At 46.4% G+C, this 70,851-nt stretch overlaps 8 pseudogenes across 8 annotated transcripts; all 8 read right to left on the bottom strand.

Moving 5' to 3' along the window:
• Nucleotides 1-44: 44 nt before the first annotated feature.
• Nucleotides 45-241, bottom strand: LOC308511126 (protein CEBPZOS-like; annotated as a pseudogene). The gene has a single exon. The product of its transcript is annotated as a protein CEBPZOS-like (transcript).
• A 7,321-nt stretch (nt 242-7,562) lies between these two features.
• On the bottom strand, nt 7,563-8,344 carry LOC308511128 (stAR-related lipid transfer protein 7, mitochondrial-like; annotated as a pseudogene). Its single transcript has one exon. The product of its transcript is annotated as an stAR-related lipid transfer protein 7, mitochondrial-like (transcript).
• A 93-nt stretch (nt 8,345-8,437) lies between these two features.
• LOC308511118 (lupus La protein homolog) lies at nt 8,438-9,458 on the bottom strand (annotated as a pseudogene). Its single transcript has one exon. The product of its transcript is annotated as a lupus La protein homolog (transcript).
• Nucleotides 9,459-22,842: 13,384 nt separating this feature from the next.
• Nucleotides 22,843-33,578, bottom strand: LOC308511117 (OTU domain-containing protein 6A-like; annotated as a pseudogene). The gene is made up of 3 exons: nt 33,447-33,578; nt 25,228-26,221; nt 22,843-22,864 (listed from the first exon to the last, which is right to left on the bottom strand). The product of its transcript is annotated as an OTU domain-containing protein 6A-like (transcript).
• Nucleotides 33,579-36,658: 3,080 nt separating this feature from the next.
• LOC308511125 (protein CEBPZOS-like) lies at nt 36,659-36,855 on the bottom strand (annotated as a pseudogene). Its single transcript has one exon. The product of its transcript is annotated as a protein CEBPZOS-like (transcript).
• A 7,203-nt stretch (nt 36,856-44,058) lies between these two features.
• Nucleotides 44,059-44,840, bottom strand: LOC308511129 (stAR-related lipid transfer protein 7, mitochondrial-like; annotated as a pseudogene). Its single transcript has one exon. The product of its transcript is annotated as an stAR-related lipid transfer protein 7, mitochondrial-like (transcript).
• Nucleotides 44,841-44,933: 93 nt separating this feature from the next.
• On the bottom strand, nt 44,934-45,951 carry LOC308511115 (lupus La protein homolog; annotated as a pseudogene). Its single transcript has one exon. The product of its transcript is annotated as a lupus La protein homolog (transcript).
• A 13,266-nt stretch (nt 45,952-59,217) lies between these two features.
• LOC308511114 (OTU domain-containing protein 6A-like) lies at nt 59,218-63,122 on the bottom strand (annotated as a pseudogene). The gene is made up of 3 exons: nt 63,102-63,122; nt 61,580-62,501; nt 59,218-59,250 (listed from the first exon to the last, which is right to left on the bottom strand). The product of its transcript is annotated as an OTU domain-containing protein 6A-like (transcript).
• Nucleotides 63,123-70,851: the final 7,729 nt, after the last annotated feature.

Here is a 70,851-nt window from a genome sequence, read left to right as displayed (position 1 = left end):
CTGATACTGTGCAATAGGGTACACCTGTACCAGTGACCAAATTCCTAACTTTTGTTGTTCAGCCATTTTTCTTGATCTTGCTGTCTGACTCCATACATTCTAGAATATTTGATGGATTTGTAATAAACCTGACTTGCGTTCTTCTTATTAAACAAAATGTATGCTAAAAAAATGCCCACAATTCAGCTACTAAAACTCCTTTAAAGATCTTCTTTGCCAGTGGTTCCAAAGTTTGGGCCATCCGTACTCCCCACTCTGGGTAGCCCAAATCAACCTTGCCTTGGATACTTTCCTTTTTTTATATAAAAATATTCATTGTTCAGATTATTACAGATGTTCCTCTTTTATCCACCATAGCTCCCCTCCACCTGGTTCCCATCCCACCCCATGCCCTTACCCCCTGCCACTGTCCTCATCCATAGGTGTAAGATTTTTGTCCAATTTCTTCCCGCACCCTTCATACCCCCTTCCCCCTGAGAATTGTCAGTCCACTCCCTTTCTGTGCCCCTGCTTCTATTATATTCACCAGTTTATTCTGTTCATCAGATTTTTTTATTGACTTAATTTTTAGATTCACTTGTTGATAGATATGTATTTGTTGTCCCTTTGTTTTTCATAATTTTTATCTTTACCTTTTTCTTCTTCCTCTTCTTAAAGAATACCCTTTAGCATTTCACATAATCCTGGTTTGGTGGTGATGAACTCCTTTATCTTTTTCTTGTCTGTGAAGCTCTTTATCTGATCTTCAACTCTACATGACAGCTTTGCTTGGTAGAGTAATCTTGGTTGTAGATTCTTGCTATTCATCACTTTGAATATTTCTTGCCACTCCCTTCTGGCCTGCATGGTTTCTGTTGAGAAATCAGCTGACAGTGGTATGGGTGCTCCCTTGTAAGGCAACTAACTGTTTTTCTCTTGCTGCTTTTAAGATTCTCTCTATGTCTTTTTCCCTTGGCATTTTAATTATGATGTGTCTTGGTGTGGTCCTCTTTGGATTCCTCTTTTTGGGAGTTCTTTTCACTTCCTGGACTTGTAAGTCTATTTCTTTCATGAGGTATGGGAATTTTTCTGTCATCATTTCTTCTGATACGATTTAAATATCTTGCTCTCTCTCTTCTGGCACCTCCATAATTCAGATGTTGGTTCGTTTGAAATTGTACCAGAGGCTCCTTACACTGTCTTCATATTTTTGGATTGTTTTTTCGTTTTGCTTTTCCGGATGGGTGGTTTTTGCTTCCTTGTATTTCAAATCTTTGACTTGATTCTTGGGATCCTCTAGTCTTCTGTTGGATCTCTGTATATTATTCTTTATTTCAGTCAGTGTATGCTTAATTTTTGACTGGTTCTTTTCAATTTTTTTTTTTTTTTTGGCATTCTCATTAAGATCCTTGAAGGTCTCACTAAGTTCCTCGGAGGTTTGTATAAGATTCTTGTGTAACCTTATAACTGTGGTTTTGTACTCTAAGTCCAGTAATTTGCTTTCCTCCATTTCTTTCATTTGTGACATGTTTCTTTGTCTCTGCATTTTGGCTGCTTCCCTGTGTTGATAGAGTGGCTTTGTGTGGTATGTGTCCTATTGGGCCCAGTGGCTCAGCCTCCCCAATCACCTGAGGTAGACACTCTTGGTGCACCCCTTTGTGGGCTGGGTGTACAGTTTTGTTGTAGTTAAGCCTTGATTGCTGTTGGTATCCCTGGGAGGAAATGATCTCCAGGCCAATTGACTGCAAGCACACTCTGTGTCTGTAGTGGAAGAACTGCTGTGCTGGAGACACCCTTATTGGGCAGGACTTGCTTCAGTGAGGCTTTGGTGCTCACTGAGTCTGCCTCTTGAGTGTGTCACCTATGGATGTGAGGAGTTGAAATGTGGTATCTGACCACTGGGTATACTGGCTCCTGGATCTCCAAGGAGGTACAAATTCAGCCACCGTGTGAGTCCACCCAGCAGGAGCTACCGCGAGATCTGCAGATTTTTCCTCTTTGTTTGGGGTTTGGAGATTTTGCAGTTCTCTGACCCAGCTGCAGTTTGTCAGGTTAGGCTGCAAAAGGACAGGTGATTCATTTGCGCCGCTATGCACAGCTTAGGTGGGGTCGTAAATTGGCTGGGGTGGGGTCTAAGAGAATCACCAGGGTGCAGCAAAGAGCAATGGCTGTCCATCAGCTGTCTCTGCATCTTGGTGTCTCTGTGTCTTGGCGTCTCCATGTCCCTGCATCCTGTGCCCCCACAGTAACAATGATCCCTGCGAGCAGTTCTGCAAGAAAGCCACCCTCACTTTCCGGCCCGATGCTAGACAGTCCAGATTCTCCCTGGGGGAGTCTGGGTCCCTAGAGACTCGCTGGAAATGAGGTCAGTGTAGTCGGGAGCTTGTATCTCCCGATTGACAAAAACCGCGCTCCCAGGTGCAGCCCGGTTCGCGGGCCTCCGCACCTCCTACCCAGCCTCAGTGCGCTTTTTTCTTTCCTTCTAGTTGTAGAACTTCCACTCAGCCAGCTTCCCCGTGGTTCTGGATGATAGCCGTTTTGTCTTTTAGTTGTAGTTTTAACGTGGTTGTGAGGGGCGGGAGGTACAGGTATATACCTTATGCCGCCATCTTGGTTGTCCGGATGCTTTCCTTTTAAGACAGTCTTTGTCCATTGACTTTCTCAGATTCCATATGTCAGTCATGGAAAACACAGTCTTTCTTTCAGCAGGTGTTAGAAGTACTGTTTGCTCCAAACCAGTCCTCTCTTCTACAGTCAGATCCAGTCAGTTCCTGCCCCAGGCTCAGCTTCATTGAATCACATACTGGTTCCACTGTCTCTAACTCCAGGGGACATATGTCAAGCTTTCTGAAGGTGTTTGTCATTTGCTTGAGGCATGGGGAGAAGTAATCCTTGTCTCTCCTTTGTGAGGGTGGAGAAAATACCCACTATTGTCCCCTTTTCAGGGTCTACATGCAACCTTTGGAAAACACATGCCTTTTCTTGTGCTGCTGGAGGAATTGCAATTCTCTCTCATGTCAGCCCCTTCCATTTTCACTGGCAGGAGCAGTTCCAGCATCAGCTATTATTTCTATACTAGTTGCCCGGTGCACAAAAATTTGTGCACTGGGGTGGGGGGTGAGGGGGGTTTCTTTCAGTTACTAAACATTCATCGGCACAACACTGAGCACATTGGTGGTGGTGGTGGTCTTGTCAGAATGTGTTATATATTATGCAGATGAAAATCTATTTAAACAGATTTGATGCAGATATTTTCAAAGATAGAAGAGTTGTCCCTGTCAACTATTTTGGTTGATTCATATCTTCAGTAATTGTCATCATTGCAAAGTTTTCAGTCCCCATATGGATTGCTGGATATAATAGGTCATGCGCTGTCCCAGTCCTTTGTAGCCTTTGTTACCGTAAGGACTCTAGTTTTCCATTTATATGTTTAAGTACCAACCTTACAGGCTTAAAAATGTAAGCTTTTAACACTGCTCTCTCTGTTCCGTATCCTTCCGATGAAACGTGGAGTTGGTTTGCAGCACAGGAAAGAAATTCAGAAGGGGAATATTGAAGTAATGACTGCAGTAGGAGAAGAGGGAACCTATTTCCCTGGCCACAGGTGCTGGCGCCCTGGACCATAGGACTGGCAGCTTCTCCGGGTGGCTGCAGCCTTGGACCTCGGGTTGGTGGCTTGTCCGTCTCCTGGGCTGCAGCCAGCCGCAGGCGCTGGCGCCTGGACCAAGGGTGGGCCGCTTCTTCTTCTGGTGGCTTCTTCTTCTTCTGTGCTTCCAGGGAGGGCAGTCAGTTATGTGTATATGTGTGTGCATGCAAACGTAGGCGTGTACACGTGTGTATGTGGAAATCTGCTGGGCAAGTTAAAACCATAGAAGAGTTGCCCCCTATCTCTTGAATCTTCCAGAGATATCCCCCACTTTTTTATTCTATCACTATTGGACACTCAGTATTTGCAGCCAGCCAGCCAGCCAGTACCTCACTCAGTGTCTATTTCTGACTTCTCCTTTCCCTGTCTGTCTTCCAACCCTTAATCATTATTTCCACCTGGATGCATCATATTTACTCCCAATATGCTGTATAGAGAAGGAGTCAGGATGCTGTCTTCCCAAGAATAGTACTCAGTAACAAACCAATTGCATTTTAGTTGGGCAGTGGCCCTACCCACCCTTCAAATCCCTTCCACCATGCATTTCTGTTTCCCTTTTTGTTTGTTGGATTGTTTTGCTGCTCCTTCTCCTCACCCCACCAACCTTGGATCGCAATGTAAAATTCTTTTACCATGTCAAGAAATTATTAAAAATACAGGTTCTTCTCCGATCTCGGGGGTCGGGGGAGTTGGGCGGGGAGCAGGGAGCAGGGATGAGGCGGCTGCTGGCCGCCGAGATCTACGTGGCAGCACATAGAGGCCAGGACCAAGTCTCACATGTTTTACCCACGCAGCTTGAAAGGTGCTCGCGATCTACGTGGCAGTCAGGACCCGGTCTCATGGGGTTTGCAGTTTGAAAGGTGCTCCCGATCTATGTGGCAGCCAGGACCCGGTCTCAGGGGGTTTTACTCATGCAGTTTGAAAGGTGCTCTCAATCTACGTAGGGGTCAGGACCGGGTCTCATTGGGTTTGCAGTTTGGAAAGTGCTGCGATCTACGTGGCGACCAGGACCAGGTCTCAGGGTTTTTACCCTCAAAGTTTGAAAGGTGCTCGTGATCTACGTGGTGACCAGGACCTGGTCTCAGGGGGTTTTACCCACGCAGTTTGAACGGTGCTCGCGATCTACTTAGGGCTTAGTGCCGCTTCCTTCGTGCCCCTCACGGCTTCTCCGATCACGGCTGGGGGTCGGGGAAAGGCTGCTTGGTTCTCAGATCATGGCTGGGGGGCTGCACCCTTTCTGCAAGGGGGTGAGGGTGCTTGGTGAAGACTTGTCCCCGAAGGAGGGTGTAGGGACCAAGCCCTAGGGCAGCAGTTCTCAACCTGTGGGTCGCGACCCCTTTGGGGGTCCAACGACCCTTTCACAGGGGTCGCCTAAGGCCATTGGAAAACACACATATAATTACATATTGTTTTTGTGATTAATCACTATGCTTTAATTATGTTCAATTTGTAACAATGAAAATTACATCCTGCATATCAGATATTTACATTACGATTCATAAAAGTAGCAAAATTACAGTTATGAAGTAGCAACAAAAATAATTTTGTGGTTGGGGGTCACTACAACATGAGGAACTGTACTAAAGGTTCGTGACATTAGGAAGGTTGAACCGCTGCCCCAGGAGGATTAGGAGGGTGTCTTTAGCACACCTCAGAAGAAGCTCAGGGGTGAGAACTGGGGGAAAGCCCGAAGGTAATTTGGCCACGTTTGGGAGTTTGTAATAGAATAGAAGCGTGTGTCTAGAGTCTCAGAGACCCTGACATGCGTTGAAGAAAAAAAAATATCAGAAGTAACATCATTATGACGACATAAGTAACTGTACAGACCTACCCCACAGCAGTCAAATCCCCGCAAATCAGAACATGAGCAACACCCACCTCCTTAACACTTCTGCACTCACACACGCACTATTGTCCACACCTATCCATGCCCAGCAATCACAGGCCCTAAGTGAAGACATAACCCAGGCCTCTCCTTGGCTTTCAGGTCCTAGAGATGAGAAAAGAGAACTGATCAATGAGAGAAGCTGGGGCTGCTCACTGTATCTCTGCTCTGCCAGACTCAGAGAAGGAAGCCAGAAAGGACTAGGCAGTTATTTCTTTGGCACAAAACTTCACAGGCAGCAAAGAGTTTCATGGGCTTGAGTTAGTCTCAGGTTTAGATCCAAGTAGGAAAAAAGGGGAAAATGTGATCATTTAAATTATTTTTAAAAAGGGTGGGTGGGTGGAGGGAGGAGGACTTAAAACTTGATCCCTGTTCTCCCACCAGATGGCAGCATGACCATAAGCAGAATCAGTGAGGCCAAGCTGATACCATTTGACTGTGACTTCATTCAAACAGCATAGTTTGCTTTTATTTGAGCTCTGAAGAGAGGAGGCAAAACTTTCAGAGGAACAAGAGAGCCACATAAGCTCATTGCGTTAGTGTTTGGGGCAAGATTTTATCTGTTGGTTCACACAGCTTGTCTACAGCTCTGAAAGCTCCAGGGAGTGGCCCTACCCTACTCTTCCACCTTTATTTAGCCTTCTGAGATGGACAGGTCCTCGGCATTCAGTCAAATGTGAAGTATGAAAAATAATGTCAAAATAAAATGTTGTTTTCTGGACAGTGGGACTACTGAAATTCTGTTCTACTCCCAAATCCCTACTTTTTGACAGAAAGATTTAAAAATATATTTCAAATTCAGTAAGTGAAACACTGAACTAAATAAACTTTTAACATAAAAAAATATAAGCCTGGCCAGTGTGGCTCGGTGGTTGGGTGTCGACCTATGAGCCAGGAGGTCACGGCACATGTTAGGGTGGCGGGCTCAGTCCCTAGTTGAGAGAGTGCAGGAGGCAGCTCATCAGCGATTCTTTCTCATCACGTTTCTGTCTTTCTCCCTTTCTCTTTTTCTCCGAAATAAATTTTACATACACGCATACACACACACACACACACACACATATAGATAAATTATTTAATGTGGGATGTTTTGAGCATTTCTCCACTGATCCTATCAAGACAGTAATAGTACATAAAGCTATTGTCTGAGAGGATTGGTTTCCCCGTGTTCTTGGTAAATGGTACAAGGAACGAGGCGTTAAGCCAGGTTAACATAGTGCATGAATGTAGAAGAACTGGCCAGTCTAAAGAAAACGGCTTTGGGTAGTCAATGGGTGGTATTTGGGAGGGGAAGAGAGAAATTTCCTGGTACAGACTTTATGTCCCTCTAGGCCAGCGGTTCTCAACCTGTGGGTCGCGACCCCTTTGGTGGTGGGACGATCCTTTCACAGGGGTCGCCTAAGACCATCCTGCATATCAGATATTTACATGACGATTCCTAACAGTAGCAACATGACAGTTATGAAGTAGCAACGAAAATAACTTTATGGTTGGGTCACAACATGAGGAACTGTATTTAAAGGGCCAGCAGTTTGAGAACCACTGCTCTAGGCATTTACACTGTCAAGCAACAGTTTACATCCATTCAACATAGGACAATCACAATTCCAAGAGCACTCCCAAATGACTCCTCATTGAACCATCAACTGGCCACCTTCACTTTCCAGTTGGACCTTCAGACTAAAGGAAGTCCAAATGCTGCAGAACTGATGGTGGAAACTAGAATGTTGGTAGAGGAAACTCTTCAGAGGTAACAAAAACAAGTAGTTCCCTTCTAGCCTGAGCTGCGCTTTGTTCCGGATTAAATCATTGGGATACTGAATTGAAAAATGCTTGGCCTGAGAGTATGACAGTGCCCCTAGGGATGCCTCCTTAATCTCTGTTTTGATAAAGAACAAAGAAGGCTGTGAATGAAGTCAGACACCAGTTATTGAATTACCTTGCACTGGTAGTTACAGAGATGTTTTGTAGTACCTGTCCCTGTCCTGTAGCAGAGTGATAGGGACCGAGACAGGGCTAGAAGCAGCCTGTCCTTTCCTATCCCAAAGTCCTTCAAGCATACTTGATCCGGGCAGGGCCACAACTACCCTCATTCTTCCACTCGGAAGATGGCGTGGTGGCCTTGGCTTCACCCATTTCCACATGTGATGTAGTCCTTTACTTTGATCTGCATGTTCTTGACTTTCAGAGTGGCCATGTGCCGCTTCTCCAGGAACTCTGGCATGCCACTGGGAACCATCCAACTAACAGTAGTGAGGAAACACAGTCTGGGGATTGTCACAAGGAGTCAAATGAGTTGTGGGGATGGATAGCCATTTGGGATTCACATGATCTAACTCTTAAAAATTCCAGAGACTCCAGCACACTAGGGTGCTCCACAGCACGTGACACCAACACCAGCACAATGTTTTCCTGATCCACGCTGTACCACTAAACATAAACATAATCCCATGAGTACAGTGAGTAAGGAAAATGTGAAGAACCCTAAAAACCACCAAAGACGTCCCTCTCAATCACTTCCAACCTGATTACCAGGGCATCCCACTTTTTTTCTGTACTCTGACCAGCTGAACATTGAAGAACTGCTGGGGTGTCACATCTGTGTAGGTTCTAAAAACTCTGTACTGAGAAAGATGGGTGCCTGTAATAGGGCACCGCCACAGCTTCAAGTGTTTCTTATACATCCCCATTTCCCATGGTTCCTCTTTGCCCCCTGAATCTTCATTCCCTTCTGTTTGGGATTTTGGTTCTCCAGGGTGGCGCTCAACCTCAGGGCTCTGAAACATTTCCTCCAACAGTTTCATCTCATCAGTGGATCTCTGCAGCTCCTCCTCCTGGATCTGCTCTTTGTCTCACATGAAGATGCCTGCAATCTCCACAATCATTGCCCAGGCATGTACAGGCGGCCAAGGAGGATGCCGCAGGCACTATCTGAGTAGAGGCGACCATAGAGTTGCACCTTCTATGACTTCCTTCAATGTTTCTTTTTCCACATATTTGTCTAGTACTTCCCTGTCACTTTGTTCCTTAATTGTAGGTTACCATTATTTGGATCTTTGGCTTTATCTAGTGCTTCCTTGGCTTTTTCTCTAAATGGGATTATTCCCTTTTGCTCCTCTGACAATCTTCCCCTTTTTTTTCTTAGTCTTTCCATTTTAATTCACCATGATTTGAGAAAAGGATGTGCAAATCTCCTCTGCAGGTGTGATCATCTAGGTTCCCTGAAAATTTCAGCACGCAAAAAGTCTTTTCTTCCAGATATTTCATTTCAGCATTTTTCTATTAACTTCTGTTTTTCTTCTTGCTCTTGTTTAGCTCATGATTTAGCTTCCATTTTATTTTGTTTGCTTTATTATTTCTTGCAAAGTAATCTTTCTTGAAAAGTATTAGCAGATCTATGTCTTTGTACTTTTGTTTAGGTGTCTCCATGAGTTGTTTTTTTTTTAGCAGATTCAGTGCTGTCAAGCACAGCAGATATTGATCCCTTAAATGCTTTGTGCCATGTTCTTCTCATCTGAATATTTAGTGCTTGACCTTTAACTTGTAAATATTCTTTTATGTCATTAAGTGTTGTATCAGTAGGGAAGCCTTTAAACAGATCTGTTTTTCTTTTTTCTTAAATAGATCTGTTTTACATCACGTTTATACTCATCAGTAACTTCAGGAAGGGGCTTGTCTGGAAATCTTTGGAGTTTAGTTTTATCTTCACTTATTTCCATGAGTTCTGCCTTTGATTTGTTCAATGTTTCTACTATTACAGTGAAGTCTGTTAGATGGTTTAACTGATTGAATTTGATCATTATTTCCAAAGGTCACCAGGCTTCATCCAGTTTGATTTATTCCTTTAAAAATTTGTCCTGTGGCAAATTGAAGTCACAAAATAATACTCAATTTTATGACAGATTTTGGCCTCCAGAGCAGCCATTTCTCATCACCATTTTCGGCCATTGTGGCTAAACAGGTGGCTCTAAACCTCTGCCTTCGGCTACATTGGAAGGCAGTGAAGGTAGGAAACTTTAAAAATGCGCACAGTGAGGATGTGGGCAGTTTCTGTCCAAAGACCCAACCAGGGACCCATCCCAGTGCAACCATTGGCCCACTTGGGTCCGGGCCACGTGCATGTGCGGAACCCCAGGCTCCAGCATTCCTCCCAGGGGACCCAGTGCGTCTGCCAGATGCAGCCCATTTTGACACAGGACCCTTTGTTATGTTTTTATTGCAGTATTAGAGTCCGTTTCTCAGCAAACCTCTCAAATGCTTCTCTTTTCAACTTGTTTTTGAACTAACCTTGTGAAAAGAAGACAATGGTAGCAGTTTTGTTTTTCATCTTTTCTGCCACAGCCGCTCCGGAGCCGTAGTTTCAGCGGCTCTGTTTCTGGGCGGAGGACTAAGGGTGCCACCTCCGGGGCCAGTGCCTGGCAGCAGGAAGGGCTGTGAACCTAGCCCAGTTCATGCAGTTCCCTCCTTCATATTTTCTATGTTTAGTTAAAGATGCTAGAACACCAGCCTTGTTCCTAGCTGAGAAGTCACCGTGTGTCACAGTCTACTGTCTTGGGCTAGCAGGAAGTCCAAAGTGGAAGGTCTCCTGCAGTTCTTGCTACGATGACCTAACTTTGAATTCCTCTGCAGTGTATTCGATGGGAATTTGTTCACTCTGTCTGCAATTGTGTGATTGTTGAGCTTGCCTTCATAGGCATGAAGAGAAAGTTCTTTTTTTCTATGTATGAAAATTGGCTTCGGTATCTGTTCTTTCTATGTATGGGAAGCAATCTCAGGAAGTTCCCATAGTGACATGGTTGCTCTTAAAGAACCTATCCTGTGATCACTTCCAAGAAATTAGCAACCCAATCTAGAGTTCATAACCCCAACTCCTGATTATTGAAAAATTTTCTCCTACTTGCAGTTGACACCTACTGTTTATTGGGCCTGTGTCAACAGGAGAGGTATTTAATCTTATTTTCTCTCCGAGCCTGACTTTCTTCTAGTGTAGGTGGGAGATATTTCATGACCCTCACTATGTGTGAGATGAAATGAGATGATAAATATGTAGCCTTGGTACAGCTCTTGGTATTAAACACCTGTTAACATAAGACATTCATACCTGTGAAGAATTTTTGTGAGTTTATCTAAGCCAAAACTGTCGACAGTTGCCGGGGAGCAAAATCTCAGTGAATTGAGATAATACTCCAGAGCCTGGGTGTTTTGTACCTTATTTTATTATACCTTACAATCAATCAAGAAAGGAGACGTTTGTGGGTTACGTGAAATCTATTGGTGATAGGTTAGGGAGGCAGGAGAAAGCAAAGCGGGGAAACCTCTGGGATAAAAAGTTAAATGATAGACATACTTCTTTTACATAGGTTGGTATAGGATGGTTAGCAGTCAACAGTTAACTCATAACCTTGAGGGGATTTGTGGTCTCTGTAGAGTGGTGCCTATGCTTTGAGGAGTCTGGACAAAGGAAAATTACTTTTGATATTCCAATGATATGTTATCATAGATGTAAAAAGACAATAGACAGACTCAGTTGAGGTAAAGATTGACCTTTGTCAGGGAAAATACTGGCTTAGGACATGACTACTCACCATAAGCTTCTCTTAGTTAAAAATATTTTAATTTCAGACCTATTTCCGTGATTGCTTTAGGCCTCTGAGTTTGCAAGGCTGCCATGCAGGCCTTCCCTGAGCTAGTCAGGTTAGCATGTGGCTCCTTTTTGTCCAGGTAGCACAGCCGCCTTCCTTGTAGGTTTGGGGTCTTGACCCACGTCAGAGAAACACTGCATACTTCATAAATATAACTAGACAGAATGAGTGAAAATAGAAGTGGTGAAAAACAGAGAAAGGGAATTTGTGGAGTGAAGTGGAGAAAAGAAGAGGAAAGAGGAGATGGGTAAGAATACCAGGAAGGTTGTGATGGGGTAAAGTGGGGAAAAGCCAGTGTCTTTTCTCATCCATATAGTAGTCAAGGAGAATGCAGACCTTCCACATCTGGGACTGCTTTCATTTCTCTCTAGGCCTGAGTCCTCCCGATTGTTGTTAGAGAGAATTTATATATTGGAATAGCTCCAGCATGATACTGTCCCTGCACTTTCAAACCTGGGTATTTAGACTTGGGGATTTTCTGAGGCAGCCTGTTCTGTATATTTAAAAGCCACATACAGTGTCTTGGTATTTGTCGGCTGTCTGTGTCACTGCAGCTTCTGGCACCTAGTCAAACTAGGTCTATCATTGTGGGGAGCCCTTCATGTGGTGCACCGGCGCCTCCATAACCACGCGAGCACAGACATATGTTCTTTGGTCCAGTGCGGGTACTCCCGCCGCCAGGCAGTTACAGTCCCTGGCTGGACACCCCTGCTAGACTGGGCTTGGCCTTGCGAGAGTTGCCCCGCCCTCCCTCACGGCCCTCCCCCTCCCCCCTCCCCCCTCTAGAGATTCCAGGCTGCCCTGACACCCACCCTCACTGCACCCCCACCTCTAAGCCCTGCCACGTGGCCTGCTGGCCCCTGCCCACTTTTGCGCCTGCGCCTTGGGGCAACCAGCCTGGCACTCAGCCCAACTCAGCAGTTTTTCTGGAGTGGCCAGTGGCTGGCCTGTCCAGTGACTGACTGACGCCTCAAGCGCTCCCGTCTGCACGGTTTCCAAGCCCACCTCTTCCAAAAAGGATCAACATCGCAAGCACACCATCCTCCTTAACAAAGTGAAACTAACCTATCTGCCTTTGAACGCTTGCATTTAATACTTCTAACAGGTTTTTCCTTGAAGTGATCTGTGTGACAGTGCCATGACTACCCCCTCTAGTTGCAGATCTTTTAAGTCCTGAGAAACTGGGGAGAAGAAAAGTCTAATCATTTATTCTCCAGCAAGCAAGGGCAGCCAGGCACTTAGGTGACCTAAGCCTGTCTCAAGGTTCCTTTTCTCTCTTTTTTCCCATCAAGATTTGAAAAGTTCCCAGAGGACCAGACTTTGTCCCAGCACATTATTGTTCCATTTTATGAGAATTATCCCATCACATTACAGGGGCCAGAATCCCTTTTATCCTCCTGTGAGCTCTTGTCATGTTTCTGAATCCCGCAGGAGTCTAATATTAGACTGCCAGCTTCCTGGGCTCTAGCTCGATGTCGACTTCATCTTTGCTGCCCAAGGCACCTGGTACATGGTATTTGCTACTGTAAGCACTTGATTTTATAAGGAGCACCTACTACTCCCCACAGCCTGTCTCAGTGTCAAGCTGTTTTCATGTATTATGTCCTTACACCTGCAAGGACCCTTCGAGGCAGAGAGGAAACCTGCCCTGTTCACACTTGTCACTCATCCAGGCCCTGTCTGCTCTATGCCCCGCCCTCACGGCAACGTGCGCATGCGCCCTGGGGCAGACCGCAATGCGCATGCCTAGGCTGCGGCCAGCCGGAAGTCTAACTGGTGGGAGCCCCGTTCATGGCTTCGACTGTGCCGGGTCTCCCGCTCTCCTGCCCTCTCTTCTGCCGGCTCTCAGCATTGTCTTAGGCCCTGCTCGCCCTTCTAGGCCCATCTCTTCCAACAAGCGTCCTTGAAGACTGGCCTGCGGCCATTACAGGAGCCAGGCCTGCCGCCCCTACAGATGAGGGGGTTTGCACTCAGCCTGTTTTACATCCTCTCATCCTTGCCCACGCCCTCTCCTAAAGAGCCTGGCTGCAGCACACCAGCCTTCCTCCTCCCCAAAGGTGAAGTGAACCCTCTGCCTCTGACATGTGTGCCTTTTATACCTTTAGCATTTCTTTTCCTTTTCCTGGCGCCGAGCTGGGTGAACAGTGCCCTGACTGCCCGCACGGGCCGCAGCCCTTTTAAGTCCTGGGAAAACTTGGAGAAAAGTCTAACCTGAAAAGCGATATCTTAAGACAATTTATTCTCTTCCAGCAGGAAAGGAACTTTTCCAGCCGGGAAGCCACAGCTTGGTGACTTAACACTGTCTGCCTTAAGGTACGTCTTATTTTTTAAAATCAGCACTTGGTACGTTCCCAGAACTTACCTTCTCTCCCAGCACAGTGTTGTTCCATCTTCCGACAATTACCCCATTACCCACCCATTTGCTAGAATGGCAGGGGAGGATGAGGGCAGGGCGGGAGAGGTGACACCCAGCACCCACCGAAAAGATGGGGACCATGGGCAGTTTTGTTGTCCCCAGGACCCCTCCTATCTTCCTGAGCCCCTGTCATCTTTCTGAATCCCACAGAAGCGATCCTAACTGTTTGACTTTTCTCTATTAGATTGTCAGCTACCTGGGGTCGAAGTCGATGTCAAACTCATCTGATTCCCAAGGCTCCTGGCACATGGGATTTGCTATTGTAAGTACTTGGTTTTGTAAATAACACCTAATCAAGTTCCCAACAGCCTGTCCCGGTTTCAGTTACTTTCACATACTATATCTTTGGTCCTGTGACAGCCCTTTGAGGCAGATAGGAACCTGCCCTTTCCCAACTCCTCCCTCACCCCAGTCCTGTCCATTGTAAGTTGTGCTTTCTGTTCCCTGACCCCTGTTTTCTGTGGGTAAAGGAAGAAAAATATGAAGCCACCTCCCTTTGCCAGGAAGGGGAGAGCGTGTCCTTACACATAGCATTGTCTGGCACGTCTTCAGTTTCCAGGGGCGAGTAGATAGCCGTCCTCTCATCAGGGAGCTCTCGCTGCTCCCATTCTCCTTCCCTGGCCTCCCGTTCCACATGCAAGGGGAGTGGGGCACTGGGGGTTCGGGGCTGAGTCCCAGGGATGCTAGATTCCGATCCCTGACCAGTCCTACCCTTGTTAAGCCTGGCCAGGCAGGGTCGCAGCCTCAGGTCCCCTGGCCGGGCGCTGGGTGGGGGGTGTAGCCTGAGGTTCCCTGGTCTGAGATGGAGGGTGTGCCTTGAGATCCCCCATCAAGCCCCGCTGGGTCGGGGGTGTGGTTGAGATTCCCCATCCAGCCCCACTGGGCAGGGGATGAAGCCTCAGTTTCCCCTGCCGTGCTCCAGCAGAGGGGCACAGCCTAAGGTCCCCCTTCAAGCCCTGCTGGGCAGAGGGGCGAGGCCTGAGGTCCCCTGGCCTGGTTTTGGGGCCTGGGGTGTGGCCTGAGGTCCCCACCAAGCCCCGCCGGGTGGGGGTTGTGGCCTGCGGTCCCCCATCAAGCTCTACCAGGTTGGGGGCGCACCTTCAGGTCCGACGCCAAGCACTGCCAGGCGGGGTGCCAAGCCTTTGGTCCCCTGGCCTGGTGCAGGGGCTGGGGTCACGTCCTGAGGTCCCCTGTCAAGCCCCGCTGGGTGGGGGTGTGTGGCCTGAGGTCCCCGTGTCAAGCCCCGCTTGGGTGGGGAGGTGTGGCCTGAGGTCACCTGTGAAGCCGTGCTGGGTGGGGTGCACAGGCTGAGGTCCCCTGGCCTGCTACCAGGGCGGGGGCAGTGGCCTGAGGTCCCCTATCAAGCCTCATGGTGGAGGGGGGAGGGAGAGGGGGGGCGAAGCCTCAGGTCCCTGCTGATTGCTCATTAAGGCTCATTACGGGAACTCGGCCTCTGCTGTGGGCGCCTTCATCTTTGTGGCAGAGTGATGGTCAATTTGCATATTCCCTATATATTATATAGGATTTGCCTGTTGTAGACATTTCATATAAATGAAATCAGACAATATGTGTCCTATTGTGTCTGGCTTCTTTCACTTAACTATAATGTTTGCAAAGTTCATTTATGTTGTAGTATATATTGGGACTTCATTCTTTTTATTGTGATAAATATACATAATACTATTGTAGCCATTTTTTTAAAAATATATTTTACTGATTTTTTACAGAGAGGAAGGGAGAGAGATAGAGAGTCAGAAACATCGATGAGAGAGAAACATCGATTAGCTGCCTCCCGCACATCCCCCACTGGAGATGTGCCCGCAACCCAGGTACATGCCCTTGACCTGAATCGAACCTGGGACCTTTCAGTCCGCAGGCCCATGCTCTATCCACTGAGCCAAACCGGTTTGGGCTATTTTAGCCATTTTTAAGTGTATAGTCAAGTGGCATTAAGTACATTCACATTATTGTGCAGTCATCAGCATCATCTTCCCCCAGAATTTTCATCTTCCCAAACTGAAACTAGAGCCTCTAAACCAGCGGTTCTTAACCTGTGGGTCGCGACCCCTTTGAGGGTCAAATGACCCTTTCACAGGGGTCGCCTAAGACCATTGGAAAACACATACATAATTACATATTGTTTTTGTGATTAATCACTATGCTTTAATGATATTCAATTTGTAACAATGAAATTGGGGGTCACCACAGCATGAGGAACTATCAAAGAGTCTCAGCATTAGGAAGGTCGCCACAAATAGAACCACTGCTCTACACAATAACTCCCCAGTCGCCCCTCCTCCCAGCCCGTGGAAACCACCATTGTACTTTTCTTCTCTGAATTTTACTACTCTAAGTGCCTCCTATAAGGAGAATCATACAATATTTGTCCTTTTGTGTCTGTCTTCTTTCACATAAGCTTAATAGTTTTTTTTTATTATTATTAGTTAAGGTATTACAAATGTGTCCTCATCCCCCCCATTAACCCCCAACCTCCCCCCCCCCCAGTTGTTTTTTTTTTTTAAACGGGGTCATTATTTATTTTTAAATGTATGTATTCTTTATTGATTTCAGAGAGGAAGGGAGAGGGAGATAGAAACATCAGTGATGAGAGAAAATCATTGATAGGCTGCCTGCTGCAAGCCCCATACTGGGGATCGAGCCTGCAACCCAGGCATGTGCCCTTGGCCGAAATTGAACCCGGGACCCTTCGGGCCGCAGCTGACACTCTTATCTACTAAGCCAAATGGGCTAGGGCTAAGCCTAATAGTTTTTATTTTTATAATTAAAAAAGTGTTTTTTAGGCTTAATAGTTTTAAGGTTCATCCATGTTGTGGCAGGTATTGGATCAACCTTGGAACTATTAAGCCACTCCTTTTAAAGAATATATATATTTTTTATTGATTTTTGAGGGGAAGGGAGAGAGAGAGAGAGAAATGTCAGTGATGAGAGGGAATCATTGACCGGCTGCCTCCTGAATGCCCCAAACTGGGGATCGAGCTTGTAACTCGGGCATGTGCCCTGACCAGGAATCAAACCGTGACCTTCCGGTTCATAGGTCAACACTCAACCACTGAGCCAAGTGGGCTGGGCAAAGCCACTCCTTTTTTTATGGCTGAATAATATCCCATTGTGTGGATATACCAGTGTTTACAAATTAATAAATTGATGGATATTCAGGTTGATTATACTTTGACTTATATGATTAATGATATTATGAATATTCACTTACAAGTTTTTAAAAAATGTATCTTAATTGTTGAAAGTATGAAAGAAGTCCTCCTTTTTTTCCCCATTGACTTCCTCTCCTGCCCCCTTCCCCCAGGCCTTCACCACTCTAATGTCTGTGTCCATGGGTTATGCATATGTACATATAAGTTCTTTGGTTAATCTGTCCACCTCCCTCCCCACCTTCCCTCTGAGATTCATCATTCTGTCTCATGCTTCCGTGTCTCTGGATCTATTTTGTTTGTAAGTTTATTTTTATTTCTTCATAAATCTTTATTGTTAAACGTATTACATAGGTCTCCCTCATTCCCCCATTGACCCCCCTCCAGCCAGCCCCCGCCCCCTGCCCCAGGCCTTCACTACCTATTGTCTGTGTCCAAGGGATATGCATATATGTATACAAAGTCTTTGGTTGGTTACCTCCCACGCCTTCCCTCTGAGATTCCACACTCTGTTCCATGCTTGCATGTCTCTGGATCCACTCAGATTATCAGTGTATTTTGTTCATTAGATTCCACTTATGAGTGAGATCATATGGTACTTGTCTTACTCTGACGGACTTATTTCACTTAGCATACAGAATACTCTTCAGGTCTATCTGCTATCTCAAAGGGTAAGAGATCCTTCTTTTCTACAACTTCATTGTATTCTATTGTATAAATGTACCACAGCTGTAAAAACAACTGCATTCATATTAGGATATATTCCTCCAAGAGGAATCATTGGATCAGATGGCAGTTTCAGTTTTAATTTTTTTGAGGCAACTCCAAACTGTTTTCCACAGTGGCTGCACCAGTTTTCATTCCCACCAGCAGTGTGCGAGGGTTCTCTTTTCTCCACATCCTCGCCATGGCTTGTCATTTGTTGATGGCAGCCATTCAGACAGGTGTAAGGTGATACCTCATGGTGGTTTTAAATTGCATCTCTTTGAGGATTAGTGACTTTGAGCATTTTGTCATATGTCTCTTGGCCATCTGTATATTCACTTTGGAGAAGTGTTTACTTAGGTTCTTTGTCCATTTTTTAATTGGATTGTCTTTCATTTGTTAAGTTGTATGAGTTCTTTATATATTTTGTAAATTAACTTCTTACTAGATGTATCATTGAAAAATACGTTCTCCCATATATAGTGGGCTCCCTTTTCATTTTGTTGATAACTTGTTTTATTTTGAATTTGTTTTTATTGATTTCAGGGAGGAACGGAGAGGGAGAGAGATATAGAAACATCACTGATGAGAGAGAATCGTTGATCGGCTGCCTCCTGTTAGGATCAGGGATCGAGCCCACAACCTGGGCATATGCCCTGACTTGGAATTGAATTGTGATCTCCTGGTTCATACGTCGACGCTCAGCCACTGAGCCACCATGGCCGGGATGTTGATGTGGGTTTTTTTTGTTTGTTTGTTTTTACCTGTGCAGAAGCTTTTTATTTTGGTGTAGTCCCATTTGTTTATTTTCTCGTTACTTTCCCTTGCCCTAGGAAATGTACCGGCAGACATATTGCTATGAGAAATGTCTGAGATTTTGCTGTATGGTCTCTTCTAAGATTTTTATAGAGTCATGACTTACATTTAAGTCTTTCATGCATTTGGAGCTTATTCTTTTTAAAAACCTTTATTTATTTTATGCTTTTTTGTTCATCCTCACCTGAGGATAATTTTCTGTTGATTTGTAGAGAGAGTGAAAGGGAGGATGAGAGAAACATTGATTGGTTGCCTTCCACTTTCACCCTGACCAGGGCTAGGTAGGAATCCAGTATGCAGCTGAGATACATGCTTTTAACTGGAATCAAACTTGCCACCCTTCAGTCTGCGGGCCAGTGCTCTATGCCCGTGGTTGGCAAACTGCGGCTCGCGGGCCACATGCGGCTCTTTGGCCCCTTGAGTGTGTCTCTTCCACAAAAGACCACGTGCGGGCGCGCACGTACAGTGCGATTGGAACTTCATGGCCCATGCGCAGAAGTTGGCTCTTCGTCCTGGGCGAGTCTATTTTGAAGAAGTACTGTTGATATTTGGCTCTGTTGACTAATGAGTTTTCCGACCACTGCTCTATCCAATGAGCCAAACCAGCTTGGGTGAATTTATTCTTGTGTGTGGTGATCTTGTTTTTTTAGCTTGTACCTGTCCAATTCCCCCCTCCTCCCCCACATCTCCCTATTTTTGAAGAGACTGTCTTTACTCCATTGTATGCTTTTGCCTCCTTTGTTAAATGTGAAAGTAATGGCTTGGTCTATTTTAGGGTTCTTGTTGTGTTCCATTGATCTATGTGCCTTTTCTTGTGCCAGTACCTAGCTGTTTTGATGCCAGTGGCTTTGTAGTATAACTTGATATCTGGAGTTGTGATCCCTCCAACTTTGTCCTTTTTTTCCATGATTGTTGCGGCTATTTGGGGCCTTTTTTTGGCTCCATATAAATTTTTGGAATATTTGTTGTAGATTGGTGAAATATACCGTTAGTATTTTAATAGGGATTGCATTGAATCTGTAGATTGCTTTTGGGACATGTTAATGGTGCTAATTCTACCAATCCGTGACCACGGTGTATTCTCCCACTTGTTTATATCTTCCTCTATCTCTTTTTTCAGTGACCTGTAGTTTTCTGAGTACAGGTCTTTTACTTCCTTGGTTAACACGTTAAGCACCCAGTCAGTCACTGGTGACTGACACTATGCTTTCCGTCCCGAAGACAAAACAGGCTGGGCATTTAACGTGTTAAGTTTATTACTAAGTATCTTAATTTTTGTTGTTGTAATGGCAAATGCGATTGTTTTCTTAATTTGTCTTTGTGAGTTCCTTATTGGTGTATAAAAATGCCAGTGATTTCTGGGTGTTAATTTTGTATCCTGCTACATTGCTGAGTTCATTTATTAAATCTGGTAGTTTTTTTTGCTGGAGTCTCTAGAGTTTTCTATGTACAATATCACATCATCTGAAAATAATGATAGATTTACTTCCTCCTTCCCAATTTGGATGCCTTTTATGTTTTCTTCTTCTCTGATTGTTGTGGCTAAGACTCCCAGTACTGTGTTGAATAAGAGTGGTGAAAGCGGACATCCCTGTCTTGTTCCTGTTCTTAGGGGAAATGGTTTTAGTTTTTTCCCATTGACTATGATGTTGGCTGTAGCTTTTCATGTATGGCCTTTAATATGCTGAGGTATCATTCTTCTGTTCCCACTTTGCTGAGAACTTTTTTAAAAAGTTGATTTCAGAGAGGATGGGAGAAGGAGAGAGAGAGAGAGAAACAATGATGAGAGAGAATCATTGATTGGCTGACTCCTACACGCCCCCTACTGGGGATCGAGCCCACAACCTAGGCATGTGCCCTGACAGGGAATGGAACCATGACCTCCTGATTCATAGGTTGACGCTCAACCACTGAGCCACGCCGGCCGGGCACTGAGGAATGTTTTTAAATGAAAAGTGGGTGTTGGATTTGGTCGAATGTTTTTCTGGGTCTATTGATATTATCGTGTGTTTTGGTCTTTCAATTTGTTTATGTGATGTATCACATTTATTGATTTGCAAATTTTGTGCCAGCCTTACATCCCTGGAATAAATCCCACTTGGTCATAATGTATGACCTTTTTAAAATATTTCTGGATCTGATTTGCTAATATTTTGTTGAGGATTTTTGCATTCATGCTCATCAGGGGTATGGCCTATACCAGTGATGGCGAACCTATGACACGCGTGTCCAAGGTGACATGTGAACTCATTTTTGTGGTTGATTTTTCTGTGTTAAATGGCATTTAAATATATAAAATAAGTATCAAAATAATAAATCTTTGTTTTACTATGGCTGCAAATATCAGAAAATTTCTATATGTGACACGGCACCAGAGTTAAGTTAGGGTTTTTCAAAATGCTGACACGCCAAGCTCCAAAGGTTCGCCATCACTGGCCTATACCGTAATTCCATTTCTTTGCAATGTCTGTATCTGGTTTTGGAATTAGGATAATGCTAGCCTGGCCAAAAAAGAGCATGGAAGTGTTCGTTTCTCTGGAATTTCTTGGTATATTTTGAGGAGGATAGGTGTTAGTTCTCTTTTGAATGTTTGGTAAAACTCCCCTGTGAAGCCATCCATGTCAGGGCTTTTGTCTGCTTTGAGTTTTTTGATTACTGCTTCAGTTCCATCAGGTGTTTTCAGCCTATTCAGGTTTTGTGATCCTTCCTGATTCAGTTTTGTACAGGTTTTATGTGAACCTATGTTTTTAGTCCCCCTGAGTGGTCATTATACTCCCCCACCTCCCAGGCCCCAGGCCTTTAGTGACCCACCCCTGTATTTGGGTTCATCTGCTTCCCTGGGTGGCCTGCTTGGCTCTTTCTCCTTCTGTGACAATGTCAGCCTACTGTTTCTTGTGGGGTCCTTCTCTGTTCACCGGAAACACATATTTTTCTGCATCTCCTCGCAGGTCAGTTTACATCTACGGCTATCATTTTATTGTCCCTCTGCCACAGGCAGTTCCAACTCTGGTCTCTAGACTTTACTTGTGTGAGTCAGATGCTAGTTCCTCAACCTACCAGGAGGCACAGCTTTCTGAAACTTTTTTGTCATTTGCGTGAGGTAGCAACATTTGTCTCTCATTCTAGAAGTCATCTACCACGTGATGAGGACACTCAAGCAGCTCCTGGAAAAGCCCCGGTGGGAAGAAACTGAGCCCTCCCAGGAACTGCCAGCACCAACTCGCCAGCCTGTGACTGCACCTCTTTGGAACCAGAGCTCGCAGCTCCAGTCAGTTGTGATGACTGCAGCCCCAGTGACACCTCCACTGAAGCCTCATGTGACCTCCTGGACCAGAACCACCTAGCTCAGTTCCTGAGTTCACGACCCACACCAGCAGTGAGTTTGGAAAATGTTCATTATTGCCTAATTTTGAAGGTTTTTTTGAAACACAGTTCATACACATAACTGTTACCATTTTAGAGTGTGCATTTCAGTGCTTTCTAACACATTCATTGTTATGCAGCCATTGCCACTGTCTCATTCCAGAATATTTCCATCTCTTCAAAATGATAGCCCATACCTCGTAGCAGTCTCCATTAGTTCTCTCTACTGCCCACCACCTAAAAGCTGTTCATTTACTCTCTGACTCTAAGGATGTGCTTATTGTGGACATTTGCTATAAATGGAAACATAGAACTTGTGATTTTTAAAAAAGATATTTTTATTGATTTCAGAGAGAAGAAGGGAGAAGGAGAGAGAGAGAGAAACATCAGTGATGAGAGAGAATTATTGACCGGCTGCCTCCTGCACACCCCCAACTGGGGATCAAACCCGCAACCTAGGCAGTGCCCTACCTGGGAATTGAGCCATGACCTCTTGGTTCATGGGTCGACACTCTACCACAGAGCCACACCGGCTGGGACCAATATGTGTTTTTTTTGAATGATTTCTTTTAGATATCATAATGTTTTCAAGGTTCATCTGTGTTGCAGGACAGGTCAATCATTTCTTCTTTTTTTTTTAAAAGACTTTTTTTAGAGCAGTTCTAGGTTTATTTCAACATCCAGAGGAAGTATAGAGATCTCCCATATATACCTGCTGCCCTCCCACATGCATAGCCTCTCCCACTGTCAGCATCACTAACCAGAGGGATACATTTTTAACTAAGGATGAACCTACATTGACTCATCATTATCACCCAAATTCCATAGTTTACCTTAGGATTCACTTTTGGTGTGGTGGGAATGGGTTTGGATGAATGTATACTGACATACAGGGTGGGGCAAAAGTAGGTTTACAGTGGTTCCTTTGAGAAACAATAGTTAACAAATAATAATACAAGAATGAACTGTTTTGTGTACTCATAAATGTGAACCTATTTTCCCCTCACCCTGTATATCCATCATTATAATATACAAAATATTTTTACTGCACTAAAAATCCTCTGTGCTCTGCCTGCATTCTTTTTCATAGGTGTACTAGTGGCCTGGTTCATGCTATTCATGCACCGGGAGTGGTGTCCCTCACCCGGCCTGCACCCTCTCCAATCTGGGACCCCTCGGGGGATGTCTGACTGCCAGTTTAGGCCCAGTCCCTGTGGGATCCCTCATGGCCCTGTGGGATTGGGCCTAAACCGGCAGTCGGACATCCCTGTCACAATCCGGAACTGCTGTCTCCTAATCGCTGACCTACGTGCCTGCCTGATTGCCCCTCACCACTCTGCCTGCAGGCCTTCTTGCCTCCAACTGCCCCCCTCTGCTTGCCTGTTCGCTCCCAACTTTCCCCCACTGCTCGCCTGCTTATCCCCCAATGCCCCCCCCCCTACCCCCCGCTAGCCTGTTTGCCCCCAACTGGACCTCACTGCTCGCTTGCTCTCCCTCAGCTGTCTTCCCCTGCTGGCCTGATCACCCCCTACTGCCCTCCCCTCCTGGCCTGATCGCCCCTAACCGCCTCTGCCTCAGCCCCGCTGCCATGGCTATATCCGGAAGGATATCCAGAGGTCTCCCGGTCTAATTAGCATATTAGCCTTTCATTAGTATAGATAATATTTCACTGTAATGGTATATTGTATTTTTTTAATATTTGTACACATTTGCTTATATTTTTGATGAGAAACAATATAATAAAAAGACAATAAAAACTAATGAAACTATATAGGGGGTGGGAGGAGTCAGGGTAGAGGAGACCAGGATGGGGGCAAAACTTATCTGTATACACCTTGGTATATAATATGACTTTGGAATAAAGTTTTGAGGCAATTATAACACAGATTACATCCAGAAAAAAACACACAAAATGAAAAAAGAAAAAGAAGCAAGTGAATCTAGTTGTACTTTGTTAGTGACATAACCAAGTAGAGAAAAGAATTATTCTGACTGAACTTAGAATACAATATATATATATAGATATAGATATATCTATATCTATATCTATATATATATATATATGTATAGATATATCTATATCTATATCTATATATATATATATATATATATGTATATATTTTTTTTTTTGAGTCAACTAAATATTTACTGAGAACCTTTTATGTGGTAGCTGCTGGGATATAAATATGCATACTCTGCTCCAAAGGCTCTACCAACTAGGTGAGGGAGACAGACAGCACATGGTATGGTGATACACACAGGGTGTGACAGAAACATCCAGGAGGGAATCCTCTCCAGGGAGTTCGTACAATTCTTGTTAAAGGAGATGATCTCAAAAGTCAGTAGTGAGTGGTAATACCATATGTAGAGAACCTGAAGCACTTCAGTATTATTGTAACTTACACTTGGAGACGAGATAGGTGATTAATTATGTCAACATGTACAGTAGTTAAAAAAAAGAAACCCCAAACAACCCAGGAAACAATCCCTCCCCCCACCAAGAACTAGGCAAAAGGCATAAGGCATTCATAAGGCATTCCTAGTACATAAACGCCAAGTATATCTAAGTGATCCAATATATTCATGGACAGTCTGAAGATGCTGAACTAAACTGATTTTCCCCCCAAGTTAATAACGCCATCAAACCCAGTTTCCATTTTAACCCCCACATTGTTTGTAACATAGCCAATTCTCATCGGTCATGGAGGCAAAAACCCTTAAGGGCAAGATGCGGCTGGAACTTTCAAACTGACCCCCTCAAGTGATACAATACAGATCCCTTCCCAGTGCCGAGTCCATGTGCCCCACCCTGTGAAGGAGGCAAAGACAGAAAGGGGGAGGAGGAAGCAAGACCAGGTGAAAAGCGGGGCTGTTCAATTTTGAATCAGACAAAGAAAAGAAAAACCAGAGCAGCAAGGCAAAGGGACTAACAGGCTATTGAGGGGACCAGGCGGCGGCTCCAGCACAGGCGGGAACAGCAACAGCAGCGGGGCACCCACAGCTTACGTGAACCACGGGGCAAAGCCCCCCACGGCTTCGGGCTTCGGCTTCGGATTCGGCTTCGGCTTCGGCTTCTTCAGCTTCGGCTTCGGCTTCGGCTTCTTCGGCTTCTTTGGCATCGGCTGCTTCCGCTTCCGCTGCTTCGGCTTCTTCGTCTTCGGCTTCGGCTTCGGCTTCGACTTCGGCTGCTTCGGCTTCGGCTTCGGCTTCGGCTTCGGCTGCTTCGGTTTCGACTGCTTCGGCTTCTTCGTCTTCGGCTTCGACTTCGGCTGCTTCGGCTGCTTCATCTTCGGCTTCGGCTTCGGCTGCTTCGGTTTCGGCTGCTTCGGCTTCTTCGTCTTCGTCTTCGGCTTCGGCTTCGACTTCGGCTGCTTCGGCTGCTTCGGCTTCGGCTTCGGCTTCGGCTTCGGCTGCTTCGGCTTCGGCTTCGGCTTCGGCTTCTTCGGCTTTGGCTTCGGCTGCTTCGGCTTCGGCTTCTTCGGCTTCGGCTTCTTTGGCTTCGGCTTCTTTGGCTTCGCCTCTGCTTCGGCTGTGGTTTCGGCTTCGGCTTCAGCTTCGGCTGCTTTGGCTTTGGCTTTGGCTTCGGCTTCGGCTGCTTCGGCTTCGGCTTTGGCTTCGGCTTCGGCTTTGGCTTCGGCTTCGGCTGCTTCGGTTCGGCTTCGGGCGGCTTCACCAAGTCGTAGTGCTCCCCGCCAAAGCTGGAGGTGCAGCGCCGGTAGACGAGGGTGAGCGGCTTCTTGGTGTCCTCCTCCCCGATGAGGCGGACAGACGACTCAGTCTGGATCACCTCGATGGGGCCCTGCAGGACGTGCGACAGGGCCCTCAGCTCGAGTTGGCCTCACCAAGATGCGCTGTGCACCATGTTGTCGCAGTAGTCTAAGTCCTCGTGGGTGTAGACCTCGCGGGTTTCGGGGTCGCTGAAGAAGGGCAGGAATTCGTGGACCTGCTTGCGCTGGTAGTTGGGGGTGCGGCCCCGCAGGCTCTCCAGGGTCAGGGAGAGCGGCAGCTGGTCTTGGACGGCGCGGCACATGCAGTGTCTGTCTGCCGGGATCTCCATCTCCAGGTTCTTGGCCTCGAGGGTGACCGCCGGCTTCTCCTCCTCGTCCCGGGGACAGTTGGCCAGGTACCCCACTGGGCGTCGGGCGCTGCCATCTTCTGGCACGCTCTCTGCGGCGCCGCCCTGCTTTCGCACCTGTGTGGGCCCTCGAAGGCAAGGAGGCCGGTTCTCAGGAGCCATCTTGGCCAGACCCTCAGTGAGGGAATGGAGGTTGCTGCTGGCAGGGGGAAGCTCTGTGAACCTCCCCAGCTCCCGCTGCTGTTTCTGCTCTATTTCGGCCTCAAGGCGGCCAGGTCAAGGAGCAACTGCTTTCTTTTCTTCTTGTCGTTCTTAGGGACCGCGTTCTTCATGGCCTGGATGGGGTCCTGCAGCTCTTCTTTCCCGCGGAGGTGGCGACGCTTCAGCCGCTGATACTCAAGCTGCAGATCTGCCTGGTGTTTGGCGAGAACCCACGTTTGGTGGCAGCGAGAGGACCCGCCACCGTTCAGTCCAACTGCTCCAACCTCCAACAGGTAGCTGATCTCAGCCTCCAGTGGCGGGCTGCTCTAGAATACAATATTTTTACCAAACATTCTCAGTAAGATACATTCCAAGGCTAACAAATAGTTTAAATTAGATTCAGCAATTTTACTAGTAATAGTAATGTTGAGGCGGTTAGGAATTCAGACTTCCCCATGACAGATAAGAAATAAGCATAAATTTTAAATTATATGTAGTACGTGAAAACCCTGTATATTTAAATTTGAATTGGAAGTTTAGCAAGATGTTACTCTTCCCTTTAATAGAAGATAGATGTGGCCTTTAAATGTCCCCCCCTGATAGAATCCAGAGAAATGCTTGCTTGCAAGTGTGAGGTGGGGAATGGACTTGGTCGTCTAACCTTGTTCGCCAACCGGTGGTCCGTGGAGAAACAATATAATAAAAAGATAATTGCTGGCATTGCATCCTCAACAGAGCTGATGTCTGCCTCTGAGATTCCCAAAACCTGGGTTCTCGTCCCAGCTCTTCCTCCTGCTCCCTCCAAAGGCATCAAGCTCTGTACCGTGCTGAGCCCAGATTCCTCACCTCTGAAACGAGGAGAATGAGCCCGTGTGTCCTTTTCGCCCTTGAAAACCATGTGGAACGACCACAGATTTCTCGCATACCTTCCGACTTGCTGATGCCATGAATTCTGAGTGTCTCCCCCATTATTACATTCTTGAATGGGCATGTTCACGAAATTTCATCGGGATTGGAATCACATAGCAATACCTAGAAAAAGAAATATTGCTGGCTTGTTAGCACAAAGTGGAGGCAGAAGGAATCTACTTTGTCTTTTTGTCTCTTTCAGCCATGGAATTCCATGGACACCTGCACAGCATAGGCACCAGGGAAGGTCTGAAGGAGTGAGAACTACAAAAAGCTGTGGAGAGCTTTACGTGGAATTTCATCGTCTTAAAGGTACCTAGCAGGTTGTTGCTGGTGCTAGTGGTTTTGCAGACTTTTTCAGCATGTTTCTTTCTGTCCGCACATTTTGTGCACGGTCCATTATCCACCACTAGAGGCTATACATGCTCACAGGGATGCAGTGCCCTCTGTCCTCTGAGCGTCTGCAGGCACCATGGCTGGGCGGCACGGCTCAGAGGGAGAATGTGGGGACTTTAACGGTTGGTGGGCACAGTGTGGATTCTGGTAGGAAGTGAAAGGACCTTGCGTTTCATCTGCCAGGTGCTGAACAAACCAGCGATGAGCCTGGAGAGTGAGGGCACTTCCTTGTCGTCATCATGGAGGTTATAGCTCTGGACCAGCCGTAGTCAGGTGCAGCAGTCGCTTTGTACTCACTCCTCCATTTCAGGGCTGTGTGGCCCAGGATCCGGGCGGGGTAGAGTTCCTCTCAGGCCACGTGTCCTACCGCCTAGAGAGGGTGCTATCTGTCTGCGTGGAGTTGGAAAGTCGCCTAGCTCGCAGTCTTCATGATGTGGCCCGATCTCGTATATTGAATACTTTGAATTCGCTGAATCTCAGTGGTGGTTCTTGGGTCTGTTGTGCAGTTGCTGGCAGCAGGGACTGCGGTTGTCCACTTTGGCTGGACATGTGAGATGGCTCCCTCCGGTGGCTGTAGACCAGAGTGTCTGCGCCTGGTCTTTCCATGTGGCTTGGCCTTCTTCTAGCAGGCACTGGGTTCCAAGAGGGAGTCAGCATTCCAGATGACCCATAAGGGACCTGCAGGTCTTCCCCAGCCTCTCCTCAGAAGTCCCAGGTCACCTCTCCTGCGTTCCTTTGTTTAAGCAAGTCACTAAGTCCACCCAGACTCAAGGGGGTAGAGAACTTGACCCCTCTTGATGGGTGAGTGGCAAGGTCATGCGTGCTACTGGGTATTACTGGCTCCACTTGTGTTGTTCACCGCCTTTCCTCGTCGTCTTTGCCGGTTTTCCAGCAGACCCACCCTCCATCTCTCCTGGGATGCGATTGATGAGCTCTGTGCAGTGATTGCCCCTTGGTCCCCATACTAGGGCCTAGTTTTCCTGGAGATGCAGGGACCGAGGAACTGCGGCTGGCTGTGAGGTGCTGCTGGGGAAGGGTGGTATTTCTCGCTACTGTATTTTGTCTTACCCATTTATGAGCTGATGGACATTTGAGTTGCTTCTAGGTTTTTTATTATTATTATGAATAATGCTTCTATGAACCTTTGAACATAAGTTTTTGTGTGAACATATGTTTTCAGTTCTCTTGGGTATATATACCTATACTGGAATTTCTGGACCATAAGGTAACTATGCGTGACGTTTTGAGGACTTGTCAAAGTGTTTTCCACAGCAACTGTACCATTGCATTCTGGTAATGTACAAGGGTTCTGATTTCTCCAAATCCTCTGCAACACTTGTTAATGTCTTTTTGATATAGCCATCCTTGTAGTTATGAAGTGAAATCTCATTGTGGTTTTGATTTGCATGTGTCTTATGACAATGATGTTTAGCTCTTTTGAGCATCTTTTTCATGTGCATTTTGGCCATTTGTGTATCTTCTTGGGAGAACTATCTGTTCATGCTTTCCATTGTATAATTTGGTTGTCTTTTTTTTTTAAAAAAATACATATTTTATTGATCTTTTACAGAGAGGAAGGGAAAGGGATAGAGAGTTAGAAACAATGATGAGAGAGAAACATCGACCAGCTGCCTCCTCCACACCCCCTACTGGGGATGTGCCTGCAACCAAGGTACATGCCCTTGACCAGAATCGAACCTGGGACCCGTCAGTCCGCAGGCCGAGGCTCTATCCACTGAGCCAAACCGGTTAGGGCTGGTTGTCTTTTTAAAAAGAGATCTTTAATTGATTTTTAGATAGAGGAAGGGAGAGGGAGAGAGAGAAACATCAATCGGCTGCCTCCTGCATTCCCACTACCGGGGATCCGTCTGCAACCAGGCATGTGCCCTGACTGGGAATTGAACCGGCAAGCCTTTAGACCAGGGGTCCTCAAACTACGGCCCGCGGGCCACATGCAAATACAAATATTGTATTTGTTCCCATTTAGTTTTTTTACTTCAAAATAAGATATGTGCAGTGTGCATAGGAATTAGTTCATAGTGTTTTTAAACTATAGTCCGGCCCTCCAACGGTCTGAGGGACAGTGAACTGGCCCCCTGTTTAAAAAGTTTGAGGACCCCTGCTTTAGTGTATGGGACAGTATCCAACCGAGCCATTCCAGCTAGGGCTAAAATGGTTGTGTTTTGATTGTGGAGTTTTAAGAGTTCTCTGTATATTATGGATACTACAACCTTATTAGATATATAATTTGCAAATATATTTTCCCACTTTGTGGATTGTCTTTTTACTTTGTAGATACTCCCCTTTGACACAAAAGTTCTTAAATTGTGATGACTTTTCAGTTAAAGTACTTTTACATTGGTTGCTTGTGCTTTTGGTGTCACACGGAAGAAACTGATGTGTAACACGTGGTTGCAAAGAGAACTGTTTTTCATTTGAAGGGTTTTATAGTTTGTAATAGAAGTTGGTTATAAAAAGGGAGGGAGGAACACCTAATTAAGGCTCAGGTTTCTTTGTAGGTGTATATATTTTAGGCAAACATACATATGTAAGATGAAATTGGGAAAATAGATTCCATTAGGATGCCATGTACAGGTACCCTTAAGAAAGGCCTCTTGTAGACCTGGGGGCTCTTACCTGACCCAGAGAAGCACTCCATTCTTCTAGACATCCCTTTGCATAATGGGTGAGAATAGGAGAGAAGTGCGGAAAAGGGGAAGGTGCCAGAGAATGAGAGAAAAGAGGGTACAGGAGAGAATATTGGGAAGTTGTGCTGGGGGAAAGTGAGGGAAGCTAGTTTTCCTTTCATCCTCATCGGAGTTGTTGGAGTGCATAGAGACCCCACACATATTTGACTGCTGTCTGATATGTCTGGACCAGAACTCTCTTGGTTGTTCTCAGAAAATTTCCACATTGAATTATTTCTGGTGTGATTTTGTTTCTTCACCTTCAAGCCTTGGGCGGTTAGCCTACTGGGTTCTCCCAGGAAGCCTGTTTTGTAAAGGCCCCTTCACAAGTCTTAGTGATTTTTGGTTATTGATTTCACTGCAGCTTCATGCATCCAGTGACTAGTCCATCTGGGTGGCAGTGTAGGCAGCGCTTCATTTTGGTGAACACTCGTTTCTCACAGTTGTATCCCTTTTGCCATTTGTAAAGCAACATGCCCGGCCTCCCGGCTCCATGGGCTTCTGGCCACGCCAGGGAGCCCGAGTCTCAGTGTGCACACATGGCAGTGGAGGCGCTTTGGAGTGGGTTGTCTTCATGTTGGTCCCTGGCCCAAGCTTTTGAGCTCTCCGACACTTTTGACAGAAGGATCCATGGAATTTTGAACTCCTTCCTCGTGGAGGCTGCTAAGGTCGCAATGCTCTATTGGAAATATACAGGTGATTTCCTGTAGGCTGAAATAGGATGCTCTCATTTGAACATCATAGCTGTGATGTGGGATGTTATCATGTCTTGCTTCATAGATGCTGTTCCTTTTTAATTTTTGGTAGAAAAACCACAGCCTGTCAAAGACAGCTGCTATGCTGTGCTCCATCATAACTACGCTAACATTAAAAACAAAGGCTTTTAATGATTGTAATGTATACAGTTTGGCAGAACTCTGCTGATGTGCATTACTGATACTTTATTTAAAAACAAAGATAGTCCATGTTGAAACTGATCAACCTAAGGTAAACAGTGGTTTTTAGGCTGGCTCCATGATTTAAGCTGTACCTATCCAGCTAAGACAAAAAACAATCATTTGAACCAATTGTTCAGAGTTTTGAAGAAGAAACAATCCAGGAAAATGTCAATAATGATGACTGGCAAAATCAAAATTGGAAACAAAGAAAGTGTTTATAGAGCTGCCAGCAAAGAAAGCTTGGGAGGAGATGACAAGTTTGGAATTTCTGGGATGGAATTGGATAAGCATCTCAGTCCAGTTTCCTTAGTTGCTGCAGAGACAGCACTGTCCTTGAATCTGACAGGGTCCTGCACTCCCCTGTGCACTGACCCTTTGTGTAATCCAGTCTTCATTGGAGCCTGAGGAACTGTCTGGACCTGCTCCTCTCTGGCCTTCTTCCTTGGCACATGCATAGTTTCTCTGGTGTACGACTCCCTGTGAGATCCCAGAGCCCTCTGGCATGCAATTCACTGTGCAGCCCCGGCGCCTGTGGGAGGGTGGCACCCTATGTCCCCCTGGCACGCACTGGCAGCACAGTCCTGGGGCCTGGGCGTGGTGCTTGGTGCCTCTGGCTCACACCTCAGTGTGGTCCTGGTGCCTGGGCAGGGCACCATGCTGGCTGCCTCTGGGTCTCACTGTTTCAGCCTGTCCTGGGTCTTGGGCAGGCGCGCCCCTGGCTTGAACTCACAGCCCGGAGTCCTGGAGCGCTGGATCCTGGAACCAGGACAGGGAGGTGGTCTCTCTGGTGTGTGCTCACTGCAGTCACCTGGGAGCCCGTGGTGAGGCAGTGCGCCACTCACTGCAGGGATGCGGCAGTGGTCCTTTGCCAGTTACTGCTGGCACGTGGCTCACTGTTTGGGTTTGGCGTGTTGTCTCAGGCCAGTCTGGGTGCTGGTGTGGCTGCACTCCTGGCCTCCGCTGCTCCTCCCTTCAGAATGTCATGGGCTCCGCACCAGAGCCGCTCCTGGCCTGGGAGTGCCTATAAAGGTAGCAGGGGCTCCCTGGCCAGCAGGGCCTGATCCTCCAGTCCCCAGACTCCTGGGAGGTCTAACTGTCCCTCACTCACCCACACACGCAGCACATACGTCCACACACTCCCCTCTCCTTAACTCACACTCTCTTCCTCACTGCCGTCCTGCTGGCCACCATGTTGGGATCCTCCCCTTCCAGGCTGTTTTAATGGAGGTGGTTCTTCTTTCACACTCGGGTGCTGCTACTGGCTGTGTCTGGGAATGTCAGCACTGGATAGTGAGGAGGCCACTTCACTTGCGTTGGTCTGTTCTGGCTGAGTACTCAGCATTGATCTTGGTCTCTGTTTTGTTTCTTTCCTGTTGGTTTTAAACTGCGGCTTTAGGGGCAGCGTTCTTTTTCGCTTGCCATAAAGCCTCCTCAGGATGTTTATCAATATGTACAAAGTATACTTTTTTATTCTTTCCTCTCCAATCATTTTCAACGCGTTCTCTGCATGGGCAATGTCATTTCCCATTGTGCGAGATCTCTCTGCGGTCGGGGTGTCCAAATCTTGTGTTTCTCAGTGTGGTTGCTGGCTTGTTTGGTTGCCTCAGTCAGTAATTCTTCATGCTGTCTATGACTTTTCTCTTTCATACCCGTTTTTTATGAACCCATGCCCTCTCTGGTTGGTTGCTAAAAAGCATTGGACGTGCTATTCCTGAGCACCTCTTGTGTTCATTTTGGTGTGAACCTCGAGCTGGGATCTCTTGAAACCATACAAGGCCACCAAGGGTAGGTTGCCTCCTGAGACCAAACATGATCACCAACATGGCACTTAACACTAGCAGGCACTTCTGTTGTTGGAACAGAAGGTAATATTGGTTAAACCAAGGTTTCCTCTTTTAGTACTGGATCCTCTCTTTTTTTTAAAAATATATTTTATTGATTTTTTACAGAGAGGAAGGGAGAGGGATAGAGAGTTAGAAACATTGATGAGAGAGAAACATCGACCAGCTGCCTCCTGCACACTCCCCACTGGGCACGTGCCCGCAACCAAGGTACATGCCCTTGACCGGAATCGAACCCGGGACTCCTTAGTCCGCAGGGTGATGCTCTATCCACTGACCCAAACCGCTCCGGCTGGATCTTCTCTTGTTTGTTTGTTTGTTTGTTTGTTTTCCCCACAGAAACAACCCTATGATTGTTCCTCGGTTTCCAATTTGGGGATTTTGTGTGAGTTGTGTTCTTCTAATATAGAAGAGTCATGGTGGTTGCTTTCCCTCTACTTTTCTGCTCTCATGGTTTGACTTTGTGTGCTCACTTGCCCGTGCTTAATTGAAAAGGTATCCATAGAGGGAAGACTCAAACAATTCCCTGCCATCCTGGTTAGTTTTGGTCATTTTCAGTTTAATTTCAGGTGAGCCCATCTTCTTTGGAATCACAGTCTGTAGTACTGAAGGAGGAGATGGTAGCTGTGGAGGAGAAGGTTTTTCCAGAAGTTCATGTGATCTTGTGTTTGGCATTTCTGAATGTTAATAGTGGAGCTAAAGTTTCTAATTGCACCAAAGCCATTGGCTGATGCATTGGGCTGCTGCTTAGAAGACTGGTATTTGGTTTGAGTTTCATACATGCCGATTGATGGTGGATAGCCATTTGTGAGTGGAGGATCTTCTGTTGTCACTGTTCTCTTCAAAGGCATCGTCCTGATAGATGTTGGTGGAGCCAATGAGTTGAGGACCTTGCTGAGTGGTGTTTCCCATGATCCCTTGCCTGAAAGAGAAAGGGAAATCCATTGTTTTGCTCCAGCAACTTTCCCTTTCTCTCATCAGGTCTTCAGTTTGTTCCATTCTACCTTGCTGGCTGTGTCAGTATTATCACAGGAGAGACACGAGGCCCAGAGTGGCACTGGGTACAGGCAGCCACTGGGGCTGCAGGGGGAAGGGATGGTACCAACCTAGGCCATATGAAATCTCTGGGCTAGATTTCTCTGATGTCAGATGCTTCTGCCATGGCGGCAGGCACAGGGCCTGGCCTAGAGACGAGAGGAGGAAGAGTTTAGGACAGCTGTGGGCAAACTATGGCCCGCGGGCCGGATCGGCCCCTTTGAAATGAATAAAACTACAAAAAAAAAAGACCGTACCCTTTTATGTAATGATGTTTACTTTGAATTTATATTAGTTCACACAAACACTCCATCCATGCTTTTGTTCCGGCCCTCCGGTCCAGTTTAAGAACCCATTGCGGCCCTCCAGTCAAAAAGTTTGCCCACCCCTGGTGTAGGAGGTTGTATAGGCAGGGGAGGTGGAGGAATGGGGGTCACAGTGCAGCTGCTGCTATCAGAGAGTAGCCTGTGGCTGGTGGCTGGACCAAGGGGGCAGGGTCCTCCAGGTTTGAGCCTCCATTTTGCCTTTGCATGCTTGTCCATGGCTATCAGTGGATAGGTTCCCTCGGCCTCCACCTGGTTTCTGGCTGTTGCTGCTACCACTGCCTGCTCCTGCCACTGTGCACAAAGTCCTCCCACCCCGACTGTCCCGTAGTGACCTTTGCACATTTGCACAGCCCTTTCTAAGAATGTTATAGCTTTTTAAAAAAACAAAACAAAACACGACAACATAGTTTTATTGATTTCAGGGAGGAAGGAAGAGGGAGAGAGAGATAGAAACATTAACAATAAGAGAGAATCATTGAGTGGCTGCCTTCTGCACACCCTCTATTGGGGATTAAGCCCACAACCCCGGCATCTGCCCTGGACCAGAATCGAACCCCGGACCCTTCAGTCCGCAGGCCGATGCTCCATCCCCTGCGCCAAATTGGCCGGGTAACTTTTTTGATACTGTTGCATTACATTTGTTGGAGGAAAAGCAGAAACTTTTCCAGAAGATAGGCTTTCTTGCAGAGTAGGTCTTTAACAACCGTTCATTGAGTATCCTTTTGTTTTGTTTTCTTGTTTGTTTATTGATGGTCACGTGAGGATATTTTCCCATTGATTTTAGAGAAAGTCAACGGAGCAGGGGAGAGACAGAGAGAAACATCTGTGAGAGAGACACATCGATTGGTTGCCTCCCGTGTGTGCGCCGACCGGGGCCGGGGAGCAAGCCTGCAACTGAGTACGTGCCCTTGATCAGCATCAAACGCAGGATTCTTCAGCCTGTGAGCCAGTGCTCTATCCACTGAGCGATACAGGCTAGGGCTCATTGAGCGTCTTTTGGTGAGCATAAAAGAAAGTAACCATAGTCTCTTTCTACTTATGCATGAAAGCTGCCTTTGGGATTCACTCTTCCCTGGTCTGGCAGGAAATCTCCAGAAGGTCTCTTAGCCAACTTTTCCCTCTTAAATACCCAGTCATCTTGTGGTCACTTTGAAGCATTTAGTAGCCTAGTGTACTGTAACAGTCAAAACCTTACACTTCTAAATACTGGGAAATTGCTGTCTACTGGAAACTGGCACCTTCATGGATTTTGTAGTCTTGCTAGTGATGTGTGTGTCTGTGTATGGGTTGAATGTAGTACTTCTTTATGCCTTTTCTCTTTCCATCTCCTTCCTCCACTTGACCACCACTCCAGATGTGGTTCCCAGGGAGAACAGTGCACGTGGAGAAGAACACACCCTGGCAGGGTCATTAAATGTGTAATGGGAACAGAGGGAAACCCGAGCCCATGCTCTTATGGGTCCATTTTGAACTTCCTAAAGAGACCGCAGACTGCTGGCTCCAGTCTCATCGGGTGCCTTTCTTCTAACTGGCCACCGAACTTCCGTTCACCCCCTAGTCTCCTTGAGCCACACTTGTGTCAGGGTCATTGCTTCTCCCGGTGCTCTGCCTGTGTCCTTTCCTTTTCAGACAGCGGAGTACACTTGCTTTTGCAGGGCTCTCATGTGGACTATGGCCCTCACAGTTCCTCTCTGCATGTGGTGGAAGTGCAGGTCCTATTTATTCAATACAGCTTATTGTGTGGTCTGGCCAGGCATTTTCAGCCCCCGATTCCCGATTTCATTTGCATGAGTCAGGCAGTGGTTCTGGGGTCCAGCTGACTGAAGAAGACAGGAGTCAAGCTTTCTCAAGCTTGTTTTCATTTGATGAAGGTCAGAAGGAGGTGATCCTTGTCTTGTCCTCTCCTCATGGGGGTGGAGAAAATTCCCACCATTATTGCTTCCTCAGCGTGTACGAGTACATATTGACTTTGGAAACACAGACCTTTCCTCCTCAGGGCATCTTCATCCCTAGCTTCTCTTCCTATGTGAGCCACATAGTAGAGTAGGGGTTGGCAAACTTCTTGACTTGAGGGCCACAGTGGGTTCTTAAACTGGACCGGAGGGCCGGAACAAAAGCATGGATGGAGTGTCTGTATGAACTAATACATGTTAACACTGCTGCTGGTGAAGGAGCAGAGGGGAGAGCAAGACAACCCTCCGGTCTTTCGGGTCGGCGGGCCGGATAGAACAGCCGAACGGGCCGGATCCAGCCCGTGGGCCGTAGTTTGCCCATGGCTGTACTAGAGCATGTCTACTTTCATCTGAGGGCTCCATGGGTGCAGCTTCTGCCTGGATGTTAAACTCCCCTAAATACCCAGGCTTTTGCTGTTCTCTTTTCTGTTGGGGTTTTCTGTCTCCGTGGGTGCTACTCTTGGGTGTTCCTTTTTAAAGTATAAGCAAAGCTTTATTCATAACATAATAAACATACCTTCCATAATTTCTTCACAGGTAGTCCAAAGAATAAAACCTCTGGCTTAATTGGAATTTACGTTTTGCCTTACATATTCCAAAATCTATCCATGTCAACTTTGGAATTTTAATCATGCCTGATACTGTGCAATAGGGTACACCTGTACCAGTGACCAAATTCCTAACTTTTGTTGTTCAGCCATTTTTCTTGATCTTGCTGTCTGACTCCATACATTCTAGAATATTTGATGGATTTGTAATAAACCTGACTTGCGTTCTTCTTATTAAACAAAGTGTATGCTAAAAAAATGCCCACAATTCAGCTACTAAAACTCCTTTAAAGATCTTCTTTGCCAGTGGTTCCAAAGTTTGGGCCATCCGTACTCCCCACTCTGGGTAGCCCAAATCAACCTTGCCTTGGATACTTTCCTTTTTTTATATAAAAATATTCATTGTTCAGATTATTACAGATGTTCCTCTTTTTTCCCCCCATAGCTCCCCTCCACCTGGTTCCCATCCCACCCCATGCCCTTACCCCTGCCACTGTCCTTATCCATAGGTGTAAGATTTTTGTCCAATTTCTTCCCGCACCCTTCATACCCCCTTCCCCCTGACAATTGTCAGTCCACTCCCTTTCTGTGCCCCTGCTTCTATTATATTCACCAGTTTATTCTGTTCATCAGATTTTTTTATTGACTTAATTTTTAGATTCACTTGTTGATAGATATGTATTTGTTGTCCCTTTGTTGTTCATAATTTTTATCTTTACCTTTTTCTTCTTCCTCTTCTTAAAGAATACCCTTTAGCATTTCACATAATCCTGGTTTGGTGGTGATGAACTCCTTTAGCTTTTTCTTGTCTGTGAAGCTCTTTATCTGATCTTCAACTCTACATGACAGCTTTGCTTGGTAGAGTAATCTTGGTTGTAGATTCTTGCTATTCATCACTTTGAATATTTCTTGCCACTCCCTTCTGGCCTGCATGGTTTCTGTTGAGAAATCAGCTGACAGTCGTATGGGTGCTCCCTTGTAAGGTAACTAACTGTTTTTCTCTTGCTGCTTTTAAGATTCTCTCTATGTCTTTTTCCCTTGGCATTTTAATTATGATGTGTCTTGGTGTGGTCCTCTTTGGATTCCTCTTTTTGGGAGTTCTTTTCACTTCCTGGACTTGTAAGTCTATTTCTTTCATCAGGTATGGGAATTTTACTGTCATTATTTCTTCTGATAGGATTTAAATATCTTGCTCTCTCTCTTCTTCTGGCACCCCCATAATTCAGATGTTGGTACGTTTGAAATTGTACCAGAGGCTCCTTACACTATCTTCATATTTTTGGATTGTTTTTTCTTTTTGCTTTTCCGGATGGGTGTTTTTTGCTTCCTTGTATTTCAAATCTTTGACTTGATTCTTGGGATCCTCTAGTCTTCTGTTGGATCTCTGTATATTATTCTTTATTTCAGTCAGTGTATGCTTAATTTTTGACTGGTTCTTTTCCATTTTTTTTAATTTTTTTTTTGGCATTCTCATTAAGATCCTTGAAGGTCTCACTAAGTTCCTCGGAGGTTTGTATAAGATTCTTGTGTAACCTTATAACTGTGGTTTTGTACTCTAAGTCCAGTAATTTGCTTTCCTCCATTTCTTTCATTTGTGACATGTTTCTCTGTCTCTGCATTTTGGCTGCTTCCCTGTGTTGATAGAGTGGCTTTGTGTGGTAGGTGTCCTATTGGGCCCAGTGGCTCAGCCTCCCCAATCACCTGAGGTAGACACTCTTGGTGCACGCCTTTGTGGGCTGGGTGTACAGTTTTGTTGTAGTTAAGCCTTGATTGCTGTTGGTATCCCTGGGAGGAAATGATCTCCAGGCCAATTGACTGCAAGCACACTCTGTGTCTGTAGTGGAAGAACTGCTGTGCTGGAGACACCCTTATTGGGCAGGACTTGCTTCAGTGAGGCTTTAGTGCTCACTGAGTCTGCCTCTTGAGTGTGTCACTTATGGATGTGAGGAGTTGAAATGTGGTATCTGACCACTGGGTATACTGGCTCCTGGATCTCCAAGGAGGTACAAATTCAGCCACCGTGTGAGTCCACCCAGCAGGAGCTACCGCGAGATCTGCAGATTTTTCCTCTTTGTTTGGGGTTTGGAGATTTTGCAGTTCTCTGACCCAGCTGCAGTTTGTCAGGTTAGGCTGCAAAAGGACAGGTGATTCATTTGCGCCGCTACGCACAGCTTAGGTGGGGTCGTAAATTGGCTGGGGTGGGGTCTCAGAGAATCACCAGGGTGCAGCAAACAGCAATGGCTGTCCATCAGCTGTCTCTGCATCTTGGTGTCTCCGTGTCTTGGCGTCTCCATGTCCCTGCATCCTGTGCCCCCACAGTAACAATGATCCCTGCGAGCAGTTCTGCAAGAAAGCCACCCCCACTTTCCGGCCCGAAGCTAGACAGTCCAGTTTCTCCCTGGAGGTGTCTGGGTCCCTAGAGACTCGTTGGAAATGAGGTCAGTGTAGTCGGGAGCTTGTATCTCCCGATTGACAAAAACCGCGCTCCCAGGTGCAGCCTGGTTCGCGGGCCTCCGCACCTCCTACCCAGCCTCAGTGCGCTTTTTTCTTTCCTTCTAGTTGTAGAACTTCCACTCAGCCAGCTTCCCCGTGGTTCTGGATGATAGCCGTTTTGTCTTTTAGTTGTAGTTTTAACGAGGTTGTGAGGGGCGGGAGGTACAGGTATATACCTTATGCCACCATCTTGGTTGTCCAGATGCTTTCCTTTTAAGACAGTCTTTGTCCATTGACTTTCTCAGACTCCATATGTCAGTCATGGAAAACACAGTCTTTCTTGCAGCAGGTGTTAGAAGTACTGTTTGCTCCAAATCAGTCCTCTCTTCTACAGTCAGATCCAGTCAGTTCCTGCCCCAGGCTCAGCTTCATTGAATCACATACTGGTTCCACTGTCTCTAACTCCAGGGGACATATGTCAAGCTTTCTGAAGGTGTTTGTCATTTGCTTGAGGCATGGGGAGAAGTAATCCTTGTCTCTCCTTTGTGAGGGTGGAGAAAATACCCACTATTGTCCCCTTTTCAGGGTCTACATGCAACCTTTGGAAAACACATTCCTTTTCTTGTGCTGCTGGAGGAATTGCAATTCTCTCTCATGTCAGCCCCTTCCATTTTCACTGGCAGGAGCAGTTCCAGCATCAGCTATTATTTCTATACTAGTAGCCCGGTGCACAAAAATTTGTGCACTGGAGGCGGGGGGGCAGGGGAGAGGGGGGTTTCCCTCAGTTACTAAACATTTATTGGCACAACACTGACCACATTTGGTGGTGGTGGTGGTCTTGTCAGAATGTGTTATATATTATGCAGATGAAAATCTATTTAAACAGATTTTTTGTAGATATTTTCAAAGATAGAAGAATTGTCCCTGTCAACTATTTTGGTTGATTCATATCTTCAGTAATTGTCATCATTGCAAAGTTTTCAGTCCCCATATGGATTGGTGGATATAATAGGTCATGCACTGTCCCAGTCCTTTGTAGCCTTTGTTACCTTAAGGACTCTAGTTTTCCATTTATATGTTTAAGTACCAACCTTACAGGCTTAAAAATGTAAGCTTTTAACACTGCTCTCTCTGTTCCGTATCCTTCCGATGAAACGTGGAGTTGGTTTGCAGCACAGGAGAGAAATTCAGAAGGGGAATATTGAAGTAATGACTGCAGTAGGAGAAGAGGGAACCTATTTCCCTGGCCACAGGTGCTGGCGCCCTGGGCCATAGGACTGGCAGCTTCTCCGGGTGGCTGCAGCCTGGGACCTCGGGTGGGTGGCTTGTCCGTCTCCTGGGCTGCAGCCAGCCGCAGGCGCTGGTGCCTGGACCAAGGGTCGGCCGCTTCTTCTTCTGGTGGCTTCTTCTTCTTCTGTGCTTCCAGGGAGGGCAGTCAGTTATGTGTATATGTGTGTGCATGCAAACATAGGCGTGTACACGTGTGTATGTGGAAATCTGCTGGGCAAGTCAAAACCATAGAAGAGTTGCCCCCTATCTCTTGAATCTTCCAGAGATATCCCCCACTTTTTTATTCTATCACTATTGGACACTCAGTATTTGCAGCCAGCCAGCCAGTAACTCACTCAGTGTCTATTTCTGACTTCTCCTTTCCCTGTCTGTCTTCCAACCCTTAATCATTATTTCCACCTGGATGCATCATATTTGCTCCCAATATGCTGTATAGAGAAGGAGTCAGGATGCTGTCTTCCCATGAATAGTACTCAGTAACAAACCAATTGCATTTTAGTTGGGCAGTGGCCCTACCCACCCTTCAAATCCCTTCCACCATGCATATCTGTTTCCCTTTTTGTTTGTTGGATTGTTTTGCTGCTCCTTCACCTCACCCCACCAACCTTGGATCGCAATGTAAAATTCTTTTACCATGTCAAGAAATTATTAAAAATACAGGTTCTTCTCCGATCTCTGGGGGCGGGGGAGCGGGGCGGGGAGCAGGGAGCAGGGAAGAGGCGGCTGCTGGCTTCTGAGATCTACGTGGCAGCACATAGGGGCCAGGACCCAGTCTCACGGGTTTTACCCACGCAGCTTGAAAGGTGCTCGCGATCTACGTGGCAGTCAGGACCCTGTCTCATGGGGTTTGCAGTTTGAAAGGTGCTCCCGATCTATGTGGCAGCCAGGACCCGGTCTCGGGGTTTTACTCATGCAGTTGGAAAGGTGCTCTCAATCTACGTGGTGGCCAGGACCTGGTCTCAGGGGGTTTTACCCACGCAGTTTGAACGGTGCTCGCGATCTACTTAGGGCTTAGTGCCGCTTCTTTCGTGCCCCTCAAGGCTTCTCTGATCACGGCTGGGGGTCGGGCAAAGGCTGCTTGGTTCTCAGATCATGGCTGGGGGGCTGCACCCTTTCTGCAAGGGGGTGAGGGTGCTTGGTGAAGACTTGTCCTCGAAGGAAGGTGTAGGGACCAAGCCCTAGGGCAGCAGTTCTCAACCTGTGGGTCGCGACCCCTTTGGGGGTCCAACGACCCTTTCACAGGGGTCGCCTAAGGCCATTGGAAAACACACATATAATTACATATTGTTTTTGTGATTAATCACTATGCTTTAATTATGTTCAATTTGTAACAATGAAAATTACATCCTGCATATCAGATATTTACATTATAATTCATAACAGTAGCAAAATTACAGTTATGAAGTAGCAACAAAAATAATTTTGTGGTTGGGGGTCACCACAACATGAGGAACTGTACTAAAGGTTCGTGGCTTTAGGAAGGTCGAACCACTGCCCCAGGAGGATTAGGAGGGTGTCTTTAGCACACCTCAGAAGAAGCTCAGGGATGGGAACTGGGGGAAAGCCCGAAGGTAATTTGGGCACGTTTGGGAGTTTGTAATAGAATAGAATCGTGTGTCTAGAGTCTCAGAGACCCTGACATGCGTTGAAGAAAAAAAAAATATCAGAAGTAAAATCATTATGACGACATAAGTAACTGTACAGACCTACCCCACAGCAGTCAAATCCCCGCAAATCAGAACATGAGCAACACCCACCTCCTTAACACTTCTGCACTCACACACGCACTATTGTCCACACCTATCCATGCCCAGCAATCACAGGCCCTAAGTGAAGACATAACCCAGGCCTCTCCTTGGCTTTCAGGTCCTAGAGATGAGAAAAGAGAACTGATCAGTGAGAGAAGCTGGGGCTGCTCACTGTATCTCTGCTCTGCCAGACTCAGAGAAGGAAGCCAGAAAGGACTAGGCAGTTATTTCTTTGGCACAAAACTTCACAGGCAGCAAAGAGTTTCATGGGCTTGAGTTAGTCTCAGGTTTAGATCCCAGTAGGAAAAAAGGGGAAAATGTGATCATTTAAATTATTTTTAAAAAGGGTGGGTGGGTGGAGGGAGGAGGACTTAAAACTTGATCCCTGTTCTCCCACCAGATGGCAGCATGACCATAAGCAGAATCAGTGAGGCCAAGCTGATACCATTTGACTGTGACTTCATTCAAACAGCATAGTTTGCTTTTATTTGAGCTCTGAAGAGAGGAGGCAAAACTTTCAGAGGAACAAGAGAGCCACATAAGCTCATTGCGTTAGTGTTTGGGGCAAGATTTTATCTGTTGGTTCACACAGCTTGTCTACAGCTCTGAAAGCTCCAGGGAGTGGCCCAACCCTTCTCTTCCACCTTTATTTAGCCTTCTGAGATGGACAGGTCCTCGGCATTCAGTCAAATGTGAAGTATGAAAAATAATGTCAAAATAAGATGTTGTTTTCTGGACAGTGGGACTACTGAAATTCTGTTCTACTCCCAAATCCCTACTTTTTGACAGAAAGATTTAAAAATATATTTCAAATTCAGTAAGTGCAACACTGAACTAAATAAACTTTTAACATAAAAAAATATAAGCCTGGCCAGTGTGGCTCGGTGGTTGGGTGTCAACCTATGAGCCAGGAGGTCACGGCACATGCTGGGGTTGCGGGCTCAGTCCCTAGTTGAGAGAGTGCAGGAGGCAGCTCATCAGCGATTCTTTCTCATCACGTTTCTGTCTTTCTCCCTTTCCCTTTTTCTCTGAAATGAATTTTACACACACACACACACACACACACACATATAGATAAATTATTTAATGTAGGATGTTTTGAGCATTTCTCCACTGATCCTATCAAGACAGTAATAGTACATAAAGCTATTGTCTGAGAGGATTGGTTTCCCCGTGTTCTTGGTAAATGGGCCAAGGAACGAGGCGTTAAGCCAGGGTAACATAGTGCATGAATGTAGAAGAACTGGCCAGTCTAAAGGAAACGGCTTTGGGTAGTCAATGGGTGGTATTTGGGAGGGGAAGAGAGAAATTTCCTGGTACAAACTTTATGTCCCTCTAGGCCAGCGGTTCTCAACCTGTGGGTCGCGACCCCTTTGGTGGTGGGACGATCCTTTCACAGGGGTCGCCTAAGACCATCCTGCATATCAGATATTTACATGACGATTCCTAACAGTAGCAACATGACAGTTATGAAGTAGCAACGAAAATAACTTTATGGTTGGGTCACAACATGAGGAACTGTATTTAAAGGGCCAGGAGGTTGAGAATCACTGCTCTAGGCATTTACACTGTCAAGCAACAGTTTACATCCATTCAACATAGGACAATCACAATTCCAAGAGCACTCCCAAATGACTCCTCATTGAACCATCAACTGGCCACCTTCACTTTCCAGTTGGACCTTCAGACTCAAGGAAGTCCAAATGCTGCAGAACTGATGGTGGAAACTAGAATGTTGGTAGAGGAAACTCTTCAGAGGTAGCAAAAACAAGTAGTTCCCTTCTGGCTTGAGCTGTGCTTTGTTCCCGATTAGCTCATTGGAATACTGAATTGAAAAATGCTTGGCCTGAGAGTATGACAGTGCCCCTAGGGATGCCTCCTTAATCTCTGTTTTGATAAAGAACAAAGAAGGCTGTGAATGAAGTCAGACACCAGTTATTGAATTATCTTGCACTGGTAGTTACAGAGATGTTTTGTAGTACCTGTCCCTGTTCTGTAGCAGAGTGATAGGGACCGATACAGGGCTAGAAGCAGCCTGTCCCTTCCTATCCCAAAGTCCTTCAAGCATACTTGATCCGGGCAGGGCCAAAACTACCCTCATTCTTCCACTCGGAAGATGGCGTGGTGGCCTTGGCTTCACCCATTTCCACATGTGATGTAGCCCTTTACTTTGATCTGCATGTTCTTGACTTTCAGAGTGGCCATGTGCCGCTTCTCCAGGAACTCTGGCATGCCACTGGGAACCATCCAACTAACAGTAGTGAGGAAACACAGTCTGGGGATTGTCACAAGTATTCAAATGAGTTGTGGGGATGGATAGCCATTTGGGATTCACATGATCTAACTCTTAAAAATTCCAGAGACTCCAGCACAGTAGGGTGCTCCACAGCACGTGACACCAACACCAGCACAATGTTTTCCTGATCCACGCTGTACCACTAAACATAAACATAATCCCATGAGTACAGTGAGTAAGGAAAATGTGAAGAACCCAAAAAACCACCGAAGACGTCCCTCTCAATCACTTCCCACCTGATTACCAGGGCATCCCACTTTTTTTCTGTACTCTAACCAGCTGAACATTGAAGAACTGCTGGGGTGTCACATCTGTGTAGGTTCTGAAAACTCTGTACTGAGAAAGATGGGTGCCTGTAATAGGGCACCGCCACAGCTTCAAGCTTTTCTTATCCATCACCATTTCCCGTGGTTCCTCTTTGCCCCCTGAATCTTTATTCCCTTCTGTTTGGGACTTTGGTTCTCCAGGGTGGCGCTCAACCTCCGGGCTCTGAAACATTTCCTCCAACAGTTTCATCTCATCAGTGGATCTCTGCAGCTCCTCCTCCTGGATCTGCTCTTTGTCTCACATGAAGATGCCTGCAATGTCCACAATCATTGCCCAGGCATGTACAGGCGGCCAAGGAGGATGTAGCAGGCACTATCTGAGTAGAGGCGACCATAGAGTTGCACCTTCTATGACTTCCTTCAATGTGTCTTTTTCCACATATTTGTCTAGCACTTCCCTGTCACTTTGTTCCTTAATTGTAGGTTACCATTATTTGGATCTTTGGCTTTATCTAGTGCTTCCTTGGCTTTTTCTCTAAATGGGATTATTCCCTCTTGCTCCTCTGACAATCTTCCCTTTTTTTTTCTAAGTCTTTCCATTTTAATTCACCATGATTTGAGAAAAGGATGTGCAAATCTCCTCTGCAGGTGTGATCATCTAGGTTCCCTGAAAGTTTCAGCACGGAAAAAGTCTTTTCTTCCAGATATTTCATTTCAGCATTTTTCTATTAACTTTTGTTTTTCTTCTTGCTCTTGCTTAGCTCATAATTTCGCTTCCATTTTATTTTGTTTGCTTTATCATTTCTTGCAAAGTAATCTTTCTTGAAAAGTATTAGCAGATCTATGTCTTTGTACTTTTGTTTAGGTGTCTCCATAAGTTTTTTTTTAAGCAGATTCAATGCTGTCAAGCACAGCAGGTATTGATCCCTTAAATGTTGTGTGCCATGATCTTCTCATCTGAATATTTAGTGCTTGACCTTTTACTTGTAACTATTCTTTTATGTCATTAAGTGTTGTATCAGTAGGGAAGCCTTTAAACAGATCTGTTTTTCTTTTTTCTTAAATAGATCTGTTTTACATCACGTTTATACTCATCAGTAACTTCAGGAAGGGGCTTGTCTGGAAATCTTTGGAGTTTAGTTTTATCGTCACTTATTTCCATGAGTTCTGCCTTTGATTTGTTCAATGTTTCTACTATTACAGTGAAGTCTGTTAGATGGTTTAACCGATTGAATTTGATCATTACTTCCAAAGGTCACCAGCCTTCATCCAGTTTGATTTATTCCTTTAACAATTTGTCCTGTGGCAAATTGAAGTCACAAAATAATACTCAATTTTATGACAGATTTTGTCCTCCAGAGCAGCCATTTTTCATCACCATTTTCGGCCATTGTGGCTAAACAGGTGGCTCCAAACCTCTGCCTTCGGCTCCATTGGAAGGCAGTGAAGGTAGGAAACTTTAAAAATGCGCACAGTGAGGATGTGGGCAGCTTCTGTCCATGACCCAACCAGGGACCCATCCCAGTGCAACCATTGGCCCACTTGGGTCCGGGCCACGTGCATGTGCGGAACCCCAGGCTCCAGCATTCCTCCCAGGGGACCCAGTGCGTCTGCCAGATGCAGCCCATTTTGACACAGGACCCTTTGTTACGTTTTTATTGCAGTATTAGAGTCAGTTTCTCAGCAAACCTCTCAAATGCTTCTCTTTTCAACTTGTTTTTGAACTAACCTTGTGAAAAGAAGACAATGGTAGCAGTTTTGTTTTTCATCTTTTCTGCCACAGCCACTCCGGAGCCGTAGTTTCAGTGGCTCTGTTTCTGGGCGGAGGACTAAGGGTGCCACCTCCGGGGCCAGTGCCTGGCAGCAGGAAGGGCTGTGAACCTAGCCCAGTTCATGCAGTTCCCTCCTTCATATTTTCTATGTTTAGTTAAAGATGCTAGAACACCAGCCTTGTTCCTAGCTGAGAAGTCACCGTGTGTCACAGTCTACTGTCTTGGGCTAGCAGGAAGTCCAAAGTGGAAGGTCTCCTGCAGTTCTTGCTACGATGACCTAACTTTGAATTCCTCTGCAGTGTATTCGATGGGAATTTGTTCACTCTGTCTGCAATTGTGTGATTGTTGAGCTTGCCTTCATAGGCATGAAGAGAAAGTTCTTTTTTTCTATGTATGAAAATTGGCTTCGGTATCTGTTCTTTCTATGTATGGGAAGCAATCTCAGGAAGTTCCATAGTGACATGGTTGCTCTTAAAGAACCTATCCTGTGATCACTTCCAAGAAATTAGCAACCCAATCTAGAGTTAATAACCCCAACTCCTGATTATTGAAAAATTTTCTCCTACTTGCAGTTGACACCTACTGTTTATTGGGCCTGTGTCAACAGGAGAGGTATTTAATCTTATTTTCTCTCCGAGCCTGACTTTCTTCTAGTGTAGGTGGGAGATATTTCATGACCCTCACTATGTGTGAGATGAAATGAGATGATAAATATGTAGCCTTGGTACAGCTCTTGGTATTAAACACCTGTTAACATAAGACATTCAAACCTGTGAAGAATTTTTGTGAGTTTATCTAAGCCAAAACTGTCGACAGTTGCCGGGGAGCAAAATCTCAGTGAATTGAGATAATACTCCGGAGCCTGGGTGTTTTGTACCTTATTTTATTATACCTTGCAATCAAAAGAGGAGACGTTTGTGGGTTCCATGAAATCTATTGGTGATAGGTTAGGGAGGCAGGAGAAAGCAAAGCGGGGAAACCTCTGGGATAAGAAGTAAAGTGATAGACATACTTCTTTTACATAGGTTGGTATAGGATGGTTAGCAGTCAACAGTTAACTCAATAACATTGAGGGGATTTGTGGTTTCTGTAGAGTGGTGCCTATGCTTTGAGGAGTCTGGACAAAGGAAAATTACTTTTGATATTCCAATGATATGTTATCATAGATGTAAAGAGACAATAGACAGACTCAGTTGAGGTAAAGATTGACCTTTGTCAGGGAAAATACTGGCTTAGGACATGACTACTGACCATAAGCTGCTCTTAGTTAAAAATATTTTAATTTCAGACCTATTTTTGTGATTGCTTTAGGCCTCTGAGTTTGCAAGGCTGCCATGCAGGCCTTCCCTGAGCTAGTCAGGTTAGCATGTGGCTCCTTTTTGTCCAGGTAGCACAGCCGCCTTCCTTGTAGGTTTGGGGTCTTGACCCACGTCAGACAAACACTGCATACTTCATAAATATAACTAGACAGAATGAGTGAAAATAGAAGTGGTAAAAAACAGAGAAAGGGAATTTGTGGAGTGAAGTGGAGAAAAGAAGAGGAAAGAGGAGATGGGTAAGAAACCAGGAAGGTTTTGATGGGGTAAAGTGGGGAAAAGCCAGGGTCTTTTCTCATCCATATAGTAGTCAAGGAGAATGCAGACCTTCCACATCTGGGACTGCTTTCATTTCTCTCTAGGCCTGAGTCCTCCCGATTGTTGTTAGAGAGAATTTATATATTGGAATAGCTCCAGCATGATACTGTCCCTGCACTTTCAAACCTGGGTATTTAGACTTGGGGATTTTCTGAGGCAGCCTGTTCTGTATATTTAAAAGCCACATACAGTGTCTTGGTATTTGTCGGCTGTCTGTGTCACTGCAACTTCAGGCACCTAGTCAAACTAGGTCTATCATTGTGGGGAGCCCTTCATGTTGTGCACCGGCGCCTCCATAACCATGCGAGCACAGACATACGTTCTTTGGTCCAGTGCGGGTACTCCCGCCGCCAGGCAGTTACAGTCCCTGGCTGGACACCCCTGCTAGACTGGGCTTGGCCTTGCGAGAGTTGCCCCGCCCTCCCTCACGGCCCTCCCCCTCCCCCCTCCCTCCTCTAGAGATTCCAGGCTGCCCTGACACCCACCCTCACTGCACCCCCACCTCTAAGCCCTGCCACGTGGCCTGCTGGCCCCTGCCCACTGTTGCGCCTGCGCCTTGGGGCGGACCAGCCTGGCGCTCAGCCCAACTCAGCAGTTTTTCTGGAGTGGCCAGTGGCTGGCCTGTCCAGTGACGGACTGACGCCTCAAGCGCTCCCGTCTGCACGGTTTCCAAGCCCACCCCTTCCAAAAAGGCTCAACACCGCAAGCACACCATCCTCCTTAACAAAGTGAAACTGACCTATGTGCCTTTGAACGCTTGCATTTAATACTTCTAACAGGTTTTTCCTTGAAGTGATCTGTGTGACAGTGCCATGACTACCCCCTCTAGTTGCAGATATTTTAAGTCCTGAGAAACTGGGGAGAAGAAAGGTCTAATCATTTATTCTCCAGCAAGCAAGGGCAGCCAGGCACTTAGGTGACCTAAGCCTGTCTCAAGGTTCCTTTTCTCTCTTTTTTCCCATCAAGATTTGAAAAGTTCCCAGAGGACCAGACTTTGTCCCAGCACATTATTGTTCCATTTTATGAGAGTTATCCCATCACATTACAGGGGCCAGAATCCCTTTTATCCTCCTGTGAGCTCTTGTCATGTTTCTGAATCCCGCAGGAGTCTATTAGACTGTCAGCTTCCTGGGATCTAGCTCCATGTCGACTTCAACTTTGCTGCCCAAGGCACCTGGTACATGGTATTTGCTACTGTAAGCACTTGATTTTATAAGGAACACCTACTACTCCCCACAGCCTGTCTCAGTGTCAAGCTGTTTTCATGTATTATGTCCTTACACCTGCGAGGACCCTTCGAGGCGGAGAGGAAACCTGCCCTGTTCACACTTGTCACTCATCCTGGCCCTGTCTGCTCTATGCCCCGCCCTCACGGCAACGTGCGCATGCGCCCTGGGGCAGACCGCAATGCGCATGCCTAGGCTGCGGCCAGCCGGAAGTCTAACTGGTGGGAGCCCCGTTCATGGCTTCGACTGTGCCGGGTCTCCCGCTCTCCTGCCCTCTCTTCTGCCGGCTCTCAGCATTGTCTTAGGCCCTGCTCGCCCTTCTAGGCCCATCTCTTCCAACAAGCGTCCTTGAAGACTGGCCTGCGGCCATTACAGGAGCCAGGCCTGCCGCCCCTACAGATGAGGGGGTTTGCACTCAGCCTGTTTTACATCCTCTCATCCTTGCCCACGCCCTCTCCTAAAGAGCCTCGCTGCAGCACACCAGCCTTCCTCCTCCCCAAAGGTGAAGTGAACCCTCTGCCTCTGACATGTGTGCCTTTTATACCTTTAGCATTTCTTTTCCTTTTCCTGGCGCCGAGCTGGGTGAACAGTGCCCTGACTGCCCGCACCGGCCGCAGCCCTTTTAAGTCCTGGGAAAACTTGGAGAAAAGTCTAACCTGAAAAGCGATATCTTAAGACAATTTATTCTCTTCCAGCAGGAAAGGAACTTTTCCAGCCGGGAAGCCACAGCTTGGTGACTTAACACTGTCTGCCTTAAGGTACGTCTTATTTTTTAAAATCAGCACTTGGTACGTTCCCAGAACTTACCTTCTCTCCCAGCACAGTGTTGTTCCATCTTCCGACAATTACCCCATTACCCACCCATTTGCTAGAATGGCAGGGGAGGATGAGGGCAGGGCGGGAGAGGTGACACCCAGCACCCACCGAAAAGATGGGGACCATGGGCAGTTTTGTTGTCCCCAGGACCCCTCCTATCTTCCTGAGCCCCTGTCATCTTTCTGAATCCCACAGAAGCGATCCTAACTGTTTGACTTTTCTCTATTAGATTGTCAGCTACCTGGGGTCGAAGTCGATGTCAAACTCATCTGATTCCCAAGGCTCCTGGCACATGGGATTTGCTATTGTAAGTACTTGGTTTTGTAAATAACACCTAATCAAGTTCCCAACAGCCTGTCCCGGTTTCAGTTACTTTCACATACTATATCTTTGGTCCTGTGACAGCCCTTTGAGGCAGATAGGAACCTGCCCTTTCCCAACTCATCCCTCACCCCAGTCCTGTCCATTGTAAGTTGTGCTTTCTGTTCCCTGACCCCTGTTTTCTGTGGGTAAAGGAAGAAAAATATGAAGCCACCTCCCTTTGCCAGGAAGGGGAGAGCGTGTCCTTACACATAGCATTGTCTGGCACGTCTTCAGTTTCCAGGGGCGAGTAGATAGCAGTCCTCTGATCAGGGAGCTCTCGCTGCTCCCATTCTCCTTCCCTGGCCTCCCGTTCCACATGCAAGGGGAGTGGGGCACTGGGGGTTTGGGGCTGAGTCCCAGGGATGCTAGATTCAGATCCCTGACCAGTCCTACCCTTGTTAAGCCTGGCCAGGCAGGGTCGCAGCCTCAGGTCCCCTGGCCGGGCGCTGGGTGGGGGGTGTAGCCTGAGGTTCCCTGGTCTGAGATGGAGGGTGTGCCTTGAGATCCCCCATCAAGCCCCGCTGGGTCGGGGGTGTGGTTGAGATTCCCCATCCAGCCCCACTGGGCAGGGGATGAAGCCTCAGTTTCCCCTGCCGTGCTCCAGCAGAGGGGCACAGCCTAAGGTCCCCCTTCAAGCCCTGCTGGGCAGAGGGGCGAGGCCTGAGGTCCCCTGGCCTGGTTTTGGGGCCTGGGGTGTGGCCTGAGGTCCCCACCAAGCCCCGCCGGGTGGGGGTTGTGGCCTGCGGTCCCCCATCAAGCTCTACCAGGTTGGGGGCGCACCTTCAGGTCCCACGCCAAGCACTGCCAGGCGGGGTGCCAAGCCTTTGGTCCCCTGGCCTGGTGCAGGGGCTGGGGTCACGTCCTGAGGTCCCCCGTCAAGCCCCGCTGGGTGGGGGTGTGTGGCCTGAGGTCCCCGTGTCAAGCCCCGCTTGGGTGGGGAGGTGTGGCCTGAGGTCACCTGTGAAGCCCTGCTGGGTGGGGGGCACAGCCTGAGGTCCCCTGGCCTGGTACCAGGGCGGGGGCAGTGGCCTGAGGTCCCCTATCAAGCCCCATGGTGGAGGGGGGAGGGAGAGGAGGGGCGAAGCCTCAGGTCCCTGCTGATTGCTCATTAAGGCTCATTACGGGAACTCGGACTCTGCTGTGGGCGCCTTCATCTTTGTGGCAGAGTGATGGTCAATTTGCATATTCCCTATATATTATATAGGATTTGCCTGTTGTAGACATTTCATATAAATGAAATCAGACAATATGTGTCCTATTGTGTCTGGCTTCTTTCACTTAACTATAATTGTTTGCAAAGTTCATTTATGTTGTAGTATATATTGGGACTTCATTCTTTTTATTGTGATAAATATACATAATACTATTGTAGCCATTTTTTTAAAAATATATTTTACTGATTTTTTACAGAGAGGAAGGGAGAGAGATAGAGAGTCAGAAACATCGATGAGAGAGAAACATCGATTAGCTGCCTCCCGCACATCCCCCACTGGAGATGTGCCCGCAACCCAGGTACATGCCCTTGACCTGAATCGAACCTGGGACCTTTCAGTCCGCAGGCCCATGCTCTATCCACTGAGCCAAACCGGTTTGGGCTATTTTAGCCATTTTTAAGTGTATAGTCAAGTGGCATTAAGTACATTCACATTATTGTGCACTCATCAGCATCATCTTCCCCCAGAATTTTCATCTTCCCAAACTGAAACTAGAGCCTCTAAACCAGTGGTTCTTAACCTGTGGGTCGCGACCCCTTTGAGGGTCAAATGACCCTTTCACAGGGGTCGCCTAAGACCATTGGAAAACACATACATAATTACATATTGTTTTTGTGATTAATCACTATGCTTTAATGATATTCAATTTGTAACAATGAAATTGGGGGTCACCACAGCATGAGGAACTATCAAAGGGTCTCAGCATTAGGAAGGTCGCCGCAAATAGAACCACTGCTCTACACAATAACTCCCCAGTCGCCCCTCCTCCCAGCCCGTGGAAACCACCATTGTACTTTTTGTCTCTGAATTTTACTACTCTAAGTGCCTCCTATAAGGAGAATCATACAATATTTGTCCTTTTGTGTCTGTCTTCTTTCACATAAGCTTAATAGTTTTTTTTTTTTAACGGGGTCATTATTTATTTTTAAATGTATGTATTCTTTATTGATTTCGGAGAGGAAGGGAGAGGGAGATAGAAACATCAGTGATGAGAGAAAATCATTGATAGGCTGCCTGCTGCAAGCCCCATACTGGGGATCGAGCCTGCAACCCAGGCATGTGCCCTTGGCCGGAATTGAACCCGGGACCCTTCGGGCCGCAGCTGACACTCTTATCTACTAAGCCAAATGGGCTAGGGCTAAGCCTAATAGTTTTTATTTTTATAATTAAAAAAGTGTTTTTTAGGCTTAATAGTTTTAAGGTTCATCCATGTTGTGGCAGGTATTGGATCAACCTTGGAACTATTAAGCCACTCCTTTTAAAGAATATATATATTTTTTATTGATTTTTGAGGGGAAGGGAGAGAGAGAGAGAGAAATGTCAGTGATGAGAGGGAATCATTGACCGGCTGCCTCCTGAATGCCCCAAACTGGGGATCGAGCTTGTAACTCGGGCATGTGCCCTGACCAGGAATCAAACCGTGACCTTCCGGTTCATAGGTCAACACTCAACCACTGAGCCAAGTGGGCTGGGCAAAGCCACTCCTTTTTTTATGGCTGAATAATATCCCATTGTGTGGATATACCAGTGTTTACAAATTAATAAATTGATGGATATTCAGGTTGATTATACTTTGACTTATATGATTAATGATATTATGAATATTCACTTACAAGTTTTTAAAAAATGTATCTTAATTGTTGAAAGTATGAAAGAAGTCCTCCTTTTTTTCCCCATTGACTTCCTCTCCTGCCCCCTTCCCCCAGGCCTTCACCACTCTAATGTCTGTGTCCATGGGTTATGCATATGTACATATAAGTTCTTTGGTTAATCTGTCCACCTCCCTCCCCACCTTCCCTCTGAGATTCATCATTCTGTCTCATGCTTCCGTGTCTCTGGATCTATTTTGTTTGTAAGTTTATTTTTATTTCTTCATAAATCTTTATTGTTAAACGTATTACATAGGTCTCCCTCATTCCCCCATTGACCCCCCTCCAGCCAGCCCCCGCCCCCTGCCCCAGGCCTTCACTACCTATTGTCTGTGTCCAAGGGATATGCATATATGTATACAAAGTCTTTGGTTGGTTACCTCCCACGCCTTCCCTCTGAGATTCCACACTCTGTTCCATGCTTGCATGTCTCTGGATCCACTCAGATTATCAGTGTATTTTGTTCATTAGATTCCACTTATGAGTGAGATCATATGGTACTTGTCTTACTCTGACGGACTTATTTCACTTAGCATACAGAATACTCTTCAGGTCTATCTGCTATCTCAAAGGGTAAGAGATCCTTCTTTTCTACAACTTCATTGTATTCTATTGTATAAATGTACCACAGCTGTAAAAACAACTGCATTCATATTAGGATATATTCCTCCAAGAGGAATCATTGGATCAGATGGCAGTTTCAGTTTTAATTTTTTTGAGGCAACTCCAAACTGTTTTCCACAGTGGCTGCACCAGTTTTCATTCCCACCAGCAGTGTGCGAGGGTTCTCTTTTCTCCACATCCTCGCCATGGCTTGTCATTTGTTGATGGCAGCCATTCAGACAGGTGTAAGGTGATACCTCATGGTGGTTTTAAATTGCATCTCTTTGAGGATTAGTGACTTTGAGCATTTTGTCATATGTCTCTTGGCCATCTGTATATTCACTTTGGAGAAGTGTTTACTTAGGTTCTTTGTCCATTTTTTAATTGGATTGTCTTTCATTTGTTAAGTTGTATGAGTTCTTTATATATTTTGTAAATTAACTTCTTACTAGATGTATCATTGAAAAATACGTTCTCCCATATATAGTGGGCTCCCTTTTCATTTTGTTGATAACTTGTTTTATTTTGAATTTGTTTTTATTGATTTCAGGGAGGAACGGAGAGGGAGAGAGATATAGAAACATCACTGATGAGAGAGAATCGTTGATCGGCTGCCTCCTGTTAGGATCAGGGATCGAGCCCACAACCTGGGCATATGCCCTGACTTGGAATTGAATTGTGATCTCCTGGTTCATACGTCGACGCTCAGCCACTGAGCCACCATGGCCGGCATGTTGATGTGGGTTTTTTTTGTTTGTTTGTTTTTACCTGTGCAGAAGCTTTTTATTTTGGTGTAGTCCCATTTGTTTATTTTCTCGTTACTTTCCCTTGCCCTAGGAAATGTACCGGCAGACATATTGCTATGAGAAATGTCTGAGATTTTGCTGTATGGTCTCTTCTAAGATTTTTATAGAGTCATGACTTACATTTAAGTCTTTCATGCATTTGGAGCTTATTCTTTTTAAAAACCTTTATTTATTTTATGCTTTTTTGTTCATCCTCACCTGAGGATAATTTTCTGTTGATTTGTAGAGAGAGTGAAAGGGAGGATGAGAGAAACATTGATTGGTTGCCTTCCACTTTCACCCTGACCAGGGCTAGGTAGGAATCCAGTATGCAGCTGAGATACATGCTTTTAACTGGAATCAAACTTGCCACCCTTCAGTCTGCGGGCCAGTGCTCTATGCCCGTGGTTGGCAAACTGCGGCTCGCGGGCCACATGCGGCTCTTTGGCCCCTTGAGTGTGTCTCTTCCACAAAAGACCACGTGCGGGCGCGCACGTACAGTGCGATTGGAACTTCATGGCTCATGCGCAGAAGTTGGCTCTTCGTCCTGGGCGAGTCTATTTTGAAGAAGTACTGTTGATATTTGGCTCTGTTGACTAATGAGTTTTCCGACCACTGCTCTATCCAATGAGCCAAACCAGCTTGGGTGAATTTATTCTTGTGTGTGGTGATCTTGTTTTTTTAGCTTGTACCTGTCCAATTCCCCCCTCCTCCCCCACATCTCCCTATTTTTGAAGAGACTGTCTTTACTCCATTGTATGCTTTTGCCTCCTTTGTTAAATGTGAAAGTAATGGCTTGGTCTATTTTAGGGTTCTTGTTGTGTTCCATTGATCTATGTGCCTTTTCTTGTGCCAGTACCTAGCTGTTTTGATGCCAGTGGCTTTGTAGTATAACTTGATATCTGGAGTTGTGATCCCTCCAACTTTGTCCTTTTTTTCCATGATTGTTGCGGCTATTTGGGGCCTTTCTTTGGCTCCATATAAATTTTTGGAATATTTGTTGTAGATTGGTGAAATATACCGTTAGTATTTTAATAGGGATTGCATTGAATCTGTAGATTGCTTTTGGGACATGTTAATGGTGCTAATTCTACCAATCCGTGACCACGGTTTATTCTCCCACTTGTTTATATCTTCCTCTATCTCTTTTTTCAGTGACCTGTAGTTTTCTGAGTACAGGTCTTTTACTTCCTTGGTTAACACGTTAAGCACCCAGTCAGTCACTGGTGACTGACACTATGCTTTCCGTCCCGAAGACAAAACAGGCTGGGCATTTAACGTGTTAAGTTTATTACTAAGTATCTTAATTTTTGTTGTTGTAATGGCAAATGCGATTGTTTTCTTAATTTGTCTTTGTGAGTTCCTTATTGGTGTATAAAAATGCCAGTGATTTCTGGGTGTTAATTTTGTATCCTGCTACATTGCTGAGTTCATTTATTAAATCTGGTAGTTTTTTTTGCTGGAGTCTCTAGAGTTTTCTATGTACAATATCACATCATCTGAAAATAATGATAGATTTACTTCCTCCTTCCCAATTTGGATGCCTTTTATGTTTTCTTCTTCTCTGATTGTTGTGGCTAAGACTCCCAGTACTGTGTTGAATAAGAGTGGTGAAAGCGGACATCCCTGTCTTGTTCCTGTTCTTAGGGGAAATGGTTTTAGTTTTTTCCCATTGACTATGATGTTGGCTGTAGCTTTTCATGTATGGCCTTTAATATGCTGAGGTATCATTCTTCTGTTCCCACTTTGCTGAGAACTTTTTTAAAAAGTTGATTTCAGAGAGGATGGGAGAAGGAGAGAGAGAGAGAGAAACAATGATGAGAGAGAATCATTGATTGGCTGACTCCTACACGCCCCCTACTGGGGATCGAGCCCACAACCTAGGCATGTGCCCTGACAGGGAATGGAACCATGACCTCCTGATTCATAGGTTGACGCTCAACCACTGAGCCACGCCGGCCGGGCACTGAGGAATGTTTTTAAATGAAAAGTGGGTGTTGGATTTGGTCGAATGTTTTTCTGGGTCTATTGATATTATCGTGTGTTTTGGTCTTTCAATTTGTTTATGTGATGTATCACATTTATTGATTTGCAAATTTTGTGCCAGCCTTACATCCCTGGAATAAATCCCACTTGGTCATAATGTATGACCTTTTTAAAATATTTCTGGATCTGATTTGCTAATATTTTGTTGAGGATTTTTGCATTCATGCTCATCAGGGGTATGGCCTATACCAGTGATGGCGAACCTATGACACGCGTGTCCAAGGTGACATGTGAACTCATTTTTGTGGTTGATTTTTCTGTGTTAAATGGCATTTAAATATATAAAATAAGTATCAAAATAATAAATCTTTGTTTTACTATGGCTGCAAATATCAGAAAATTTCTATATGTGACACGGCACCAGAGTTAAGTTAGGGTTTTTCAAAATGCTGACACGCCAAGCTCCAAAGGTTCGCCATCACTGGCCTATACCGTAATTCCATTTCTTTGCAATGTCTGTATCTGGTTTTGGAATTAGGATAATGCTAGCCTGGCCAAAAAAGAGCATGGAAGTGTTCGTTTCTCTGGAATTTCTTGGTATATTTTGAGGAGGATAGGTGTTAGTTCTCTTTTGAATGTTTGGTAAAACTCCCCTGTGAAGCCATCCATGTCAGGGCTTTTGTCTGCTTTGAGTTTTTTGATTACTGCTTCAGTTCCATCAGGTGTTTTCAGCCTATTCAGGTTTTGTGATCCTTCCTGATTCAGTTTTGTACAGGTTTTATGTGAACCTATGTTTTTAGTCCCCCTGAGTGGTCATTATACTCCCCCACCTCCCAGGCCCCAGGCCTTTAGTGACCCACCCCTGTATTTGGGTTCATCTGCTTCCCTGGGTGGCCTGCTTGGCTCTTTCTCCTTCTGTGACAATGTCAGCCTACTGTTTCTTGTGGGGTCCTTCTCTGTTCACCGGAAACACATATTTTTCTGCATCTCCTCGCAGGTCAGTTTACATCTACGGCTATCATTTTATTGTCCCTCTGCCACAGGCAGTTCCAACTCTGGTCTCTAGACTTTACTTGTGTGAGTCAGATGCTAGTTCCTCAACCTACCAGGAGGCACAGCTTTCTGAAACTTTTTTGTCATTTGCGTGAGGTAGCAACATTTGTCTCTCATTCTAGAAGTCATCTACCACGTGATGAGGACACTCAAGCAGCTCCTGGAAAAGCCCCGGTGGGAAGAAACTGAGCCCTCCCAGGAACTGCCAGCACCAACTTGCCAGCCTGTGACTGCACCTCTTTGGAACCAGAGCTCGCAGCTCCAGTCAGTTGTGATGACTGCAGCCCCAGTGACACCTCCACTGAAGCCTCATGTGACCTCCTGGACCAGAACCACCTAGCTCAGTTCCTGAGTTCACGACCCACACCAACAGTGAGTTTGGAAAATGTTCATTATTGCCTAATTTTGAAGGTTTTTTTGAAACACAGTTCATACACATAACTGTTACCATTTTAGAGTGTGCATTTCAGTGCTTTCTAACACATTCATTGTTATGCAGCCATTGCCACTGTCTCATTCCAGAATATTTCCATCTCTTCAAAATGATAGCCCATACCTCGTAGCAGTCTCCATTAGTTCTCTCTACTGCCCATCACCTAAAAACTGTTCATTTACTCTCTGACTCTAAGGATTTGCTTATTGTGGACATTTGCTATAAATGGAAACATAGAACTTGTGATTTTTAAAAAAGATATTTTTATTGATTTCAGAGAGAAGAAGGGAGAAGGAGAGAGAGAGAGAAACATCAGTGATGAGAGAGAATTATTGACCGGCTGCCTCCTGCACACCCCCAACTGGGGATCAAACCCGCAACCTAGGCAGTGCCCTACCTGGGAATTGAGCCATGACCTCTTGGTTCATGGGTCGACACTCTACCACAGAGCCACACCGGCTGGGACCAATATGTGTTTTTTTTGAATGATTTCTTTTAGATATCATAATGTTTTCAAGGTTCATCTGTGTTGCAGGACAGGTCAATCATTTCTTCTTTTTTTAAAAAAGCCTTTTTTTAGAGCAGTTCTAGGTTTATTTCAACATCCAGAGGAAGTATAGAGATCTCCCATATATACCTGCTGCCCTCCCACATGCATAGCCTCTCCCACTGTCAGCATCTCTAACCAGAGGGATACATTTTTAACTAAGGATGAACCTACATTGACTCATCATTATCACCCAAATTCCATAGTTTACCTTAGGATTCACTTTTGGTGTGGTGGGAATGGGTTTGGATGAATGTATACTGACATACAGGGTGGGGCAAAAGTAGGTTTACAGTTGTTCCTTTGAGAAACAATAGTTAACAAATAATAATACAAGAATGAATTGTTTTGTGTACTCATAAATGTGAATCTATTTTTCCCCCACCCTGTATATCCATCATTATAATATACAGAATATTTTTACTGCACTAAAAATCCTCTGTGCTCTGCCTGCATTCTTTTTCATAGTTTTACTAGTGGCCTGGTTCATGCAATTCATGCACCGGGAGTAGTGTCCCTCACCCGGCCTGCACCCTCTCCAATCTGGGACCCCTCGGGGGATGTCTGACTGCCACTTTAGGCCCAGTCCCTGTGGGATTCCTCATGGTCCTGTGGGAATGGGCCTAAACTGGCAGTCAGACATCCCTGTCACAATCTGGAACTGCTATCTCCTAATCGCTGACCTACGTGCCTGCCTGATTGCCCCTCACCACTCTGCCTGCCGGCCTTCTTGCCTCCAACTGCCCCCCTCTGCTTGCCTGTTCACTCCCTACTTTCCCCCACTTCTCGCCTGCTTATCCCCCAATCCCCCCCCCCCAGCCTGTTTGCCCCCAACTGGACCTCACTGCCGGCTTGCTCTCCCTCAGCTGTCCTCCCCTGCTGGCCTGATCACCCCCTACTGCCCTCCCCTCCTGGCCTGATTGCCCCTAACCGCCTCTGCCTCCGCCCCGCCGCCTTGGCTATATCTGGAAGGATATCTGGAAGGTCTCCCGGTCTAATTAGCACATTAGGCTTTCATTAGTATAGATAATATTTCACTGTAATGATATATTGTATTTTTTTAATATTTGTACACATTTGCTTATATTTTCGAGGAGAAACAATATAATAAGACAATAATAACTAATAAAACTATATAGGGGGTGGGATGGGTCATGGTAGAGGAGACCAGGATGGGGGCAAAACTTATCTGAATACACCTTGGTATATAATATGACTTTGGAATAAAGTTTTGAGGCAATTATAACACAGATTACATCCAGAAAAAAACACACAAAATGAAAAAAGAAAAAGAAACAAGTGAATCTCGTTGTACTTTGTTAGTGACATAACCAAGTAGAGAAAAGAATTATTCTGACTGACCTTAGAATACAATATATATATATATGGGTTTTTTTTGAGTCAACTAAATATTTACTGAGAACCTGTTATGTGGTAGCTGCTGGGATATAAATATGCATACTCTGCTCCAAAGGCTCTACCAACTAGGTGATTGAGACAGACAACACACGGTATGGTGATACACACAGGGTGTGACAGAAACATCCAGGAGGGAATCCTCTCCAGGGAGTTCATGGAAGTCTTGTTAAAGGAGATGATCTCAAAAGTCAGTAGTGAGTGGTAATACCATATGTAGAGAACCTGAAGCACTTCAATATTATTGGCACTTACACTTGGAGACGAGATAGGTGATTAATGATGTCAACATGTACAGTAGTTAAAAAAAAAACACCCAAACAGCCCAGGAAACAATCACTCCCCCCCCCCCCAAGAACTAGGCAAAAGGCATAAGGCATTCACAAGGCATCCCGATCACATAAACGCCAAGTATATCTAAGTGGTCCAATATATGCATGGACAGTCTGAAGATGCTGAGCTAAACTGATTTTTCCCCCAAGTTAAGAACGCCATCAAACCCAGTTTCCATTTTAACCCCCACATTGTTTGTAACATAACCAATTCTCATCAGCCAGGGAGGCACAAACCCTTAAGAGCAGGATGCGGCTGGAACTTTCAGACTGACCCCCTCAAGTGATACAATACAGATCCCTTCCCAGTGCCGAGTCCATGTGCCCCACCCTGTGAAGGAGGCAAAGAGGGAAAGGGGGAGGAGGAAGCAAGACCAGGTGAAAAGCGAGGCTGTTCAATTTTGAATCAGACAAAGAAAAGAAAAACCAGAGCAGCAAGGCAAAGGGAATAACAGGCTATTGAGGGGGCCAGGCGGCGGCTCCAGCACAGGCGGGAACAGCAACAGCAGCGGGGCACCCACAGCTTACGAGAACCACGGGGCAAAGCCCCCCAAGGCTTCGGGCTTCGGTATCATTGGCTTCTGCTTCTGCTTCTGCATCTGCTTCTACTTCTGCTTCGGTTTCAGCTTCTTAGGCTTCGGCTTCGGCTTCGGCTTCGGCTTCTTCGGCTTCGGCTTCTTCGGCTTCGGCTTCGGGCTTCGGCTTCGGCTTCGGCTTTGGCTTCGGCTTCGGCTTCGGCCTCGGCTTCGGCTTCGGCTCCGGCCTCGGCTTCGGCTTCGGCTCGGCTTCGGCTGCGGCTTCGGATTCGGATTCGGATTCTTCGGCTTCGGCTTTGTCTTCGGCTTCGGCTGCTTCGGCTTCGGCTTCGGCTTCTTCGGCTTCGGCTTCGGCTTCTTTGGCTTCGGCTTCGGCTGCTTCGGCTTCGGCTTCTTCGGCTTCGGCTGCTTCGTCTTCTTCGGCTTCGGCTTCTTTGGCTTCGGCTTCGGCTTCGGCTGCGGCTTCGCCTTCAGCTTCAGCTGCTTCGGCTTCGGCTTCGGCTTCTTCGGCTTCGGCTTCGGCTTCGCCTTCGCCTTCAGCTTCAGCTGCTTCGGCTTCGGCTTCGGCTTCGGCTTCGGCTTCGGCTTCAGCTTCGGCTGCTTCGGCTTCGGCTTCGGCTTTGGCTGCTTCGGTTCGGCTTCGGGTGGCTTCACCGAGTCGTAGTGCTCCCCGCCAAAGCTGGAGGTGCAGCGCCTGTAGACGAGGGTGAGCGGCTTCTTGGTGTCCTCCTCCCCGATGAGGAGGACAGACGACTCTGTCTGGATCACCTCGACGGGGCCCTGCAGGACGTACGACAGGGCCCTCAGCTCTAGTTGGCCTCACCACGATGCGCTGTGCACCATGCTGTCGCAGTAGTCGAATTCCTCGCGGGTGTAGACCTCGCGGGTTTCGGGGTCGCTGAAGCAGGGCAGGAATTCGTGGACCTGCTTGCGCAGGTAGTTGGGGGTGCGGCCCCGCAGGCTCTCCAGGGTCACGGAGAGCGGCAGCTGGTCTTGGACGGCGCCGCACATGCAGTGTCTGTCTGCCGGGATCTCCATCTCCAGGTTCTTGGCCTCGAGGGTGACCGCCGGCTTCTCCTCCTCGTCCCGGCGACAGTTGGCCAGGTACCCCACTGGGCGTCGGGCGCTGCCATCTTCTGGGCTCTCTGCGGCGCCGCCCTGCTTTCGCGCCTGTGTGGGCCCTGGAAGGCAAGGAGGCCGGTTCTCAGGAGCCATCTTGGCCAGACCCTCAGTGAGGGAATGGAGGTTGCTGCTGGCAGGGGGAAGCTCTGTGAACCTCCCCAGCTCCCGCTGCTGTTTCTGCTCTATTTCGGCCTCAAGGCGGCCATGTCAAGGAGCAACTGCTTTCTTTTCTTGTCGTTCTTAGGGACCGCGTTCTTCATGGCCTGGATGGGGTCCTGCAGCTCTTCTTTCCCGCGGAGGTGGCGACGCTTCAGCCCTGATACTCAAGCTGCAGATCTGCCTGGTGTTTGGCGAGAACCCACGTTTGGTGGCAGCGAGAGGACCCGCCACCGTTCAGTCCAACTGCTCCAACCTCCAACAGGTAGCTGATCTCAGCCTCCAGTGGCGGGCTGCTCTAGAATACAATATTTTTACCAAACATTCTCAGTAAGATACATTCCAAGGCTAACAAATAGTTTAAATTAGATTCAGCAATTTTACTAGTAATAGTAATGTTGAGGCGGTTAGGAATTCAGACTTCCCCATGACAGATAAGAAATAAGCATAAATTTTAAATTATATGTAGTACGTGAAAACCCTGTATATTTAAATTTGAATTGGAAGTTTAGCAAGATGTTACTCTTCCCTTTAATAGAAGATAGATGTGGCCTTTAAATGTCCCCCCCTGATAGAATCCAGAGAAATGCTTGCTTGCAAGTGTGAGGTGGGGAATGGACTTGGTCGTCTAACCTTGTTCGCCAACCGGTGGTCCGTGGAGAAACAAGATAATAAAAAGATAATTGCTGGCATTGCATCCTCAACAGAGCTGATGTCTGCCTCTGAGATTCCCAAAACCTGGGTTCTCGTCCCAGCTCTTCCTCCTGCTCCCTCCAAAGGCATCAAGCTCTGTACCGTGCTGAGCCCAGATTCCTCACCTCTGAAACGAGGAGAATGAGCCCGTGTGTCCTTTTCGCCCTTGAAAACCATGTGGAACGACCACAGATTTCTCGCATACCTTCCGACTTGCTGATGCCATGAATTCTGAGTGTTTCCCCCATTATTACATTCTTGAATGGGCATGTTCACGAAATTCCATCGGGATTGGAATCACATAGCAATACCTAGAAAAAGAAATATTGCTGGCTCGTTAGCACAAAGTGGAGGCAGAAGGAATCTACTTTGTCTTTTTGTCTCTTTCAGCCATGGAATTCCATGGACACCTGCACAGCATAGGCACCAGGGAAGGTCTGAAGGAGTGAGAACTACAAAAAGCTGTGGAGAGCTTTACGTGGAATATCACCGTCTTAAAGGTACCTAGCAGGTTGTTGCTGGTGCTAGTGGTTTTGCAGACTTTTTCAGCGTGTTTCTTTCTGTCCGCACATTTTGTGCACGGTCCGTTATCCACCACTAGAGGCTATACATGCTCACAGGGATGCAGTGCCCTCTGTCCTCTGAGAGTCTGCAGGCACCATGGCTGGGCGGCACGGCTCAGAGGGAGAATGTGGGGACTTTAACGGTTGGTGGGCACTGTGTGGATTCTGGTAGGAAGTGAAAGGACCTTGCGTTTCATCTGCCAGGTGCTGAACAAACCAGCGATGAGCCTGGAGAGTGAGGGCACTTCCTTGTCGTCATCAAGGAGGTTATAGCTCTGGACCAGCCGTAGTCAGGTGCAGCAGTCGCTTTGACTCACTCCTCCATTTCAGGGCTGTGTGGCCCAGGATCCGGGCGGGGTAGAGTTCCTCTCAGGCCACGTGTCCTACCGCCTAGAGAGGGTGCTATCTGTCTGCGTGGAGTTGGAAAGTCGCCTAGCTCGCAGTCCTCATGATGTGGCCCGATCTCGTATATTGAATACTTTGAAATCGCTGAATCTCAGTGGTGGTTCTTGGGTCTGTTGTGCAGTTGCTGGCAGCAGGGACTGCGGTTGTCCACTTTGGCTGGACATGTGAGATGGCTCCCTCCGGTGGCTGTTGACCAGAGTGTCTGCGCCTGGTCTTTCCATGTGGCTTGGCCTTCTTCTAGCAGGCACTGGGTTCCAAGAGGGAGTCAGCATCCCAGATGCCCCATAAGGGACCTGCAGGTCTTCCCCAGCCTCTCCTCAGAAGTCCCAGGTCACCTCTCCTGCGTTCCTTTGTTCAAGGAAGTCACTAAGTCCACCCAGACTCAAGGGGGTAGAGAACTTGACTCCTCTTGATGGGTGAGTGGCAGGGTCATGCGTCTGGGTGTTACTGGCTCCACTTGTGTTGTTCACCGCCTTTCCTCGTCGTCTTTGCCGGTTTTCCAGCAGGCCCACCCTCCATCTCTCCTGGGATGCGATTGATGAGCTCTGTGCACTGCCCCTTGGTGCCCATACAGGGGCCTAGTTTTCCTGGAGATGCAGGGACCGAGGAACTGCGGCCGGCTGTGTGGTGCTGCTGGGGAAGGGTCGTATTTCTCTCTACTGTATTTTGTTTTACCCATTTATGAGCTGATGGACATTTGCGTTGTTTCTAGGTTTTTTATTATTATTATGAATGAATAATGCTTCTATGAACCTTTGAAGATAAGTTTTTATGTGAACATATGTTTTCAGTCCTCTTGGGTATATATACCTATACTGGAATTTCTGGACCATAAGGTAACTATGCTTGACGTTTTTGAGGTCTTGTCAAAGTGTTTTCCACAGCAACTGCACCATTGCATTCTGGTAATGTACTAAGGTTCTGGTTTCTCCAAATCCTCTGCAACACTTGTTAATGTCTTTTTGATATAGCCATCCTTATAGTTATGAAGTGAAATCTCATTGTGGGTTTGATTTGCATGTGTCTTATGACAATGATGTTTACCTTTTTTGAGCATCTATTCCATGTGCATTTTGGCCATTTGTGTATCTTCTTGGGAGAACTATCTGTTCATGCTTTCCATTGTATAATTTGGTTGTCTTTTTTTAAAAAATATACATATTTTATTGATTTTTTACAGAGAGGAAGGGAAAGGGATAGAGAGTTAGAAACAATGATGAGAGAGAAACATCGACCAGCTGCCTCCTCCACACCCCCTGCTGGGGATGTGCCTGCAACCAAGGTACATGCCCTTGACCAGAATTGAACCTGGGACCCGTCAGTCCGCAGGCTGAGGCTCTATCCACTGAGCCAAACCGGTTAGGGCTGGTTGTCTTTTTAAAAAAAGGTCTTTAATTGATTTTTAGATAGAGGAAGGGAGAGGGAGAGAGAGAAACATCAATCGGCTGCCTCCTGCATTCCCGCTACCGGGGATCAGTCTGCAACCAGGCATGTGCCCTGACTGGGAATTGAACCGGCAAGCCTTTAGACCAGGGGTCCTCAAACTACGGCCCGTGGGCCACATGCAAATACAAATATTGTATTTGTTCCCATTTTGGTTTTTTTTTTACTTCAAAATAAGATATGTGCAGTGTGCATAGGAATTAGTTCATAGTGTTTTTAAACTATAGTCCGGCCCTCCAACGGTCTGAGGGACAGTGAACTGGCCCCCTGTTTAAAAAGTTTGAGGACCCCTGCTTTAGTGTATGGGACAATATCCAACCGAGCCATTCCAGCTAGGGCTAAAGTGGTTGTGTTTTCATTGTGGAGTTTTAAGAGTTCTCTGTATATTATGGATACTACAACCTTATTAGATATATAATTTGCAAATATATTTTCCCACTTTGTGGATTGTCTTTTTACTTTGTAGATACTCCCCTTTGACACCAAAGTTCTTAAATAGTGATGACTTTTCAGTTAAAGTACTTTTACATTGGTTGCTTGTGCTTTTGGTGTCACACGGAAGAAACTGATGTGTAACACGTGGTTGCAAAGAGAACTGTTTTTCATTTGAAGGGTTTTATAGTTTGTAATAGAAGTTGGTTATAAAAAGGGAGGGAGGAACACCTAATTAAGGCTCAGGTTTCTTTGTAGGTGTATATATTTTAGGAAAACATACATATGTAAGATGAAATTGGGAAAATAGATTCCATTAGGATGCCATGTGCAGGTACCCTTAAGAAAGGCCTCTTGTAGACCTGGGGGCTCTTACCTGACCCAGAGAAGCACTCCATTCTTCTAGACATCCCTTTGCATAATGGGTGAGAATAGGAGAAAAGTGGGTAAAACGGGAAGGTGCCAGAGAATGAGAGAAAAGAGGGTACAGGAGAGAATATTGGGAAGTTGTGCTGGGGGAAAGTGAGGGAAGCTGGTTTTCCTTTCATCCTCATCGGAGTTGTTGGAGTGCATAGAGACCCCACACATATTTGACTGCTGTCTGATATGTCTGGACCAGAACTCTCTTGGTTGTTCTCAGAAAATTTCCACATTGAATTATTTCTGGTGTGATTTTGTTTCTTCACTTTCAAGCCTTGGGCGGTTAGCCTACTGGGTTCTCCCAGGAAGCCTGTTTTGTAAAGGCCCCTTAACAAGTCTTAGTGATTTTTGGTTATTGATTTCACTGCAGCTTCATGCATCCAGTGACTAGTCCATCTGGGTGGCAGTGTAGGCAGCGCTTCATTTTGGTGAACACTCGTTTCTCACAGTTGTATCCCTTTTGCCATTTGTAAAGCAACATGCCCGGCCTCCCGGCTCCATGGGCTTCTGGCCACGCCAGGGAGCCCGAGTCTCAGTGTGCACACATGGCAGTGGAGGCGCTTTGGAGTGGGTTGTCTGCATGTTGGTCCCTGGCCCAAGCTTTTGAGCTCTCCGACACTTTTGACAGAAGGATCCATGGAATTTTGAACTCCTTCCTCATGGAGGCTGCTAAGGTCGCAATGCTCTATTGGAAATATACCGGTGATTTCCTGTAGGCTGAAATAGGATGCTCTCATTTGAGCATCATAGCTGTGATGTGGGACGTTATCATGTCTTGCTTCATAGATGCGGTTCCTTTTTAACTTTTGCTAGAAAAACCACAGCCTGTCAAAGACAGCTGCTATGCTGTGCTCCATCATAACTACGCTAACATTAAAAACAAAGGCTTTTAATAATTCTAATGTATACAGTTTGCAGAACTCTGCTGATGTGCATTACTGATACTTTATTTAAAAACAAAGATAGTCCATGTTGAAATTGATCAACCTAAGGTAAACAGTGGTTTTTAGGCTGGCTCCATGATTTAAGCTGTACCTATCCAGCTAAGAGAAAAAATAATCATTTGAACCAATTGTTCAGAGTTTTCAAGAAGAAACAATCCAGGAAAATGTCAATAATGATGACTGGCAAAATCAAAATTGGAAACAAAGAAAGTGTTTATAGAGCTGCCAGCAAAGACAGCTTGGGAGGAGATGACAAGTTTGGAATTTCTGGGATGGAATTGGATAAGAATCTCAGTCCAGTTTCCTTAGTTGCTGCAGAGACAGCACTGTCCTTGAATCGGACAGGGTCCTGCACTCCCCTGTGCACTGACCCTTTGTGTAATCCAGTCTTCATTGGAGCCTGAGGAACTGTCTGGACCTGCTCCTTTCTGGCCTTCTTCCTTGGCACATGCATAGTTTCTCTGGTGTACGACTCCCTGTGAGATCCCAGAGCCCTCTGGCATGCAATTCACTGTGCAGCCCCGGCGCCTGTGGGAGGGTGGCGCCCTATGTCCCCCTGGCACGCACTGGCAGCACAGTCCTGGGGCCTGGGCGTGGTGCTTGGTGCCTCTGGCTCACACCTCAGTGTGGTCCTGGTGCCTGGGCAGGGCACCATGCTGGCTGCCCCTGGGTCTCACTGTTTCAGCCTGTCCTGGGTCTTGGGCAGGCGCGCCCCTGGCTTGAACTCACAGCCCGGAGTCCTGGAGCGCTGGATCCTGGAACCAGGACAGGGAGGTGGTCTCTCTGGTGTGTGCTCACTGCAGTCACCTGGGAGCCCGTGGTGAGGCAGTGCGCCACTCACTGCAGGGGTGCGGCAGTGGTCCTTTGCCAGTTACTGCTGGCACGTGGCTCACTGTTTGGGTTTGGCGTGTTGTCTCAGGCCAGTCTGGGTGTTGGTGTGGCTGCACTCCTGGCCTCCGCTGCTCCTCCCTTCAGAATGTCATGGGCTCCGCACCAGAGCCGCTCCTGGCCTGGGAGTGCCTGTACAGGTAGCAGGGGCTCCCTGTCCAGCAGGGCCTGATGCTCCAGTCCCCAGACTCCTGGGAGGTCTAACTGTCCCTCACTCACCCACACACGCAGCACATACGTCCACACACTCCCCTCTCCTTAACTCACACTCTCTTCCTCACTGCCGTCCTGCTGGCCACCATGTTGGGATCCTCCCCTTCCAGGCTGTTTTAATGGAGGTGGTTCTTCTTTCACACTCGGGTGCTGCTACTGGCTGTGTCTGGGAATGTCAGCACTGGATAGTGAGGAGGCCACTTCACCTGCGTTGGTCTGTTCTGGCTGAGTACTCAGCATTGATCTTGGTCTCTGGTTTGTTTCTTTCCTGTTGGTTTTAAACTGCGGCTTTAGGGGCAGCGTTCTTTTTCGCTTGCCCTAAAGCCTCCTCAGGATGTTTATCAATATGTACAAAGTATACTTTTTTATTCTTTCCTCTCCAGTCATTTTCAACGCGTTCTCTGCATGGGCAATGTCAGTTTCCCATTGTGCGCGATCTCTCTGTGGTCGGGGTGTCCAAATCTTGTGTTTCTCAGTGTGGTTGCTGGCTTGTTTGGTTTCCTCAGTCAGTAATTCTTCATGCTGTCTATGACTTTTTTCTTTCATACCCGTTTTTTATGAACCCATGCCCTCTCTGGTTGGTTGCTAAAAAACATTGGACGTGCTATTCCTGAGCACCTCTTGTGTTCATTTTGGTGTGAACCTCGAGCTGGGATCTCTTTAAACCATACAAGGCCACCAAGGATAGGTTGCCTCCTGAGACTAAACATGATCACCAACATGGCACTTAACACAAGCAGGCACTTCTGTTGTTGGAACAGAAGGTAATATTGGTTAAACCAAGGTTTCCTCTTTTAATACTGGATCTTCTCTTTTTTAAAAAAAATATATTTTATTGATTTTTTACAGAGAGGAAGGGAAAGGGATAGAGAGTTAGAAACATTGATGAGAGAGAAACATCGACCAGCTGCCTCCTGCACACTCCCCACTGGCGACGTGCCCGCAACCAAGGCACATGCCCTTGACCAGAATCGAACCGGGGACTCCTTAGTCCGCAGGCTGACGCTCTATCCACTCACCCAAACCGGTCCGGCTGGATCTTCTCTGGTTTGTTTGTTTGTTTTTTTCCCAGAAACAACCCTTTGATTGTTCCTCAGTTTCCAATTTGGGGATTTTGTGTGAGTTGTGCTCTTCTAATATAGAAGAGTCATGCTGGTTGCTTTCCCTCTGCTTTTCTGCTCTCATGGTTTGACTTTGTGTGCTCACTTGCCCGTGCTTAATTGAAAAGGTATCCATAGAGGGAAGACTCAAACAATTCCCTGCCATCCTGGTTAGTTTTGGTTATTTTCAGTTTAATTTCAGGTGAGCCCATCTTCTTTGGAATCACAGTCTGTAGTACTGAAGGAGGAGGTGGTCGCTGTGGAGGAGAAGGTTTTTCCAGAAGTTCATGTGATCTTGTGTTTGGAATTCCTGAATGGTGATAGTGGGGCTAAAGTTTCTAATTGCCCCAAAGCCACTGGCTGATGCATTGGGCTACTGCTTAGAAGACTGGTATTTGGTTTGAGATTCATACATGCCGATTGATGGTGGATAGCCATTTGTGAGTGGAGGAAGATCTTCTGTTGTGACTGTTGTCATCAAAGTCATCGTCCTGACAGATGTTGGTGGAGCCAATGAGTTGAGGAGGTTGCTGAATGGTGTTTCCCATGATCCCTTGCCTGAAAGAGAAAGGGAAATCCATTGTTTTGCTCCAGCAACTTTCCCTTTCTCTCATCAGGTCTTCAGTTTTTTCCATTCTAACTTGCTGGCTGTGTCAGTATTATCACAGGAGACACACGAGGCCCAGAGTGGGACTGGGTACAGGCAGCCACTGGGGCTGCAGGGGGAGGGGATGGTACCAACCTAGGCCATATGAAATCTCTGGGCTAGATTTCTCTGATGTCGGATGCTTCTGCCATGGCGGCAGGCACAGGGCCTGGCCTAGAGACGAGAGGAGGAAGAGTGTAGGACAGCCGTGGGCAAACTATGGCCCGCGGGCCGGATCCGGCCCTTTTGAAATGAATAAAACTGAAAAGAAAAAAAAAAGGCCGTACCCTTTTATGTAATGATGTTTACTTTGAATTTATATTACTTCACACAAACACTCCATCCATGCTTTTGTTCCGGCCCTCCGGTCCAGTTTAAGAACCCATTGTGGCCCTCGAGTCAAAAAGTTTGCCCACCCCTGGTGTAGGAGGTTGTATAGGCAGGGGAGGTGGAGGAATGGGGGTCACAGTGCAGCTGCTGCTATCAGAGAGTAGCCTGTGGCTGGTGGCTGGACCAAGGGGGCAGGGTCCTCCAGGTTTGAGCCTCCATTTTGCCTTTGCATGCATGTCCATGGCTATCAGTGGACAGGTCCCCTCGGCCTCTACCTGGTTTCTGGCTGTGGCTGCCACCACTGCCTGCTCCTGCCACTATGCACAAAGTCCTCCCACCCCGACTCTCCCGCAGTGACCTTTGCACATTTGCACAGCCCTTTCTAAGAATGTTATAGCTTTTTAAAAAAAAAAAAACACGACAACATACTTTTATTGATTTCAGGGAGGAAGGAAGAGGGAGAGAGAGTTAGAAACATTAACAATAAGAGAGAATCATTGAGTGGCTGCCTTCTGCACACCCTCTATTGGGGATTAAGCCCACAACCCCGGCATGTGCCCTGGACCAGAAT

This window comes from Myotis nattereri (assembly GCF_964212035.1).
Source record: "Myotis nattereri genome assembly, chromosome: X".
NCBI classification, from domain to species: Eukaryota; Metazoa; Chordata; class Mammalia; order Chiroptera; family Vespertilionidae; genus Myotis; species Myotis nattereri.
The sequence above is the reverse complement of the archived record's forward strand: the minus strand, read 5'-3'. Positions and strand labels throughout refer to the sequence as shown.